The sequence below is a fragment of the Panulirus ornatus genome, chromosome 33 (assembly GCF_036320965.1).
Source record: "Panulirus ornatus isolate Po-2019 chromosome 33, ASM3632096v1, whole genome shotgun sequence".
In the NCBI taxonomy this organism is placed as follows: domain Eukaryota; kingdom Metazoa; phylum Arthropoda; class Malacostraca; order Decapoda; family Palinuridae; genus Panulirus; species Panulirus ornatus.
The window spans coordinates 2,905,170-2,977,258 of record NC_092256.1 but is presented as its reverse complement, the minus strand read 5'-3'; the positions used below and the strand labels follow the sequence as shown (position 1 = coordinate 2,977,258).

Below are 72,089 nucleotides of genomic sequence, written 5' to 3'. Positions count from 1 at the left end.
TGCACCAAGTATCATACCACCCACGATACTACACTATGTATTATGCCTCCAAGGGAATGCGCCAAGTATCATGCAACACAAACTAATGCAACAAGTATCATGGCACCCACAATAATGCACCAAGCACCAAGCCACCCACACTAATGCGCCCAGTACTACGCCACCTAATCTAATGCACCAAGTATCATAAGACCCACACTAATGGACCAAGTATCATGCCACCCACACTAATGCACCAAGTATCATGACGCGTAAACTAATGTACCAAGTATCATGCCAACTACAGTAATGCTCAAAGTATCATGCCAACCACAGTAATGCTCAAAGTATCATGCCCACACTAATGGATCAAGTATCATGGGACCTTTACTAATGCACAAAGCACCATGCCTACCTCACTAATACACCAAGTATCATGCCACAAATAACAATGCACCAAGTATCGTGGCAGCGAAACTAATGCACCAAATACAATTCCTCCCACGCAAATGCACCACTAATCATGGCACCCACACTACTAATGCACCAAGTATCATGCCAATCAGACTAATACACTAAGTATCATGCCAAACACACTAACACACAAGTTTCATGCCGTCATCACTAATGCACCAAGTATCATGCCACCCAAAATAATGCACCAAGTATTAAGCCGCCCACACTAATGTACCAAGTATTATGCTACCCACACTAATGCAACAAGTATCATGCCGCCCACATTAGTGCACCAAGTATCATGCCGGCCACACTAATGCACCAAATGTCATCGCACCCACACTAATGCACCAAGTATTATGCTATCCACACTAATGCACAAAGTATCATCCCACACACACTGATGCACCGAGTATCATGACACCCTCACTAATGCACCAAATACCATGACGCCCACACTAAAGCACTAAGTATCATACCACCCACACTAATGCACCAAGTATCATCGCACCCACATTAATGCTCCAAGTATCTTGCCACCCATACTAATGCATGAAGTATTATGGCATCCACACTAATGCACCAAGTATCATGCCACCCACACTCCTGCACCGAGTATCACGCTGCCCAAGGTAATACACCAAGTATCAAGCCACCCAAACTAATGTACCAACTATGATGGCACCCACACAAATGCACCAAGTATCATACCACCCACACTAATGCATCAGGTATTATGCCACCCATACTTATGCAAAAAGTAGAATATCACCCACACTATTGTACTAAGTATCATGCCACCCACACTAATGCAATAAATATCAAGCCACCCGCGGTAAAGCACCAAGTATCATGCCACCCACACTAATGTACCTATCATCATTCCGCCCACACTAATGCAACAAGTATTATGACACCCATAATAATGCACAAAGTATTATGCCAACCACACTAATGCACCAAGTATCATACCATCCACACTAATGCACCAATTATCATGCCACCCATATCAATGTACTAAGTACCATGCCACCCGCACTAATTCACCAAGTATTATGCCAACCATACTAATGTACGAAGTATCATACCACCCAGAGTAATGTAGCAAGTATCATGCCACCTACACTAATGCACCAAGTGTCATGCCACCCACACTAATGCATAAAGTATCATGCCCACACTAATGCACCAAATATCATTCAACTTTTCTATTGCAAAAGGTATCATGCCAACCACACTAATGCACTAAGTATCATAACACTCACCATAATGCATCAAGTATCATGCCACCCACGCTAATGCAACAAGTATCATGGAACCCACACTAATGCACAAAGTATCATGCCGCGCAAAATAATGCACCACATATCATGCCAACAACAGTAATGCACAAAGTACCATGCACACACTAATGCACCATGTATCATGCCAACCTTACTAATGTACAAAGTATCATGCCAACCACACTAATGCGCCAAGTATCATGCAAACCACACTAATGCACCAAGTATCATGATACCCACACCAATGCACCAAGTATCATCCCATCCACACTAATACACCAAGTATCATGCTATCCACACTAATACACCAAGTGTCATGACAACCAAACTAATGCACCAAATATTATGCCACCCACAATAATGCACCAGGTCTCATACCATCCACACTAAAGCAACAAGTATCACGCCATCCACAGTAATGCATAAGTATAATGCCACCCACACTAATGCACGATGTATCATGCCGCCCAAAATAATGGACCAAGTATCATGCTACCCACACTAATGCACAAAGTATCATGCCGCCCAAAATAATGGACCAAGTATCATGCTACCCACACTAATGCACAAAGTATCATGCCCACACTAGTGTAACAAGTATCATGTCACCCTTACTAATGCACAAAGTATTATGCCAACCACACCAATGCACCAAGTATCATGCCATCCACACTAATGCAGCAAGTATCATGCAACTCTTACTAATGCACCAACTATCATACCACCCACACTAATGCCCCAAGTATCATTGTACCGACACTAATGCAACAAGAATCATGCCACCATCAATAATGCACGAAGTATCATGCCACCCACACTTATGCAACAACTATTAGTCCAAGCAAACTAATGCACCAGGTATCATGCCCTCCAATATAATTCACCAAATGTCAAGCCACCCACACTAATGCACCTAGTATCATGCCACCCACACTAATGCACCAAGTATCATGTCGCCAACACTTATACACCAAGTATGATCTCACCTACACTAATATACAGAGTATCATTCCTACCACACTAATGTACCAAGTATCATGCCATCCACACTACTGCACCAAGTATCATGCCACCAACACTAATGCACCAAGTATCATGCCACCCACAATAATGCACCATGTATCATTGCTCCCACACTAGTGTGCAATGTATCATGCCACCGAAACTAATGCACCAGGTATCATACTACCCACACTAATGCACCAAGTATCATGCCATCCACACTAATACACCAAGTATCATGCCACCCACACCAATGCAGAAAGTATCATAACACCCAAACTAATGCACCAAGTATCATGCCACCCACACTAATACTCAAAGTATCATGCCCATACTAATGCATCAAATATCATGTCACCCTTACTAATGCACAAAGCATCATGCCTACCTCACTAATGCACCAATTATTATGCCACCCATACTAATGCCCCAAGTATCATGCCACCCAAACTAATGCACCAAGCATTATGCCACCCACTCTATGCACCAAGTATCATGCCACCCATACTATGCAAAAAGAATCATGCCCCTCATATTAATACAAAAAGTATCTTGCTATCCAAACTAATGCCCCAAGTATCATGGCACCCACAAAAATGCCTCAAGTACCATGCCACTCACACTAATGCAAAAAGAAATACACCACCCACACTAATGCACCAAGTATCATTCCACCCACACTGATGCACTAAGGATCATGCCAACCACACTAATGTACCATGTATCATGCCACCCACACTAATGCACCAAGTATCATCCACCCAAACTCATGCACCAAGTAGAATGGCACCCAAACTAATGTATCACGTACCGTGCCACCAAGACTAATTCATAAAGTTTTATGCCACCCAAACTAATGCACCAAGTATGATGGCACCCACACTAATACACCAAGTATCATGAAACCCGCTCTAATCCACCATGTATCATGCCACATACCCTAATACACCAAGTATCATGGAGCCACACTAATGCACAAAGTATCATGCCGCCCAAAATAATGCAAGTATCATGCAACCCACAGTAATGCACAAAGTATCATCCCCACCCTAATGCACCATGTATCATGCTACCTTTACTAATGCACAAATTATCATGCCAACTACACTAATGGAAAAAGTATCATGCCAACCACACAAATGCACCAAGTATCATGCTACCAACACTAATGCACCAAGTATCATCCCACCCACATAAATGCACCAAGTACCATGCCACCCACACTGATACACCAAGAATCATGAAACCCACACTAAGGGGCCATGTATCATACCTCCAACACTAATGCACCAAGTATCATGCTACCCACACTATTACACCAAGTATCATGCTACCCACACTATTACACCAAGTATCATGCTACCCACACTATTACACCAAGTATCATAACACCCAAACTAATGCACAAAAATCATGACACCCAAACTAATGCACCAAGTATGATGGTACCCACACTAATGCATCAAGTATCATGCCAACCGCTCTAATGCACCAGGTATCATGGCACTCACACTAATGCTGCAATTATCATCCGCCGAAATTAATTCACCAGATATCAAAGCACCAACACTGATGCACCACGTACCATGCTAATCACATTAATGCACCAAGTATTATGCCACTCACACTAATGCATCAAGTAACATAACAACCACACTAACATATCAAGTACCATGCCACCCACACAAATGCACCAAGTATCATGCCACCCACACTGATGCACCAAGTACCATGATACCCAAACTAATGCACCAAGTATCATGCTACCCACACTAATGCACCAAGTATCATGCCAATCAGACTAATGCACTATGTATCATGCCAAACACACTAATGCACCAAGTATCATACCGTCATCAGTAATGCATCAAGTATCATGTCACCGAAAATAATGCACCAAGTATTATGCCGCCCAATCTAATGTACCAAGTATTATGCTACCCACATTAATGCACCAAGTATTATGCCGACAGCACTAATGCACCAAGTATCATGCCACCCACACGAATTTACCAAGTGTCATCGCACCCACACAAAAGCACCAAGTATTATGGAGCACACACTAATGCGTCAAGTATCATCCCACACACACTGATGCACCAAGTATCATACCACCGACACTAATATACCAAATATCATTGCACCCATACTAATGCACCAAGTATTATGCTACCCACAAGAATGCACAGAGTATTATGGCATCCACACTAATGCACCAAGTATCGTGCCACCCACACTACTGCACCGAGTATCATGCTACCCAAGCTAATGCACCAAGTATCATGCCGGTCACACTAATGCATCACGGATCATGCCACCCACAATAACGCAACAAGTTTCATGCTGCCCATAATAATGTGCCAAGTATCATGCCCCCCAAATTAAGGCACCAAGTATGATGGCACCCACACAAATGCATCAAGTATTATACCATCCACACTAATGCATCAGGTATTATGGCACACACACTAATGCACAAACTAGAATGACACCCACACTAATGCACCAAGTATCCCGCCACCCACACCAATGCACCAAGTATCATGCCACTCACACTAATATACCTATTATCAATACACCTACAATAATGGACCAAATATTATGACACTCACACTAATGCACCAAATATTATGCCACCCACACTAATGTACCAAGTATCATGCCACCCACACTAAAGCATCAATTATTATGCCACCCACACTAATGCACCAAGTACCATGCCACCCAGAATAATTCACCAAGTATTATGCCAACCATACTAATGTCCCAAGTATCATACCACACACACTAATGCAGCAAGTATCATGCCACTAACACTAACGCACCAAGTCTCATGCCACCCACACTAATGCACAAAGTATCATGCCCACACTAATGCACCAAGTATCATGCCACCCTTAATAATTCAAAAAGTATCATGCCATCCACACTAATGCGCTTAGTATCATGCCACCCACATTAATGCACCAAGTATAATGCAACCCACACTAATGCACAAAGTATCATACCGCCCAAAATAATGCACCATCATACCACCCACAGTAATGCGCAAAAGTATCATTCCCACACTAATGCATCATGTATCATGCCACCCTTACTAATGCACAAAGTGTCATGCTAACCACACTAATGCATCAAGTATCATGCTAACCACACTAATGCACCAAGTATCATTCTACGCACACTAATGCACCAAGTATCATCCCACCGACACTAATGCACCAAGTACCACGCCACCCACACTGATAAACGAATCATTATGCCACCCACACTAATGGACCAAGTATCATACCTCCAACGATAATGCAACAATTATCATGTTGCCAACACTAATACACCAAGTATCATGACACCCAAACTAATGCACCAATATCGTGCCACCCAAACTAATGCACCTAGTATCAGGGCATCCAAACACATTAGCACAAAGTACCATGCCACCTACACCAATGCACCAAATATGCCACCCACAATAATGCACCAAGTATCATACCACCCACACTAATGCACCAATTACTCCGCCATCCACAGTAATGCACCAAGTATAATGCTACCCACACTAATGCACAAATTATCATGCCGCCAAAAGTAATGGACCAAGTATCATGCCACCCACACTAATTCACAAAGTATCATGCCAACACTAATGTAACAAGTAGCATGCCACCCTTACTAATGCACAAAGCATCATGCAAACCATACTAATGCACCAAGTAATATGCCACCCACACTAATGCACCAAGTATCATACAACTCTTACTAATGCACCAACTATCATGTCACCCACACTAGTGCACCAAGTATCATTGTACCGACACTAATACAACAAGTATCATGCCACCATCACTAATCAAGGAAGTATCATGCCACCCACACTTATGCAACAACTATAAGTCCAAGGAAACTAACTCACCTAGTATCATGCCACCCAAGATAATTCACCAAATATCAAACCACCCACACTAATGCACCAAGTGTCATGCCACCCTTACTAATACACAAATTATCATGCCAACCCCACTAATGCAACAACTATCATGCCACCCAAACAAATACACCAATTATCATTGCACCCACACTAATGCACCAAGTGTCATTCCACCCGTACCGTACCGTGCACGAAGTATCATGCCCACGCTAATGCACCAAGTATCATGCCACCCATAATAATGCACAAAGTATCATGCCAACCCCACTAATGCAACAACTATCATGCCACCCACACAAATACACCAAGTATCATCGCACCCACACAAATGCACCATGTATCACTCTACCCACGCTAATGCACGAAGGATTATGGCATCCACACTAATGCACCAAGTATCATGCCATCCAAACTACAGCACCAAGCATCATGGTACCCAAGCTAATGCACCATGTATCATGCCGCCCACACTAATGCATCAAGGATCATAGCACTCAAAATAATGCACTAAATATCATACCGCCCTTACTAAAGTGCCAAGTATCATATCACAGACACTAAGGCACCAAGTATCATGCTACCCAAACTAATGCACCATGTACCATGCCACTCACACAAATGTACCAATTATCATACCACCCATACTAATGCACCAAATATCATGCCACCCACACCAGTGCAACAAGAATCATGGTACCGAACAAATGCACCAGGTATCATGCCACCCACACTACTACAAAAAGAATCATGCCACCTAAGGTAATGTAACAAATATCAAGCCAACCACACTAATGCAACAAGTATCTAGCAACCTACATTAATGCACCAAATATCATTTCATCCACACTAATGCACCAAGTATTATGACACCCACACCAATGCACCAAGTATTATGCCACCCACACTAATGCATCAAGTGACATGCTACCCACGCTAATGTACCAAGTATCATCCCACCCACTCTAATGCACTAAGTACCATGCCACTCACACTGATACACCAAGCATTATGCCACCCACATTAATGGACAAACTATTTTACCTCCAACACTAATGCACTAAGTATCATGCAAAACACACTAAAACACCAAGTATCATAGCACCCAAACTAATGCATCAAATATCATACCACCCAAACTAATACATAGTGTATCACGGCACCTACACTAATGCACCAAGTACTATGCCACCCACAATAATGCACCAATTATCATACCATCCACACTAATGCATTAAAGTGGGTGGCATGATACTTGATGCATTAGTGTGGGTAGCATGATACGTGGTGCATCAGTGTGGGTGCCATGATACTTGGTATGATAGTTTGGGTGGATGATACTTGGTGCATTAGTGTGGGTCGCATGATACATGGTGCACTAGTGGGGGTGGCATTATACTTGGTGCATTAGTGTGGGTGCCATCATACTTGGTGCTTTAGTTTGGGTGGCATAAAACTTTGTGAATTAGTCTGGGTGGCATGGGCACGTGGTGCATTAGTGTGGGTACCATTCTTCTTGGTGCATTAGTTAGGTTGGATGATACTTGGTGCCTTAGTGTCGGTAGGATGATACATAGTGCACTAGTTTGGGTGGCATGATACTTGGTCCAAAAGTGTGGGTGAAATGATACTCGGTGCATTAGTGTGTGTGGTGTACAACTTGGTGCATTAGTGTGGGTGGCATGGTACTTAAGCCATTTTTGTGGGTGCCCTGATACTTGGTGCATGAGTTTGGATGGCATGATACTTTGTGCATTAGTGTGACTGGCATGATTCTTGGTGCATTAGTGTGGGTGGTACCATACTTGGTGCATTAGTGTGGGCGGCATAATACTTGGTGCATCAGTTTGGGTGGCACGATACTTGGTACATTAGTATGGGTTGCATAATACTTGGTGCATTAGTGAGATAGGCATGATACTTTGTGCATTATTAAGGGTGGCATGATATTTGGTGCATTGGTATAGGCATGATACTTTGAGCATTCGTGTGGGTGGCATGATGCTTGGTGCATTAGTTTAGGCTTCATGATACTTGCTGTATTAGTGTGGGTGGCATGATACTTGGTGCATTAGTGTGGGGGTATGACACTTGGTGCATTACCGTGGTTGGTATGATACTTGGTGAATTAGCTTGGATGGTATAATACTTGGTGCATTAGTGTGGAAGGTATGGTAGTTGGTTCATTATTGTGGGTGCCATGATACTTGGTGCATTAGTTTGGGTGTCATGATACGTTGTACATTAATGTGGGTGGCATGATACTTGATGCATTATTGTGGGTGGCATGATACTTGGTGCATTAGTGTGGGTGGCATTATACTTCGTCCAGTAGTGTGGATGACATTACGCTTGGTGCATCAGTGTGGGTGGAATGATACTTGGTACATTAGTGAAGGTGCCATGATACTTGGTGCATTTATTAGCGGCATGATACTTGTTGCATTAGTGTGGGTGGCATGATACTTGGTGCATTGGTGTGAGTGGCTTGATATTTGGTGAATTTTCTTGGGTGGCATGATTCTTGGTGCATTAGTTTGCTTGGACTGATAGTTGTTTCATAAGTGTGGGTGGCATGATACTTCGTGCATTAATGTTGGTGCCATGATACTTGTTGCATTAGTATCGGAACAATCTACTTGGTGTATTAATGTGGGTGGCATGATACTTGGTGCATTACTGTGGGTGCCATGATTATTGGTGCATTAATGTGGGTGGCATAACACTTGGTGTCTTAGTGTAGGTGTCATGATACTTGGTGCATTCGTGTGGGTGCCATAATACTTGGTGCATCAGTGTGGGTGAAATGATACTTGGTGCATTAGTATGGGTGGTGTAATACTTGGTGTATTAGTGTGGGTGGCATGATACTTGGTGCATTAGTGTGGGTCTCATTATATTTAGCGCATTAGTGTGGGTGGCATCATACTTGGTGCATTAATGTGGGTGGCATGATACTTGGTGCATTAGTTTGGGTGTCATTCTACTTTGTGCATTAGTGTGGGTGGCATGATACCTGACGCATTAGTGTGGGTGGTATCATACTTGGTGTTTTTATGTGGGTGCCATCATACTTGGTGAATTATTTAGGTGGCTTGATACTTGGTGCCTTAATATGGGTGGCATGATACTTGGCAAATTATTTTGGGTGGCATGATCCTTGATGCATTAGTGTGAGCGGCATACTTTGTGCATTTGCTTGGGTAACATAATACTCAGTGCAGTAGTGTGGGTGGCATGATACTTGTAGCATTAGTGTGGATGGCATAATGCTTTGTGCATTAGTGTGGGTGGCATGATACTTTGTGCATTAGTATGGGTGCGATGATACTTGGTGCATCAGTGTGGGTGGTATGATACTTGGTGCTTTAGTGAGGGTGTCATGGTACTTGGTACATTAGTGTGGATGCCATAATACTTGGTGCATTAGTGTGGGCAGCATAATACTTGATACATTAGTTTGGGTGTCATGATACTTGGTGCATTTCTGATGACGGCATGATATTTGTTGTATTTTGTGTTTGGCATGATAGTGGGTTAGTCTGATGGCATGATACTTGGTGCATTACTGTGGGTTGCATGATACTTAGTGCATTTGTCTTGGTGCACTAGTTTGGGTGGTATGATACTTGGTGCATTAGTTTAGGTACCATGGTACTTGGTGCATTAGTGTGGGTGGCATGATACTTGGTGCATTTGTGTGGGTGGCATGATACTTGGTATATGAGTTTGGGTGGTATAATACTTGATGCATTAGTGTGAGTGGCATGATACTTGGTGCATTAGTGTGGGTAGCATGGTACGTGGTGCATCACGGATGGTGCCATAATATTTGGTGTATTAGTTTGGTTGGATGATACTTGGGGCATTAGTGTGGGTACCATGATGCATGGTGCATTAGTGCGGGTGGCATGATACTTGGTGCATTAGTTTGGGTGGCATGATACTTGGTGAGTTAGTCTAGGAGGCATGGTACGTGGTGCATTAGTGTGGGTACCATTCTACTTGGTGCATTAGTTTGGGTGGATGATACTTGGTGCATTAGTGTGGGTGGCATAATACTTGTTGCATCAGTATGGGTGAAATCATACTTGGTGCATTAGTGTGGGTGGTTTGATACTTGGTGCATTGATGTGGGTGGCATGGTACATGAGGCATTTTTGTGGGTGCCGTAATACTTTGTGCATTAGTTTGGATGGCATGATACTTGGTGCATTAGTGTGGGTGGCATGATAATTGGTCCATTAGTGTGGATGGCATAATAGTTGGTGCAGTAGTATGGGTGGCATAATACTTGGTGCATTAGTGAGGTAGGCATGATACATTGTGCATTAGTAGGGGTAACATGATATTTGGTGCATTAGTGTGGGCATGATACTTTAAGCATTAGTGTTGGTGGCATCATCCTTGGTGCATTACTGTGGGAGTCATGATACTTGCTGCATCAGTGTGGGTGGCATGTTACTTGGTGCATTAGTGTGGTTGGCATAATACTTGGCGCATTAGTGTGTGTGGTATGATCCTTGGTGGCATAATACTTGTGCATTAGTAAGAAAGGCATAATACTTGGTGAATTAGTCTGGTTGGCATTGTACGTGGTGCATTAGTGTGGGTACCATTCTACTTGGTACATTAGTTTGTGTGGATTATACTTGGTGCATTAGTGTGGGTGTTATGATACATGGTGCATTCATGTGTTTGGCACGGTACTTGGTGCATCAGTGTGGGTGAAATGATACTTGGTGCATTAGCGTGGGTGGTGTAATACTTGGTGCATTAGCATGGGTGACATAATAATTGAGCCATTTTTGTCGGTGCCATGATACTTGGTGCATTAGTTTGGATGGCATGATACTTTGTGCATTAGTGTGGGTGGTATGATTCTTGGTGCATTAGTGTGGGTAGCATAATACTTGGTGCATTAGTGTGGGCGGCATAATACTTGGTGCAATACTTTGGGTGGCAGATAAATAGGTGCATTTCTATAGGTGGCATAATACTTGATGCATTAGTGAGGTAGGCATGATACTTTGTGCATTGGTAAGTGTGGCATGATATTTGGTGCATTAGTGTGGGCATGATACTTTGAGTATTAGTGTGGGTGGCATAATACTTGGTGCATTAGTGTCGGGGCAATAACACTTGGTGCATTAGTGTAAGTGGCATGATAGTTGCTGCATTCGTAAGAGTTGCATGATACTTGGTGCTTGAGTGTTTCTGGAATGATACCTGGTGCATTAGTGTGTTTGGCATTATACTTTGTACATTAGTAAGGGTAGCATGATACTTGTTGCATTAGTGTGGGTGGCATGATACTTGTTCCATTATTTTCGGCGGCATGATACTTTGTACATTAATGTAGGTGGCATTATACTTGCTGCATTGCTGTAGATGGTGTGATACTTGGTGTATCATGCCACCCACAGTGATGGAGCAAGAATCATGATACCCAAGCTAATGCACCAAGTATTACTGCACCAAAAAAACTAAAACACCAAGCACCGTGAAACACATACTAATGCACCAATTATCATGGCACCCACACTGATGCACCAAGTGTCATTCTACCCATCTAATGCACCAAGTATCATGCCACCCACACTAATGCACCAAAAACCATGCTACCCACACTAATGCACCAAGTGTCATGCCACCCACTAATGCAACAAGTATCATGACACCCACACTAACGCACCAAGTATCAAGCAGCCCAAACTAATGGACAAAGTATCATTTCACACACACTAATGCACAAAGAATTATGCCCACGCTAACGCATCAAGAATCATGGTACCCTTACTAATGCACCAACTATCACGCTACCCACACTAATGCACAAACTATTATGCCGCCTACACTATGGAATCAAGTATCATGCCACCCAAAGTAATGCATAAAGTATCATGGCAACCACACGAATGCACCATGGACCATGCCACCCACACTAATGCAACAAGTATCATGCCGCCCACACTAATGCACCAAGTAAAATGGCACCCGAGCAAATGCTCCAAGTATCATGCCAATCGCACTAATACACCAAGAATTATGGCATCAGCACCAAAGCACCAAGTATAATGCCATCCACAGTACTGCACCAAGTATCATGCCAACCAAGCTAATGCAGCAGGTATCACACCGCCCACGCTAATGCACTAAGTATCATGCCACCAAAACTAATCCCCGAAGTATCATGGCACCCACAATAAGGCATCAACTATCATGACACCTACACTAATACTCGAAGTAATATGCCACCCACACTAATGCAACAAGAACCATGGCACCCACAGTAATACACCAAGTATCATGCCACCCACACTAATGCACCAAGTATCATGCCACCCTCCTTAATGCACCAGGTATCATAACAGCAAAGCTAATGTACCAAGAATCATTCCACCCAAGCTAATGCAACAAGTATCATGCCGCCAACAGTAATGCACCAAGCATCATGCTACCCACACTAAAGCACAAAGTATTATGCTACCCACACTAAAGCAACAAGTATTACGGCACCCACACTAATGCACCAAGTATCAAGCAACCCACACTAATACACCAAGTATCATGCTGCCTAAGCAAATTCACCAAATAGCATGCCGCCCACACTAATCCATGAAGTATCATGCCACCCACACTGATGCACCAAGGATCATGCAAATCACACTAATACACCAAGTACGGTGCCATTCACACTCATGCAATATGAATCATGCCACCCACACTAATGCAACAAGAATCATGCCACCTACACTAATGCATCAAGTATTATGCCACCCACACTAATGCACCAGGTATCATGCCTTCCAAAATATTGCACCAAGTATTATGCCACTCACACTAATGCAACATGTATCATGCCATCCACACTAATACACCAAGCATCATACCACCTACATTAATGCAACAAGTATCATGCCACCGACACTAATGCAACAAGTATTATCACACCCACACTAATGCACTAGGTACCATGCCACCCACACTAATGCACTAAGTACCCTGACACCCATACAAAGCACCAACTATCATGCCACACAAACTAATGCACCAAGTGTCATGGAACCCACACTATAGCACCAAATACCATGCCACCCACACTAATGTACCAAGTGTCCTGACACCCACACTAAAGCACCAACTATCATGCCACACAAACTAATGCACCAAGTGTCATGAAACCCACACTATAGCACCAAATACCATGCCACCCACACTAATGTACCAAGTACCCTGATACCCACACTAAAGCACCAACTATTATGTTACACAAACTGATGCACCAAGTATCATGGCACCCGCACTATAGCACCAAATACAATGCCACCCACACTAATGCACCAAGTATCATACCACCCACACTAATGCACCAAGTATCATGACACCTACAGTAATTTATCAAGCATCATGCCACCAGCACTAATGCACCAAATATCATGGAGCCCAAAATAATGCACCAAGTATAATGCCACCCACACTAAAGCTCAAAATAACATCCACACACTAAGGCACCAAGGATCATCCTACCCTTACTAATACACCAAGCATCATGCCAACCACACTTATTCACCAAGTATTATGACACCCACACTAATGCATCAGGTATCATGCCACCCAAACTACTGCATCAAGTATTATGATGCAGACACTAATGGATCAAGTATAATGCCACCAACACTTAAGCACCAAGTATCATGACAACCATACTAATGCGCCATGTACCATGCTGCCTAAGCTAATTCAGGAAGTATCATGCCACCCACACTAATGCACCAAGTATCGTGTCACCCACGGTAATGCACCAAGTATCATGACACCCACACTAATGCACCAAGTATTATGGCATCCATACTAATGCACCAAGTATTATGCCACCAACATTACTGCACCAAGTATCATGCCACCTAAGCTAGTGCAACAAGTATCATGCCGCGCAAACTAATGCATCAAGAATCATGCCACCCACACTAATGCACTAAGTGCCAAGCCGCCCACAGTAATGTGACAAGTATAATGAAATCCACAATAAGGCACCAAGTATCATGGCACCCACACTAATGCACAAAAAATCATACCACCCACACTAATGCACCACGTATTATGCCACCCACACTAATGCACCAAGTATCATGCCACCCTCCTTAATGCACCAGGTATCACAACACTCAAGCTAATGTACCAAGAACCATTCCACCCAAACTAATGCAACAAGTATCATGCCGCCAACAGTAATGCACTAAGCATCATGCTACCCAAACTAAAGCACAAAGTACTATGCTACCCACATTAATGCAACAGGTATTACGGCAACCACACTAATGCAACAAGTATCAAGCAACCCACACTAATGCACCAAGTATCATGCTGCCTCGGCAAATTCAACAAGTACCATGCCACTCACACTAATGCATGAAGTATCATGCCACCCACACTGATGCACAAAGGATCATGCAGCTGACACTAATGCACCTAGTATGATGCCACCCACACTAATGCACCAAGAATTATGCGACCCACACTAATGCAACAAGTATCATGCCACCCACACTAATGCACCAAGTACTATGCCACCCACACTAATGCACCAAAAAGCATGCCACCCACATTAATGCATCAAGTGTCATGCCATCCACACTAATGGAACAAGTATCATGCCACCCATACTAATGCACCATGTATCAAGCCGCCGAAACTAATGTAACAAGCATCATTCAATACACACTAATGCACAAAGTATCATGTCCACACTAACGCACCAAGAATCATGGCACCTTTACTAATGCACCAGGTATCATATCAACCACAATAATGCACCAAGTATTATGCCGCTCACACTAAGGCACCAAGACCATGCTACCTACACTAAAGCACAAAGTATCATGCCAACCACATTAATGCACCATGAACCATGCCACCCACACTAATGAAACAAGTATCCTGCCACCCACACTAATGGACCAAGTGACATGTCACTCGAGCTAATGCACCAAGTATCATGCCAACCACAATAATACACCAAGTATTATGGCATCAACACCAAATCACCAAGTATCATACCACCCAAAATACTGCACCAAGTATCATGCCACACAAGCTAATGCAGCAAGTATCATGCCACCAGTACTAATGCACCAAGTATCATGGCGCCAACATCACTGCACCAAGTATCATGCCACCCAAACTAATGCACCAAGGATGCAGGCACCCACACAAATGCGACAAATATAATGAGACCTACACTAATGCCCCAAGTTTTATGCCACCCACACTAATGCATCAAGTATCATGTCACCCACAGTAATGCACCAAGTATCATGCAACCCACACTAATGCACCAAGTATCATGCCACCCTCCCTAATGCACCAATTATCATGCCACCCAAGCTAATACCAAGTATCATTCCACCCAAACTAATGCAACAAGTATCATAACGCACAGAGTAATGAAACCACGCATCATGCCACCCACACTAAAGCAAAAAGTATCATGCCAACCACACTAATGCACCAAGTATCGTGCCACCAAAGCTAGTTCTCCGAGTAGCATGCCGCGCACACTAATAAATCAAGTATCATGCCACCCACACTGATGCACCAAGGATCATGCATCACATAAATGCACCAAGTATGATGCAGCCACACTAATGCACCAAGTATCATGCCACCTATACTAAAACACCTTGTATCATGCTACCCAAACTAATGCAACAAGCATGATGGCACCCAAAAAAATGCACCAAGTGTCATGCCACCGACATTAAAGAACAAAGTATTATGTAACCTACACTAATGCACCAAGTGTCCTGCCATTCACTGTAATGCATCAAATGTCACACTACCCACATAATGCACCAAGCATTATGCCACCCACAATGCACTAAGTATTATTTCACACACACTAATGCACAAAGAATTATGCCCTCACTAACGCACCAAGAATCATGGTACCCTTACTAATGCACCAACTATCACGCTACCCACACTAATGCATCAACTATTATGCCGCCTACACTGGGGAACCAAGTATCATGCCACCCAAATTAATGCACAAAGTATCATGGCAACCACACTAATGCACCATGGACCATGCCACCCACACTAATGCAACAAGTATCATGCCACCCACACTAATGCACCAAGTAAAATGGCACCCGAGCTAATGCACCGAGGAGTATGCCAACCACACTAATGCACCAAGAATTATGGCATCAACACCAAAGCACCAAGTATCATGCCATCCACAGTACTGCACCAAATATCAAGCTAACCAAGCTAATGCAACAGGTATCATGCCGCCCACACTAATGCACCAAATATCATGCCACCCAAACTAATCCACCAAGTATGATGACACCCATAATAAGGCACCAATTATCATAACACCACTAATACTCCAAGTAATGTGTCACCCACACTAATGTAACAAGAACCTTGGCACCCACAGTAATGCACCAAGTATCATGCCAATCACACTAATGCACCAAGTATCATGCCACCCTCCCTAATGCACCAGGTATCATAACACCCAAGCTTATATACCAAGCATCATTCCACCCAAACAAATGCAACAAGTATCATGCTGCCAACAGTAATGCACCAAGCATCAAGCTACCCACACTAAAGCACAAAGTATTATGGTACCCACACTAATACAAAAAGTATTACGGCACCCACACTAATGCACCAAGTATCAAGCAACCCACACTAATGCACTAAGTATCATGCTGCCTAAGCAAATTCACCAAATAGCATGCCGCCAACACTAATCCATGAAGTATCATACCACCCACAGTGATGGAACAAGTATCATGATACCCAAGCTAATGCACCAAGTATCGCGGCACCAAAAAAAGTAAAACACCAAGTACCGTGTTACACATATTAATGCACCAATTATTATGCCATCTACACTAATGCACCAAGTATCATTCTACGCACACTAATGCACCAAGTATCATGCCACCCACACAAATGCGCCAAAAACATGCTACACACGCGAATGTACCAAGTATCATGCCACCCACTAATGCAACAAGTATCATGACACCCACACTAACGCACCACGTATCAAGTAGCCGAAACTAATGCACCAAGTATCATTTCACACACACTAATGCACAAAGAATTATGCCCACACTAACGCACCAAGAATTATGGTACCCTTACTAATGCACCAACTATCATGCTACCCACACTAATTCCAAGTATTATGCCGCCTACACTAGGGAACCAAGTATCATGCTACCCAAAGTAATGCATAAAGTATCATGGCAACCACACTAATGCACCATGGACCATGCCACCCACACAAATGCAACAAGTATCATGCCACCCACACTAATGCACCAACTAAAATGGCACCCGAGCTAATGCACCAAGTATCATGCCAACCACACTAATGCACCAAGTATAATGGCATCAACACCAAAGCACCAAGTATCATGACATCCACAGTGCTGCACCAAGTATCATGCCAACCAAGCTAATGCAGCAGGTAACACACCGCCCACGCTAATGCACCAAGTAACATGCCACCCAAACTAAAGCTCCAAGTATGATGACACTCACAATAAAGCACCAATTATCATGACACCTACACTAATACTCCAAGTAATATGCCACTTACACTAATGCAGCAAGAACTATGGCACCCACAGTAATGCACCAAGTATCATGCCACCCACATTAATGCACCAAGTATCATGCCACCCTCCTTAATGCACCAGGTATCATAACATCCAAGCTAAATTACCAAGAATTATTCCACCCAAACTAATGCAACAAATATCATGCCGCCAACAGTAATACACCTAGCATCATGCTACCCACACTAAAGCACAAAGTATTATGCTACCCATACTAATGCAACAAGTATTACGGCACCCACACTAATAACCCAAGTATAAAGTAACCCACACTAATGCACCAAGTATCATGCTACCAAAGCAATTTCACCAAATAACATTCCGCCCACACTAATCCATGAAGTATCATGGCACCCACACTGATGCACCAAGGATCATGCATTTTACACTAATGCACCAGGTATGATGCCACTCACACTAATGGACCAAGAATCAAGCCAACCACACTAATGCAACAAGAATCATGCCACCCACATTAATGCACCAAGTATTTTGCCACCCACACTAATGCAACATGTATCATGGCACCCACACTAATGCTCCAAGCATCATACCACCTACACTAATGCAACAAGTATCATGCCACCGACACTAATGCAACAAGTAGCAACACACCCACACTAATGTACCAAGTACCATGCGACCCACACTAATGCACCAACTACCCTGACACCCACACTAAAGCACCAACTATTATGCCACACAAACTTATGCACCGAGTATCATGGCCCCCAAAACTATAGCACCAAATACCATGCCACCCACACTAATGCACCAAGTACCCTGACACCCACACTAAAGCACCAACTATTATGCCACACAAACTAATGCACCAAGTATCATGGCACCCACACTATAGCACCAAATACCATGCCAACCACACTAATGCACCAAGTATTATGCCACCCACACTAATACAACAAGTATCATACCACCCACACTAATGCACCAAGTATCATGACACCTACAGTAATTCATCAAGTATCATGCTACCAACACTAATATACCAAATATCATGGAGCCCAAAATAATGCACCAAGTATAATGCTACCCACACTAAAGCACAAAGTAACATTCCCACACTAAGGCACCAAGGATCATCCTACCCTTACTAATACACTAAGCATCATGCCAACCACACTTATGCACAAAGTATCATGACACCCACACTAATGCACCAAGTATCATGCCGTCCAAACTAATGCATCAAGTATTATGATGCAGACACTAATGGACCAAGAATAATGCCACCAACACCAGAGCACCAAGGATAATGACAACCAAACTAATGCACCATGTACCGTGCTACTCAAGCTAATGTGGGAAGTGTCATGCCACCGACACTAATGCACCAAGTACCAAGCCGCCCACACTAATGCGACAAGTATAATGAAACCCACAATAAGGAACCAAGTATCATGCCACCCAAACTAATGCACCAAGTACCATGGCACCCAAACCAATGCACAAAAAATCATACCACCCACACTAATGCACCACGTATTATGCCACCCACACTAATGCACCAAGTATCATGCCACACGCCCTAATGCACCAGGTATCATAATACCCAAGCTAATGTACCAAGAATCATTCCACCCAAACTAATGCAACAAGTATCATGCCGCCAACAGTAATGCACTAAGCATCTTGCTACCCACACTAAAGCACAAAGTATTATGCTTCCCACACCAATGCAACAAGTATTACGGCACCCACACTAATGCACCAAGTATCAAGCAACCCACACTAACGCACCAAGTATCATGCTGTCTCGGCAAATTCACCAAGTATCATGAGGCCTAAGCAAATTCACCAAGAAGCATGCTGCTCACACTGATAGATGAAATATCATGCCACCTTCACGGATGCGCAAAGGATCATGCAGTTCACACTAATACACCTAGTATGATGCCACCCTCACTAATGCACCAAGAATCATGCCGCCCACACTAATGAAACAAGTATCATGCCATCCACACTAATGTACCAAGTGCTATGCCACCCACACTACAGCACCAAAAAACATGCCACCCACACTAATGCATCAAATGTCATGCCACCCACACTAATGCAACAAGTATCATGCCACCCACACTAATGCACCATGTATCAAACCGCCCAAACTAATGCAACAAGTATCATGATACTTTGCGCATTACTGTGTAATGCACAAAGTATCATGCCCACACTAACGCACCAAGAATCATATCATGGCACCTTTACTAATGCACCAAGTATCATATCAACAACAATAATGCACCAAGTATCATGCCACCCACACTAAAGCACAAAGTATCATGCCAACCACATTAATGTACCATGAACCATGCCACCCTTACTAATCAAACAACTATCATGCCACCCACACTAATGCACCAAGTAACATGGCACTGGAGCTAATGCACCAAGTGTCATGCCAACCACAATAATACACCAAGTATTATGGCATCAACACTAAAGCACCAAGTATTATGCCAATCACAATACTGCACCAAGTATCATGCCACCCAAGCTAATGCAGCAAGTATCATGCCACCAATACTAATGCACCAAGTATCATGCCGCCCACACCACTGCACCAAGTATCATGCCAACCAAACTAATGCACCAAGCATGATGGCACCCACACAAATACGCCAAGTATAATGTGACCTACACTAATGCACCACGTTTTATGCCACCCACACTAGTGCACCAAGTATCTTGTCACCCACAGTAATGCATCAAGTTTCATGCCACCCACACTAATACACCAAGTATCATGCCACCCTCCCTTATGCACCAATTATCATGCCACCCAAGCTAATGTACCAAGTATCATTCCACCCAAACTAATTCAACAAGTATCATAACGCACACAGTAATGCACCACGCATCATGCCACCCACGCTAAAGCACAAAGTATCATGCCACCCACACTAATGCACGAAGTATCATGCCACCTAGGCTAGTTCTCCAAGTAGCATGCCGCCCACACTAATGCATCAAGTATCATGCCACCCACACTGATGCACCAAGAATCATGCATCACACTAATGCACCAAGTATGATACAACCCACACTAATGCACCAAGTATCATGCCACCTACACTAAGACGGCAAGTATCATGCTACCCAAACTAATGCAACAAGCATGATGGCACCCACAAAAATGCACCAAGTGTCATGCCACCGACATTACAGAGCAAAGTATTATGTAAACTACAATAATGCATGCACCAAGTGTCATGCCATTCACACTAATGCATCAAATATCACACTACCCACATAATGCACCAAGCATCATTCCACCCATGATAATCGCCTAGTATCATGCCACCAATACTAAGACACTAAGTATCATGCTGCCCACACCAATGCACCACGTACCATTCCACCCAAATGCACCAAGTATCATTTCATCCACAATAATGCACCAAGTATAATGACACCGGCACTTATGCACAAAGTACTAAACCAACCACACTAATGTACTATGTATCATGCCACCCATACTAATGCACCAAGTATCATGCCACCAACACTAATACACGAAATACCATCCCACATACACTTATGCAACAGCTATCATGCCAAACAAACTAAATCAACAAGGATCATACTACACAACCTAATGCACCACGTATCATGACTTCGACACTAATGCATCAATTATCGTGAAACCCACACTAATGAACCAAGTATCATCCCACCTACACTAATGAATCAAGTATCTTTCCACCCACACTAATGCACCAAGTATCATGTAACACATACTACTGCAACAAGTATCATGCCACCCACACTAATGCACGAAGTATCATGCCACCCTTACTAATTCATCAAGTATCATACCATCCACACTAATGCACCATTTACCATGTGCCTAAACTAATGCACCAAGTATCATTGCACCCACAGTAATGCACCACGTACCATGTCAGACAAATTAATGCATCAAGTATAATATCTTCCACATTAATACACCAAATATCATGCCACCACACTAATACACCAAGTATCATGCCACCCACACTAATGCACCGAGTATCATACCACCTAAACTAATGCACCAAGTCTCATACCACTCACACTAATGCACCAAGTATCATGCCACCCAAACTAATGCACCAAGTACTATGCCGCCCAAACTAATGCACCAAGGATCAGGCCACCCACACTCATGTATTAGATATCAACCCACCACACTAATGCAACAAGTACTATGCCACTCTCACTAAAGAACCAACTATTATGCCACACACTAATGCACCAAGTACCATGGCACCCACACTAATACACCAAACAACATGCTAACCACACTAATGCACCAAGTATTATGCCACCTACGCTAATACAACAAGTATCAAACCACCCACACTAATGCACCAAGTATCATGACACCCACACTAATGCACCAAGAATCATGCCATCTACACTAATGCACCAACTATCATGCCGCCTAAACTAATGCACCAAGTATCATGTTTCCTACACTAATGCAAAAAGTAACATGCCCACACTAAGGCAAAAAGTATCATCCTACCCTTACTAATGCACCAAGCATAATGCCAGCGACACTAATGCACCAAGTATCATTCCACCAATGCATCAAGTATTATGCCGCCCACAATAATGCACCAATTATCATGCCACCCACACTAATGCACCAAGTATCATGCCACCTACAATAATGCACCAGGCATCATGCTACCCTCACTAATGCACCAAGTATCATGCCACCTACACTAATGCACTAGGCATCATGCCAACCAACCTAATGCACCAAGTATCACAGCACCAAATACCCTAAAATACCAAGTACCATGCCACCCACACTAATGCACCTATTATTATCCCACCCACACTAATGCACCAAGTATCATACATCCCACACTAATGCAGCAACAATCATGACACCCACACTAATGCACCAAAAACCATACCACCTAAACTAATGCACCAAGTATCATGCCACCCACACTAATGCCACAAGTATCATACCATCCACACTAATGCACCAAGTATCATACCGCCCAAACTAATGCACCAAGTGTTATGCCATCCACACTAATGCACCAAGAACCACGCTACCCTTACTAATGCACCAAGTGTCATTGCAACCATACTAATACACCAAGTATTATGCTGCCCACACTAAGGCACCAAGTATCATGCCTCCCAGACTAAAGCACAAAGTAGAATGCCAATCATAATAATGCACCATGAACAATGCCGCCCACACTAATGCAGCAAGTATCATGCCAACCACACTAATGCCGCAAATATGATGGCACCCACACAAATGCACCAAGAGTTATACCACCCACACTAATGTACCACGTATTATGCCACTCACACTAATGCAACAAGTTTCATGGCACACACACTAATTCACCAATTATCATGCCACCCATATTATTGCACCAAGTATCATGCCACCCACACAAAAGCAAATAGTATCTTGCCGGCTAGCCTAATGCACTAAGTGTCATGCCACCCAAGCTAATCCACCAAATATCAAGCCACCCACGCTAATGTAACATGTATCATGCCACCCACACTACTGTACTGTATCATTCCACCAAGACTAGTGCTCCAAGAATCATGGCAAACACATTACTGAACCAATAATTTTGCCACGCATACTAATGCATCAAGTATCATGCCACCAACACTAATGCACCAAGTATCATACCACCTACACTAAAGCACCAAGCATCACGGCACCCAACCTAATGCCGCAAGTGTCATGGTACCAAAAACACTAAAACACCAAGTACCATGCCACCCACGCTAATGCACCAATTATCATTCCACCCACACTAATGCACCAAGTATCATACATGCCACACTAATGCACCAAATATCATGTTACACACACTAATGCACCAAAAACCATACTACGCACACTAATGCACCAAGTATCGTGCCATCCACACTAATGCAACAAGTATCATGCCACCAACACTAATGAACCAAGTATCAGGCCGCCCAAACTAATGAAACAAGTATCATGCCACCCATACTAATGCACCAAGGATCATGCTACCCTTACTAATGCACCAAGTGTCATGCTAACCACACTAATGCACCAAGCATTATGCTGCCCACGCTAAGGCACCAAGTATCATACCACCCACACTAAAATATTGAGTAAAATGCCAGCCCCACTAATTCACCATGGACCATGCCACCCACACTAATGCATCAAGTAACATTGCACCCGAGGAAATGCATCAAGTATCATGCTAACCACAATAATGCACCAAGTATTATGGTATTAAGACTAAAGCACCAAGTATCATGCCACCCACACTACTGCACCAAATATCATACCACCCAAGCTGATGCTGAAAGTATCATGCCACCCTCACTAACGCAGCAAGTATCATGCCGTCCACACTAATGCAGCAAATATCATGCCACCCAAAATAATGCACCAAGTACGATGGCACCCCCACAAATGCGCAAAGTATCATGACATCTACAGTAATGCACCAAGTATTATACCACCCATACTAATGCAGCAAGTATCATGCCACCCAAAATAATGCACCAAGTATGATGGCACCTACACAAATGCGCAGTCATGCACTACAGTAATGCACCAAGTACTATGCCACCCATACTAATGTACCAAGTATCATGGCACCCACAGTAATGCACCAAGTATCATGCCACCCACATTAATGCACCAAATATCATGCCACCCACCCTAATGCACCAAGCATCATGCCACCCAAGCTAATGTACCAAGTATGACTCCACACAAACTAATGCACCAAGTATCATGCCGCCAACACTAATCAACAGTAATGAACCAAATATCATGCCACCAACACTAATGTACCAAGTATCATTATACAAACACTAATGCACTAAGTATTATACCACCCACACTAATGCACCAATCACCATATCACTCACACTAATGCACCAAGTATCATGACGCCCAAACTAATACACCAAGTATTAGACTGCCCACACTAATGCACCAACATCATACCACCCACACTAATGCACCAAGTATCATGCCACCCGAACTAATGCACCAAGTATCATGCCACCCACACTAATGCACCAAGTATCATGACGCCCAAACTAATACACCAAGTATTAGGCCACCCACACTAATGCACAAAGTATCATGCCCACACTAATGAACCAAGTATCATGCCCTCCTAACAAATACACAAATTATCAAGCCAAGCACCATAATGCACTAAGTATCATGCCACCCACACTAACGCACCAAGTATCATGCCACCAAAACCAATGCACCAAGTATCATGTCGTACGCTCTAATGCACCAAGTATCATGCCACCCACACTAAAGCACAAAAGATCATGCCACCCATTCTAATGCAGCACGTACCATGCCACCTACACTAATCAATAAAGTATCATGCCAACCACACTATTGCACCGAGTATCATGCCACCCACACTAATGCATCAAGTACAGTGCCACCCAAACTAATGCACCATATATTACGCCACCCACACTAATGCACCAAGTATCATGCCACCAACACTAAGGCACCAAGTTTCTTGCCACCCAAATTAATGTAACAAGTATGATGGCAGCCACAAAAATGCATCAAGTATCATGCCACCCACACTAATGTCCCAAGTATTATGCCACTCACACTAATGCACTAAGTATCATGCCACTCACATTAATGCACCAAGTATCACACCACCCATACTAATGCACCAATCATCATACCACCCAAACTAATAAACCATGTATGATGGCAACCCTCACAAATGCATCAAGTATCATGCAACCCACTCTAGGGCACCAAGTATCATGCCACCCAAACTAATAAACCATGTATGATGGCAACCACACAAATGCATCAAGTATCATGCCATCCACACTAATCCTCCAAGTATTATGCCACCCACACTAATGCACCAAGGATTATGCCACTCACATTAATGCGCCAAGTATCACACACCCACACTAATGCACCAAGCATCATGCCACCCATAATAATACACCAAGTTTTATTCCACCCTCACTAATGCACCGAGTATTGTGCCGCCCACACTAATGCATCAAGTACCATGCCACCAACACTAATGCACCAAGTATCATGCCACCCACAATAATGCACCAAGTATAATGGCACCCACACTAATGCACCAAGTATATGCCAAGAACATTAATGCACCAAGTATCATGCCACCTACACTAGTGCACCAATTATCATGCCACCCACACTAATGCGCCAACTAAAATGCCACCCACACTAATGCACCAAATATCATGGCAACCACACTAATACACCAAGTATCATGAAACCCCCCACACTAATGCAGCAAATATCATGCCACCCACACTTATGCAACAACTATAATGCCAACCAGGATAATGTACCAAGTATCATGCCACCGAAACTAATGCACCAAGTATCATGCCGCCCACACTAATGCATTAAGTATCATGCCAACCACAATAATGCACCAAGTATCATGGCACCTACACTAATATACGAACTATCATTCCACCCACACAAATGCATCAAGCATCATGCCACCCACCCTACTGCAACAAGTATCATGCCACCCACACTACTGCACCAAGTATCATCCACCCAAACTAATGCACCAAATATCATGGCATCCACACTAATGCTCCAAAAATGATGCCACCTAAATTAGGGCACGAAGTATCAAGCGACCCATACTGATGCACCAAGTATCAGGGCACCTACACTAATATACGAAGTGTAATTCCACCCACACAAATACACCAAGTATCATACCGCCCGCAGGAATGCACCAAGTATCATGCCACCCACACTAATGCACAAAGTTTCATGCCACCCACACTAATGCACCAAATACCATGCCATCCAAACTAAGGCACCAAATATCATGCCATCCACAATAATGCACCAAGTATCATGCTAGTCACACAAATACACTAAGTATCGTACCAACAACTATAATGCTTCAAGTATCATGCCACCCACACTAATGCATCAAGTTTTAAGTCACCCATACTAATGCACCAAGCATCATGGCACCCACACTAATGCAATTATTATCATGCAAACCACACTAATGCACCAAGTATTATGCCACCTACACTAATGCAAGAAGTATCATGGCACCCACACTAATGCAAATATTGTCATGCCACCCACACTAATATACAAAGTGTTATGCCACCCACACTATTGATGCACCAAGTATCATACCACCTACACTAATGCACCAGGTATCATTGCACCCAAACTAATGCACCAATTATCATGCCATCCACACTAATGCACCAAGTATCATACCACCCTTGCTAATGCACCAAGCAACATACCACTCCACTTATGCACCAAGTATCATGCCACCCTCACTAATATACCGAGTATCATACCACCCACCACACTAATGCTCCAAGTATCATGGAATTCCCACACTTATGCACCAGATATGATCCCACCCACACTAACGCACCAAGTATAACTAAACCCACTATAACGAATCTAGCTCCCACAGTAATGAAGGTGATGGTCGATATAGAGCACTGTTGTCTAGGTTATACTGCGAGGAGAAGACCCGTCATAAATGATTGTGAAAAATTACAGGTGTAGAATGAGCCCAGGTTGATAATGATCAGTATCATTAATCAAACATAGAAGTAACAGCAAGTATAATAACTAATTAACCACAAATCAAATGAAAAAGCAATTTCCCAGCACACAACATAAAACTATGTTAATACAACCATAAGTGCATTTAACCACAAAGGCAGCTTAACTTATATAAAAAAAATCGTTACGCTCCCCTACCACACCACCACACCTCGAGGAAGAGCCACTACACCTCAGGATGCCGTCTGGGTTGAGACTGCCGTGGAAGGCATCGGCACTGATATATAAGGAGTGGGTATGAAGCCCGGCTTGTATCAGTCAAGGTGAGACGAAGCAACAAGGACTTGAATGAACGCAGAACGATCTGGTTCCAACGTGGCAGAGAGGCAGTGGTGCGGAGTATGGAGGACAAAAGTTATATAAGATTTTAAATCTAAACAAGATGTTAGGAGAGTACATGGTAATATATATATATATATATATATATATATATATATATATATATATATATATATATATATATATATATATATATATATATATATATATATATATACATATATGCAAAGAATCGAACCCCGTACCATTTGCGTGGTAGCTGGGAACGCTAACTGCGAGGCTATGATCATCCCCAACAGGGAAACGACTATTCGATTGCTAGTAATCCAATACCCTTAAACAAGATCCTAGGAGAGTACATGACACCTCCCCCGAAAGAGAACTTTCCTGAAGGGAAAGTTGAAAAATATATATACAGAGACGTACTGACTGAGACTTAAACTCGTGATAAAGCGTCCGCTATCCTGTTTTCAGATCCTTTGATGTGTTTAATCTGGAGGTTGTAAGGTTACAAGAAGAGCGACCATCTCAGCAGGCGTTGATTGGAGAATTTGTTGCGGTTGAGGAACGTGATGGGGTTATGGTCCGTGTAAACCACGGCCGTAGAGGTAGCACTCGAACTTCTTGATTGCAGAGACGATGGCCAGGAGTTCCTTCTCGATGGTACTATAAGACTTCTGATGCTTGTTAAATTTTGGGGAGTGATATGCTATTGGATGCATTACTCCGTCCGTCTCTTGTAGTAAGACTGCTCCAACGGCTACATCGCTTGCGTCTGTTTGAAGAACGAAGGGTTGAGCGAAGTTAGGGGCCATCAGGACGGGTTCATGAGACAAATAGGTTTTCAAGTGGTTGAAGGCTTCCTGGCATTCCTCCGTCCACTTAAATGTCACCTTCCCACTCGTTAGACGTGTGAGAGGGGCAACCACAGAAGAGAAGTTTGGGCAGTAGCGGCGGTAGAAACCCGCCATACCGAGGAAGCGCATCAAACTCTTCTTAGTATCTGGCGTTGGGTAGGAGAGGATAGCGCTTACGTTGGCAGACTTAGGTAGAACATTTCCTTTTCCTACCTCATGTCCCAGGTAGGTGACCTGGGCGCTGCAGAAAGTTGATTTGGCCAGCTTGATGGTGAGGTGAGCGTCCTGCAGTCTCCGGAGAACAGCTGACAGTCTGTGCATATGATTGTACCAAGTGTCTGAGTAAATAACTATGTCATCTAAGTATACTTCAACTTTGCCCAGATCTTGGAACAGAAAATTCATTGTACGCTGGAATGTCCCTGGGCTGTTACGCATACCAAACGGCATTACTCTGTACTCATATAACCCAAATGGTATTATAAATGCAGAGATAGTTTGAGCATTTTCAGTTAACGGAATCTGATAAAACCCTTTATTCAGATCTATCTTTGAAATATACTTGGACTGTCCCACCGAATCAATCAGATCATCGATGCGGGGCAATGGATAGGCGTCTGGCTGGGTGACACTATTGAGTCGACGGTAGTCTGTGCACAGGTGAAGCTGTCTGTCCTCCTTAGGAACGAGCAAGCAGGGAGATGCCCAAGGTGAACAGCTAGGTACAGCCAGGTTGTTGTCTAGTAGGTAGTCCACCTCTTTCTTCATCTGCCCTCTCTTTTGATGTGGTATTCTGTATGGTGGCTGGCTGATAGGGTTTGCTCCAGGAATTAGTACAACATCATGAGACATAATTGTGCAATGGCCTGGCGTGTCTGATATCACACTAGAATGACTTAAGAGCACACTTGAGACTTCTTTGGCTTGTTCAGGTTGCAAATGTGCAAGAAATTTAGGCAAGTCTTGTAGTATGTCAGAGTTTGAATGTCCTTTCCAATTGTTAGTTGTGCCAGAAGTATCAAGAGTGTTATCTACCTGTGAGCCCATTACATTGCATGGCAATCCTATCTGGTCACGTGCAGGATCCTGTGATAGGAAAGGTTTTAGAAGGATAACATGGACAAATTGTGTTGATTCACGACGACCAGGAGTACTTATTATGTAACTGTAATCATTGACTTTAGATTTTATTGTGTAAGGACCGTGATACTTGGCTGACAGAGGAGAACCAGTAATTGGGAAGTAAGCTAGAACTTTATCTCCTTCCTGAAAGTTTCTGACTTTAGCTTTAACATCAAATACTGATTTCATAGTATGTTGTGAAATCTTCAAATTATTCCTAGCAATTTTACGTATCTTATCAAGGTTATCTTTCAGTTGTTGCAAGTAGGTTGTGACAGATTTCAGTGGAATTTTATGACTAATGAGCTTATCCTTAACCACTTTAAGAGGTCCTTTGACTTTTCTACCAAAGACGAGCTCAAAAGGTGAACAACCAAGTGAGTCGTGTGGAGATTCTCGAACAGCAAATAAGAGAGAGGGTAACCCTTCATCCCAATCCTGATTCCTCTCATGACAGTACTTGCGTATCATTGATTTGAGGGTTTGATGGTGCCTCTCAAGGGCAGCTTGACTCTGCGGGTGATATGCTGTGGACAGGGTTTGTCTGATACCTAGCTCCTGAAGCACATCTTTGAAGAGATCGCTGGTGAAGTTGGTGCCACGATCAGTTTGTACCTCCTGAGGGATACCGAAAGTAGTGAACATGTGGATTAATTTATTAGCTACATTTTTGGCAGAGATGGTCTTTAGAGGAAAAGCCTTAGGGTATCTAGATGTAGGGCAAAGTACTGTAAGTATATACTGATTTCCCTTCTTAGACTTTGGCAAGGGACCAACTATGTCAATAATAATCTTTTGAAAGGGTTCTGAAGGAACTGGAATGGGTTGCAATGGATATGGTGGAATTGATTTATTAGGTTTCCCTACAATCTGACAAGTTAAGCAAGCATTGATAAATGAAACTATATCCTTCATACCAGGCCAATAGAAATCATTAAGTAGTTTGAGGTAGGTTTTCTTAATTCCTAAGTGACCACTAAAACCTTCATGTGCGATTTCCATAAGAGGCTGCCTTATACACTGTGGAACTACCACTTGATGCGTTTCGGCCCATGTATCTTCATCAGAAAGTTTAGGGGGTCTATAGAACCTCATAAGGATGTTGTCTTGGTAGTAGAAGGCAGGTGTGTCGAAGATATCTTCTTTCGGCAGGACCTACTGGTGTAACTTCGTCAGGGTTGGGTCCTGTCGCTGGGCCTCCTCTAGTTTGTGCTCGGATATCAGCTTGTTTAAAGGAGATACTTCCAGACCACAAGTAGTAAAACCTTCATTGCAGGGCTTAGGAAAGAGAGGTGGTGTAGGATCCTCCTCGTCCACGGTCTGTCGATGTTGAGAGCGTGTGACGGCACAGATGGGGAACAGGGTTGGCTGCTCCTTCTCAATGTCTTCAGTAGAGCTATAGGGCAGTGGAGTGCTCGGATATCAGCTTGTTTAAAGGAGATACATCCAGACCACAAGTAGTAAAACCTTCATTGCAGGGCTTAGGAAAGAGAGGTGGTGTAGGATCCTCCTCGTCCACGGTCTGTCGATGTTGAGAGCGTGTGACGGCACAGATGGGGAACAGGGTTGGCTGCTCCTTCTCAATGTCTTCAGTAGGGCTATAGGGCAGTGGAGTGTCTCGAATAGTTAGTGCAGGGACGACCAGACTGCCGGCTAGGTCGTTACCAAGAAGGAAGGTGGCGTCAGGTATAGGTAGAGGAGTATCAACTACTCCTACAGTTACTGTACCTTTCACCGCCTCACAGTCAAGCTCTATTTTGGCAAGGTGTACTGGAGTGCTGGCGTTGACCAATTTGAGATAGACCTTCTCACCCGATAGGTTAGAGTCAATATCAGGGAGAGATGCCTTGTGGATCAGAGACTGGGCCGATGCAGTGTCTCTGATGATCTGTACAGGGTGTTGTTGCTTGCCAGGGCCTAGAGACACAGTGCCAGGGGAGCGGAATGGTTGAAAGAGGTCGATTGATGTTGGAGAATCCTGTAGGTTGGTGGTTGCCACAGGTTTTGTGAAGGTTGTCGCAGTGGCGGTTGTGCCCTTAGATACCTTACACCTAGGATCAGGACAATCCTTTATAAGGTGTCCTTCTTTCTTACAGAACCTAAAGACCTGAGCATATTTCTCACCTAGTTGACCCTGTCCAGAAACATGTTTAGCGTGTGTGGAATCTGCATGTGACCTTACAGTAGAAGGGGTAGTTTTCCCTTCTCCCTGTTGTGGACGATGGATAAGGGAGTAGACGTCAGCGAGCTTAGCTGCCTTTAAGTAATCTGTTTCCTCCCTGTTGGTTATATGCACCATTATGTAGTATGGAACCTTTCTCTTAAACTCTTCAAGCATAAGCAAGTTGACCAGGCCTTCAAATGTATCTACACTAGCCGATTTAATATAATTATTAAATGATCTAAGTTTCTCAGCAGCAAATTCTGAACATGTTTGAGTTTTAGTTAGGTTCCTAAAAGCCTGTCTGTAACCTTCAGTTGTAATAGAATACGTGGCTAAAATTGCCTCTTTTATCTCCTCATAGTTAGTAATGTCATGAATCCCATCACACACATCAACTGCCTTACCCACAAGCTTGAGCTTTAGGAGCCAGATCCAGTGCTCCTTGGGCCATTTGAAGTGTTCTGCTTCTGCTGATGTTTCAAATTGTCTAAAGAAGGCTTCTGGATTCTTCTCTGTGAAAATAGGAAGAAGCTTGACATGCTTGGCAACATCAAACTTGACAGGAGCTTCTGTCTCTGGGATGCTTTGTTTCAGCTGTAAGACCTTTAACTCGTGTTCGCGCTTCAGTCTCGTGGTTACACGTTCAGCGAGTTCAGTCTGTAGTTTAACTTGCAAAGCTTGGAGTTTAACAGTCTCAATCTCAAGAGCAGTCTGTAGGTCAGGAGTTGATGTGCAATGGTGGGTAGTAAAACCTGTAGCTCTTAAGTAGGCTTCAATGTTAGACTTAACTTCATCCTTAGTTGTACTATGAGTGAATGGCACTCGAAATGTAGTGGCAATAAACTTAAGATTATCCTTAGTTATATTATCTGAATCAAGTTCCTCAACTGAAGGGTTACTTACAAACCTTACAGGGTCAAAGTCAATCATGGTGAACAAAGGCAAAAATAGGTTAAAGGACAATAGGAATGGATATATAAAATTAAGCGAGAAATGTTGGTGATCACACCAAATACCTCCCGAGCTAGTAAATAGTATGAAAACCGCAGGTAGACACTTTCAACTTGTAACGAGCCAGTGTGTAGTTAAGGTAGTAACGTATTTCACATACATACGCACTGGAATTACCAAAACTATACAGAGTACTTATTAAAAGTTTGAGACTGGTCAAGTTACAAACGAGTGTAAATAAAAGTGAGAGAAATGATGAGCTTCGCTGGCTCATATTATAAATGAGTGAGAGTCTCTGTACGACGATTTATGGGAGTCAGTGTAGATTTCTCAGGTATGAACACTTGTGAGACGTAGCAGGAACAGGCTATACCATTAATTATGTAGGAAAGCTAACTAGCTATGCACTGGCCAGGTACAAGGCAGTTATACACTCGAGAAATAACCAAAAGTTATAACTAGATTAAGAGTTACCTTCCCACGGAACTAAATCACTTTAATATAAGGACGGTTAACAAGTCTATGTGGTGTGCACAAGGAAACTTATTAGATAACAAACATCCCGGACAGGCCCCCATATAACGAATCTAGCTCTCACAGTAATGAAGGTGATGGTCAAATAGAGCACTGTTGTCTAGGTTATACTGCGAGGAGAAGACCCGTCATAAATGATTGTGAACAATTACAGGTGTAGAATGAGCCCAGGTTGATGATGATCTGTATTATTAATCAAACATAGAAGTAACAGCAAGTATAATAACTAATTAACCACAAATCAAATGAAAAAGCAATTTCCCAGCACACAACATAAAACTATGTTAGTACAACCATAAGTGCATTTAACCACAAAGGCAGCTTAACTTATATAAAAAAATCGTTACGCTCCCCTACCACACCACCACACCTCGGGGAAGAGCCACTATACCTCAGGATGCCGTCTGGGTTGAGACTGCCGTGGAAGGCATCGGCACTGATATATAAGGAGTGGGTATGAAGCCCGGCTTGTCTCAGTCAAAGTGAGACGAAAAAACAAGGACTTGAATGAACGCAGAATGATCTGGTTCCAACGTGGCAGAGAGGCAGTGGTGCGGAGTATGGAGGACAAAATAATATAAGATTCTAAATCTAAACAAGATGTTAGGAGAGTACATGATAATATATATATATATATATATATATATATATATATATATATATATATATATATATATATATATATATATATATATATATATATATATATATATACATATATGCAAAGAATCGAACCCCGTACCATTTGCGTGGTAGCTGGGAATGCTAACTGCGAGGCTATGATCGCCCCCAACAGGGAACGGCTATTCGATTGCTAGTAATCCAATACCCTTAAACAAGATCTTAGGAGAGTACATGACACCACATTAATGCACCAAGTATTAAGCCACCCACACTGGTGCACCAAGTACCATGGTGCCTATACTGATATATCAAGTATCATGCCACTCACACTACTGTACCAAATATCATGAGAAACACACTAATACACCAATATCATGCCACCTACACTAATGAAATAATTGTCATGGCACCCACACTAATGCACCAAGTATTTTGCCGGCCAAACTAATGCACCAAGTATGATGCCACGCAAACTAAAACACCAGGTATCATGAAGCCCACACTATTGCACTAACTCTGATATACCAAGTATCATGCCACACACACGAATGCACCAAGTATCATGCCGCCCAGACTAATGCACAGAGTACGATGCCATCCACATTAATACACCAAGTATCATCCCACCCACAATAATGCACCGAGTATAATGACACCCACACTAATGCACCAAGTGTCATTCATGCCAACCACACTAATGCACCAAGTATCATGCCAACAACACTAATGCACAAAGTATCATGCCATCCACGAATGCACCTTACAATCATGCCACCCACACTAACGCGCCAAACATCATGCCACCCATACTAATGCATTAAGTATCATGCCAACCACACTAATGCACCATGTATCATGCCATCCACACTAATGCAACAACTATCATGCCAACCAAAGTAATGCACCAAGCATCATGCCACCCAAGCCAATGCACCAAGTATCATGCCGATCACACTAATGCATCAAGTATCAATCCACCTACACTAATGCACCAAGAGTCATGCCACCCACACTAAAGTACCAAGTATCATTCTACCCACAATAATACATCAAGTATCATGCCACCCACACTACTGCACCAAGTATTATGCCACCCACACTAATGCACAAAGTATCATTCCACCCACACTAATGCACCAAGTATCATGGCACCCACACTAATGCACCAAGTATCATGCTACTCAAACTAATGCGCCAAGTATCATGCCATCCACACTAATTGCACCAAGATTCATGCTACCCACACTAATGCAGCAAGTATCATGCCACCCACTCTTATGCACCAAGTATCTTGCCACCCTCACTAAGACACCAAGTATCATGCCACCGACTCTAAATCACCAAGTAACATGCCACCAACACTAATGCACTAAGTATCATGCCACCCACAATAATGCACCAAGTATAATGGCACCCACACTCATGCACCAAGTACCATGCCAACGACACTAATGCACCAAGTATCATGCCACCAAAACTATTGCACCAAGCATCATGCCACCCAAGCTAATACTCTAAATATCATGTCGCCCAAAGTAATGCTTCAAGTATCAATCCACCCACACTAATGCACCAAGAGTCAGGTCACCCTCACTAAAGTGCCAAGCATCATTCAACCCACAATAATGCACCAAGTATCATGGCACCCACACTACTGCACCAAGTATTCTACCACCCAAACTAATGTACCAAGTCTCATGCCACCCAAAATAATGCACCAAGTATAATGGCGCCAACACTAAAGCACCAATTATCATGTCAACCACACTAATGCACCAAGTATCATGCAAACCATAATACAGCACGAAGTATCATGCCATCCACACTAATGCATCAAGTGTCATGCCACCCACACTAATGCACCAAGTATCATGCCAACAACACTAATGCACAAAGTATCATGCCATCCACGAAAGCACCTTACTATCATGCCACCCACACTGATGCGCCAAAAATCATGCCACCCATACTAATGCATTAAGTATCATGCCAACCACACTAATGCACCATGTATCATGCCATCCACACTAATGCAACAACTATCATGCCAACCAAAGTAATGCACCAAGTATCATGCCACCCAAGCCAATGCACCAAGTATCATGCCGATCACACTAATGCATCAAGTATCAATCCACCTACACTAATGCACCAAGAGTCATGCCACCCACACTAAAGTACCAAGAATCATTCCACCCACAATAATGCATCAAGTATCATGCCACAAACACTACTGCATCAAGTATTATGCCACCCAAACTAATGCACAAAGTATCATTCCACCCACACTAATGCACCAAGTATCATGGCACCCACACTAATGCACCAAGTATCATGCTACTCAAACTAATGCGCCAAGTATCATGCCATCCACACTAATTGCACAAAGATTCATGCTACCCACACTAATGCAGCAAGTATCATGCCACCCACTCTTATGCACCAAGTTTCATGCCACCCTCACTAAGACACCAAGTATAATGCCACCGACTCTAAATCACCAAGTAACATGCCACCAACACTAATGCACTAAGTATCATGCCACCCACAATAATGCACCAAGTATAATGGCACCCACACTCATGCACCAAGTACCATGCCAACGACACTAATGCACAAGTATCATGCCACCCAAAACTATTGCACCAAGCATCATGCCATCCAAGCTAATGAAAGTAATGGTCGATATAGAGCACTGTTGTCTAGGTTATACTGCGAGGAGAAGACCCGTCATAAATGATTGTGAAAAATTACAGGTGTAGAATGAGCCCAGGTTGATAATGATCAGTATCATTAATCAAACATAGAAGTAACAGCAAGTATAATAACTAATTAACCACAAATCAAACGAAAAGCAATTTCCCAGCACACAACATAAAACTATGTTAATACAATCATAAGTGCATTTAACCCCAAAGGCAGCTTAACTTATATAAAAAAAAAATCGTTACGCTCCCCTACCACACCACCACACCTCGGGGAAGAGCCACTACACCTCAGGATGCCGTCTGGGTTGAGACTGCCGCGGAAGGCATCGGCACTGATATATAAGGAGTGGGTATGAAGCCCGGCTTGTCTCAGTCAAAGTGAGACGAAGCAACAAGGACTTGAATGAACGCAGAACGATCTGGTTCCAACGTGGCAGAGAGGCAGTGGTGCGTAGTATGGACAAAATAATATAAGATTTAAAATTTAAACAAGATGTTAGGAGAGTACATGATAATATATATATATACATATATGCAAAGATTCGAACCCCGTACCATTTGCGTGGTAGCTGGGAACGCTAACTGCGAGGCTATGATCGCCCCCAACAGGGAAACGACTATTCGATTGCTAGTAATCCAATACCCTTAAACAAGATCTTAGGAGAGTACATGACACCTCCCCCGAAAGAGAACTTTCCTGAAGGGAAAGTTAAAAAATATATATACAGAGATGTACTGACTGAGACTTAAACTCGTGATAAAGCGTCCGCTATCCTGTTTTCAGGTCCTTTGATGTGTTTAATCTGGAGGTTGTACGGTTGCAAGAAGAGCGACCATCTCAGCAGGCGTTGATTGGAGAATATGTTGCGGTTGAGGAACGTGATGGGGTTATGGTCCGTGTAAACCACAAGTCTTTGATGGCCGTAGAGGTAGCACTCGAACTTCTTGATTGCAGAGACGATGGCCAGGAGTTCCTTCTCGAAGGTACTATAAGACTTCTGATGCTTGTTAAATTTTGCGGAGTGATATGCTATTGGATGCATTACTCCGTCCGTCTCTTGTAGTAAGACTGCTCCAACGGCTACATCGTTTGCGTCTGTTTGAAGAACGAAGGGTTGAGCGACGTTAGGGGCCATCAGGACGGGCTCATGAGACAAATAGGTTCTCAAGTGGTTGAAGGCTTCCTGGCATTCCTCCGTCCACTTAAATGTCACCTTCCCACTCGTTAGACGAGTGGGAAGGTGAACAGCTAGGTACAGCCAGGTTGTTGTGTAGTAGGTAGTCCACCTCTTTCTTCATCTGCTCTCTCTTTTGATGTGGTATTCTGTGTGGTGGCTGGCTAATAGGGTTTGTGGGAAGTGTGGGCAACCACAGAAGAGAAGTTTGGGCAGTAGCGGCGGTAGAAACCCGCCATACCGGGGAAGCGCATCAAACTCTTCTTAGTATCTGGCGTTGGGTAGCAGAGGATAGCGCTTACGTTGGCAGACTTAGGTCGAACATTTCCTTTTCCTACCTCATGTCCCAGGCGCTGCAGAAAGTTGATTTGGCCAGCTTGATGGTGAGGTAAGCGTCCTGGAGTTTCCGGAGAACAGCTGACAGTCTGTGCATATGATTATACCAAGTGTCTGAGTAAACAATTATGTCATCTAAGTATACTTCAACTTTGTCCAGATCTTGGAACAGAAAATTCATTGTACGCTGGAATGTCCCTGGGCTGTTACGCATACCAAACGGCATTACTCTGTACTCATATAACCCAAATGGTGTTATAAATGCCGAGATAGTTTGAGCATTTTTAGTTAATGGAATCTGATAAATCCCTTTATTCAGATCTATCTTTGAAATATACTTGGACTGTCCCACCGTGTCAATCAGATCATCGATGCGGGGCAATGGATAGGCGTCTGACTGGGTGACACTGTTGAGTCGACGGTAGTCTGTGCACAGGCGAAGCTGTCTGTCCTCCTTAGGAACGAGCAAGCAGGGAGATGCCCCCGGTGAACAGCTAGGTACAGCCAGGTTGTTGTGTAGTAGGTAGTCCACCTCTTTCTTCATCTGCTCTCTCTTTTGATGTAGTATTCTGTGTGGTGGCTGGCTAATAGGGTTTGTTCCAGGAATTAGTACAACATCATGAGACATAATTGTGCAATGGCCTGGCGTGTCCGATATCACACTAGAATGACTTAAGAGCACACTTGAGACTTCTTTGGCTTGTTCACGTTGCAAATGTGCAAGAAATTTAGGCAAGTCTTGTAGTATGTCAGAGTTTGAATGTCCTTTCCAATTGTTAGTTGTGCTAGAAGTATCAAGAGTGTTATCTACCTGTGAGCCTATTACATTGCATGGCAATCCTATCTGGTCACGTGCAGGATCCTGTGATAGAAAAGGTTTTAGAAGGTTAACATGGACAAATTGTGTTGCTTCACGACGACCAGGAGTACTTATTATGTAATTGTAATCATTGACTTTAGATTTTATTGTGTAAGGACCGTGATACTTGGCTGACAGAGGAGAACCAGTAATTGGGAAGTAAGCTAGAACTTTATCTCCTTCCTGAAAGTTTCTGACTTTAGCTTTAACATCAAATACTGATTTCATAGTATGTTGTGAAATCTTCAAATTATTCCTAGCACATTTACGTATCTTATCAAGGTTATCTTTCAGTTGTTGCAAGTAGGTTGTGACAGATTTCAGTGGAACTTTATGACTAATGAGCTTATCTTTAACCACTTTATGAGGTCCTCTGACTTTTCTACCAAAGACGAGCTCAAAAGGTGAGCAACCAAGTGACTCGTGTGGAGATTCTCGAACAGCAAATAAGAGAAAGGGTAATCTTTCATCCCAATTCCTCTCATGACAGTACTTGCGTATCATTGATTTGAGGGTTTGATGGTGCCTCTCAAGGGCACCTTGACTCTGCGGGTGATATGCTGTGGACAGGGTCTGTTTGATACCTAGCTCCTGAAGCACATCTTTGAAGAGATCGCTGGTGAAGTTGGTGCCACTATCACTTTCTAGATGTAGGGCAAAGTACTGTAAGTATATACTGATTTCCCTTCATAGACTTTGGCAAGGGACCAACTATGTCAGTAATCTTTTGAAAGGGTTCTGAAGGAACTGGAATGGGTTGCAATGGATATGGTGGAATTGATTGATTAGGTTTCCCTACAATCTGACAAGTTAAGCAAGAATTGATAAATGAAACTATATCCTTCATACCAGGCCAATAGAAATCATTAAGTAGTTTGAGGTAGGTTTTCTTAATTCCTAAGTGACCACTAAAACCTTCATGTGCGATTTCCATAAGAGGCTGCCTTATTCACTGTGGAACTACCACTTGATGCGTCTCGGCCCATGTATCTTTATCAGAGAGTTTAGGGGGTCTATAGAACCTCATAAGGATGTTATCTTGGTAGTAGAAGGCAGGTGTGTCGAGGATATCTTCTTTCGGCAGGACCTCCTGGTGTAACTTCGTGAGGGTTGGGTCCTGTCGCTGGGCCTCCTCTAGTTTGTGCTCGGATATCAGCTTGTTTAAAGGAGATACATCCAGACCACAAGTAGTAAAACCTTCATTGCAGGGCTTAGGAAAGAGAAGTGGTGTAGGATCCTCCTCGTCCACGGTCCGTCTATGTTGAGAGCGTGTGACGGCACAGATGGGGAACAGGGTTGGCTGCTCCTTCTCAACGTCTTCAGTAGGGCTATAGGGCAGTGGAGTGTCTCGAATAGTTAGTGCAGGGACGACCTGACTGCCGGCTAGGTCTTTACCAAGAAGGAAGGTGGCGTCAGGTATAGGTAGAGGTGTATCAACTACTGCAGTTACTGTACCTTTCACCGCCTCACAGTCAAGCTCTATTTTGGCAAGGTGTACTGGAGTGCTGGCGTTGACCAATTTGAGATAGACCTTCTCACCCATTAGGTTAGAGTCAATATCAGGGAGAGATGCCTTGTGGATCAGAGATTGGGCCGATGCAGTGTCTCTGATGATCTGTACAGGGTGTTGTTGCTTGCCAGGGCCTAGAGACACAGTGCCAGGGGAGCGGAATGGTTGAAAGAGGTCGATTGATGTTGGAGAATCCTGTAGGTTGGTGGTTGCCACAGGTTTTGTGAAGGTTGTCGCAGTGGCGGTTGTGCCCTTAGATACCTTACACCTAGGATCAGGACAATCCTTTATAAGGTGTCCTTCTTTCTTACAGAACCTAAAGACCTGAGCATATTTCTCACCTAGTTGACCCTGTCCAGAAACATGTTTAGCGTGTGTGGAACCTGCATGTGACCTTACAGTAGAAGGGGTAGTTTTCCCTTCTCCCTGTTGTGGACGATGGATAAGGGAGTAGACGTCAGCGAGCTTAGCTGCCTTTAAGTAATCTGTTTCCTCCCTGTTGGTTATATGCACCATTATGTAGTATGGAACCTTTCTCTTAAACTCTTCAAGCATAAGCAAGTTGACCAGGCCTTCAAATGTATCTACACTAGCCGATTTAATACAATTATTAAATGATCTAAGTTTCTCAGCAGCAAATTCTGAACATGTTTGAGTTTTAGTTAGGTTCCTAAAAGCCTGTCTGTAACCTTCAGTTGTAATAGAATACGTGGCCAAAATAGCCTCTTTTATCTCCTCATAGTTAGTAATATCATGAATCCCATCACACACATCAACTGCCTTACCCACAAGCTTGGGCTTTAGGAGCCAGACCCAGTGCTCCTTGGGCCATTTGAAGTGTTCTGCTGTTGTTTCAAATTGTCTAAAGAAGGCTTCTGGATTCTTCTCTGTGAAAATAGGAAGAAGCTTGACATGCTTGACAACATCAAACTTGATAGGAGCTTCTGTATCTGGGATGCTTTGTTTCAGTTGTAAGACCTTTGACTCGTGTTCGTGCTTCAGTCTCATGGTTTCACGTTCAGCGAGTTCAGTCTGTAGTTTAACTTGCAAAGCTTGGAGTTTAACAGTCTCAATCTCAAGAGTAGTCTGTAGGTCAGGAGTTGATGTGCAATGATGGGTAGCAAAATCTGTAGCCTTTAAGTAGGCTTCAATGTTAGACTTAAGTTCATCCTTAGTTGTACTATGAGTGAATGGCACTCGAAATGTAGTGGCAATACACTTAAGATCATACATAGTTATATTATCTGAATCAAGTTCCTCAACTGAAGGGTTACTTACAAACCTTACGGGGTCAAAGTCAGTCATGGTGAACAAGGCAAAAATAGGTTAAAGGACAATAGGAATGGATATATAAAATTAAGCGAGAAATGTTGGTAATCACACCAAATACCTCCCGAGCTAGTAAATAGTATGAAAACCGCAGGTAGACACTTTCAACTTGTAACGAGCCAGTGTGTAGTTAAGGTAGTAACGTATTTCCCATACATACGCACTGGAATTACCAAAACTATACAGAGTACTTATTAAAAGTTTGAGACTGGTCAAGTTACAAACGAGTGTAAATTAAAGTGAGAGAAATGATGAGCTTCGCTGGCTCAGATTATAAATGAGTGAGAGTCTCTGTACGACGATTTATGGGAGTCAGTGTAGATTTCTTAGGTATGAACACATGTGGGACGTAGCAGGAACAGGCTATACCATTAATTATGTAGGAAAGCTAACTAGCTATGCACTGGCCAGGTACAAGGCAGTTATACACTCGAGAAATAACCAAAAGTTATAACTAGATTAAGAGTTACCTTCCCACGGAACTAAATCAATTTAATGTAAGGACGGTTAACAAGTCTATGTAGTGTGCACAAGGAAACTTATCAAATAACAAACCTTCCGGACAGGCCCCCACATAACGAATCTAGCTCTCACAGTAATGAAAGTAATGGTCGATATAGAGCACTGTAGTCTAGGTTATACTGCGAGGAGAAGACCCGTCATAAATGATTGTGAAAAATTACAGGTGTAGAATGAGCCCAGGTTGATAATGATCAGTATCATTAATCAAACATAGAAGTAACAGCAAGTATAATAACTAATTAACCACAAATCAAACGAAAAGCAATTTCCCAGCACACAACATAAAACTATGTTAATACAATCATAAGTGCATTTAACCACAAAGGCAGCTTAACTTATATAAAGAAAATCGTTACGCTCCCCTACCACACCACCACACCTCGGGGAAGAGCCACTATACCTCAGGATGCCGTCTGGGTTGAGACTGCCGTGGAAGGCATCGGCACTGATATATAAGGAGTGGGTATGAAGCCCGGCTTGTCTCAGTCAAAGTGAGACGAAGCAACAAGGACTTGAATGAACGCAGAATGATCTGGTTCCAACGTGGCAGAGAGGCAGTGGTGCGTAGTATGGAGGACAAAATAATATAAGATTCTAAATCTAAACAAGATGTTAGGAGAGTACATGATAATATATATATATATATATATATATATATATATATATATATATATATATATATATATATATATATATATATATATATATATATATATATATACATATATGCAAAGAATCGAACCCCGTACCATTTGCGTGGTAGCTGGGAATGCTAACTGCGAGGCTATGATCGCCCCCAACAGGGAACGACTATTCGATTGCTAGTAATCCAATACCCTTAAACAAGATCTTAGGAGAGTACATGACACCACATTAATGCACCAAGTATTAAGCCACCCACACTGGTGCACCAAGTACCATGGTGCCTATATTGATATATCAAGTATCATGCCACTCACACTACTGTACCAAATATCATGAGAACCACACTAATACACCAATATCATGCCACCTACACTAATGAAATAATTGTCATGGCACCCACACTAATGCACCAAGTATTTTGCCGGCCAAACTAATGCACCAAGTATGATGCCACGCAAACTAAAACACCAGGTATCATGAAGCCCACACTATTGCACTAACTCTGATATACCAAGTATCATGCCACACACACGAATGCACCAAGTATCATGCCGCCCAGACTAATGCACAGAGTACGATGCCATCCACATTAATACACCAAGTATCATCCCACCCACAATAATGCACCGAGTATAATGACACCCACACTAATGCACCAAGTGTCATTCATGCCAACCACACTAATGCACCAAGTATCATGCCAACAACACTAATGCACAAAGTATCATGCCATCCACGAATGCACCTTACAATCATGCCACCCACACTAACGCGCCAAACATCATGCCACCCATACTAATGCATTAAGTATCATGCCAACCACACTAATGCACCATGTATCATGCCATCCACACTAATGCAACAACTATCATGCCAACCAAAGTAATGCACCAAGCATCATGCCACCCAAGCCAATGCACCAAGTATCATGCCGATCACACTAATGCATCAAGTATCAATCCACCTACACTAATGCACCAAGAGTCATGCCACCCACACTAAAGTACCAAGTATCATTCCACCCACAATAATACATCAAGTATCATGCCACCCACACTACTGCACCAAGTATTATGCCACCCACACTAATGCACAAAGTATCATTCCACCCACACTAATGCACCAAGTATCATGGCACCCACACTAATGCACCAAGTATCATGCTACTCAAACTAATGCGCCAAGTATCATGCCATCCACACTAATTGCACCAAGATTCATGCTACCCACACTAATGCAGCAAGTATCATGCCACCCACTCTTATGCACCAAGTATCTTGCCACCCTCACTAAGACACCAAGTATCATGCCACCGACTCTAAATCACCAAGTAACATGCCACCAACACTAATGCACTAAGTATCATGCCACCCACAATAATGCACCAAGTATAATGGCACCCACACTCATGCACCAAGTACCATGCCAACGACACTAATGCACCAAGTATCATGCCACCAAAACTATTGCACCAAGCATCATGCCACCCAAGCTCATACTCTAAATATCATGTCGCCCAAAGTAATGCTTCAAGTATCAATCCACCCACACTAATGCACCAAGAGTCAGGTCACCCTCACTAAAGTGCCAAGCATCATTCAACCCACAATAATGCACCAAGTATCATGGCACCCACACTACTGCACCAAGTATTCTACCACCCAAACTAATGTACCAAGTCTCATGCCACCCAAAATAATGCACCAAGTATAATGGCGCCAACACTAAAGCACCAATTATCATGTCAACCACACTAATGCACCAAGTATCATGCAAACCATAATACAGCACGAAGTATCATGCCACCCACACTAATGCATCAAGTGTCATGCCACCCACACTAATGCACCAAGTATCATGCCAACAACACTAATGCACAAAGTATCATGCCATCCACGAAAGCACCTTACTATCATGCCACCCACACTGATGCGCCAAACATCATGCCACCCATACTAATGCATTAAGTATCATGCCAACCACACTAATGCACCATGTATCATGCCATCCACACTAATGCAACAACTATCATGCCAACCAAAGTAATGCACCAAGTATCATGCCACCCAAGCCAATGCACCAAGTATCATGCCGATCACACTAATGCATCAAGTATCAATCCACCTACACTAATGCACCAAGAGTCATGCCACCCACACTAAAGTACCAAGAATCATTCCACCCACAATAATGCATCAAGTATCATGCCACCCACACTACTGCATCAAGTATTATGCCACCCAAACTAATGCTCGAAGTATCATTCCACCCACACTAATGCACCAAGTATCATGGCACCCACACTAATGCACCAAATATCATGTTACTCAAACTAATGCGCCAAGTATCATGCCATCCACACTAATTGCACAAAGATTCATGCTACCCACACTAATGCAGCAAGTATCATGCCACCCACTCTTATGCACCAAGTATCATGCCACCCTCACTAAGACACCAAGTATCATGCCACCGACTCTTAATCACCAAGTAACATGCCACCAACACTAATGCACTAAGTATCATGCCACCCACAATAATGCACCAAGTATAATGGCACCCACACTCATGCACCAAGTACCATGCCAACGACACTAATGCACCAAGTATCATGCCACCAAAACTATTGCACCAAGCATCATGCCATCCAAGCTAATACACTAAACATCATGTCGCCCAAAGTAATGCTTCAAGTATCAATCCACCCACACTAATGCACCAAGAGTCAGGTCACCCACACTAAAGTACCAAGCATCATTCAACCCACAATAATGCACCAAGTATCATGGCACCCACACTACCTGCACCAAGTATTCTGCCACCCAAACTAATGTACCAAGTCTCATGCCATCCAAAATAATGCACCAAGTATAATGGCGCCAACACTAAAGCACCAATTATCATGTCAACCACACTAATGCACCAAGTATCATGCAAACCATACTACAGCACGAAGTATCATGCCACCCACACTAATGCATCAAGTGTCATGCCACCCACACTAATGCACCAAGTACGATGCCACCAAACCAAGGCACCAAATATCATGCCAACCAAACTAATGCACCAAGTATCATGGCACCCACAGAATTACACCAAGTATCATGCCATCCACACTAATGTACCTAGTATTATGCCACCCACACTAATGCACCATGTATTATGCCACCCACACTAATAAAACCAAGTATCATGACACACTATTGCAACAAGTATCATAACACCCACTCTAATGCACCAAGCATCATGCCGCCCACACTAATGCACCAAGTACCATGCCTCCCAAACTAATACACCAAATATTATGCCACCCACAATAATGCACCAAGTTTCTTGCTACTCACACGAATACACTAAGTCTCATACCAACCACTCTAATATTTCAAGTATCATTCCACCCAAAGTAATGCACCAAGTATCATGCCATCGACACTAATGCAAGAAGTATCATGGCACCCACAGTAATACAAATATTATCATGCCACCCACACTAATGCAGAAAGTATTATGAAATCCACACCAATGCACCAAGTATCATGCTACTCACACAAATACACCAAGTACCGTACCACACATCTAATGCATCAAGTATCAACCACCCACACTAATGCACCAAGTATAATGCCTCCCACACTAATGCAACATGTATCGTGGAACCCACACTAATGCATCAAGTATCATGCCGCAGACATTAATGCACCAAGTGTCATACCAACCACACTAATGCACCAGGTATTATGCCACCCACACTAATGTACCAAGTATCATGCCAACCACCCTAATGCACCAAGTATCATGCCACCCACACTAATGCACCAATCATCATTCCGCTCTGACTAATGCACAAAGTATCATACCATCCACACTAATGCACCAAACAACATGCAGCCAAAACTAATAAACCACGTATCATGCCACCCACACTAATATATCAAGTATCATACCACCCACCACACTAATGCAACAAGTATCATGGAATTCCCACACTAATGCAACAATTATGATGTCGCCCACACTAATGCACCAAGTATCATGAAGCCCAAACGAATTCACCAAGTATTAAGCCACACACACTAATGCACCAAGTGCTATGATGCCCCTACAGTAGTGCAACAGTTATCTTGCCAACCACACTAATGCACCAAGTATCATGCCACCCAAGCTAATGCACCAAGTATCATGCCACCCACACTAATGCATCAATTATTAAACCACCCACACTAATGCACCAAGAATCATGCTTCCCACACTAAAGTACCAGGTATCATTCCACCAACAATCATGCACCAAGTATCATGCCACTAACACTACTGCACCAAGTATTATGTCAATCAATCTAATGCACAAAATATCATGGCACCCACATAAATGCACCAGGTACCATGCCACCCATACCAATGCACCAAGTATTATGCTACCCACACTAATACATCAAGTATCATACCACCGACACTAATGCATCAAGTATCATGCCACCCACACTAACTGCACTAAGTATCATGCCACCCACACTGATGCACCAAGTATCATGCCACCGACACTAATGCACCAATTATAATGCCAGCCACACTACTGCAGTAAGTATAATGCCAACCACCTTAATGCACCAAGTATCATGCCACCCACATTAATACAAGTATCATGCCGCCAACACTAAAGCACCAAATAACATGCCACCCAAAGTAATGCACCAAGTATTATCCCGTCTAAACTAATGCACCACGTATCATGCCACACACACTAAAGCATCAAGTATCATGCCACCCACACTAATGTACCATATATCTTGGCACCCATGCTAATGCACTAAGTATTATGCCACCCACACTAACGCACCAAGTATCATGCCACCCACACTAATACATCACGTATCATAAAACCCACACTAGTGCACCAAGTGTCATGCCACAGACACCAATGTACCAAGTGTTCTGCACCAAGTATAATGCCACTAACACTACTGCACCATATATCATGCCACACAAGCTAATGCACCAAGCATTATGCCTCCCACACTAATGCATCAAGTGTCATGCCACCCACGATAATGCACTAATTTTCATGCGGCCCACACTAATGCACCACGTTCTATGTCACCCACACTAAGGCACTATTTATCATGGAACCCACACTAATGCACTAAGTATTATGCCACTCACACTAATGCACCAAATATCATTCCACTCACACTAATGCATCAAGTTTCATACCACCCACACTAATGTACCAAGTATCATGCCGACCACACTAGTACACCAAGTTCAATGACACCCACACTAATACACCAAGTATCATACCGCCCACACTAATGCACCAAGTAAAATACAACCAAAATAATGCACCAAATATCATGCCACTAAAATAATGCACTAAGTACAATGGCACTACACTATTACACCAAATATCATAACACCCACATTAATGCACCAAGTATTATGCCACTCACACTAATGCACTAAGATTCATAGCCCCTACACTAATGCAACAACTGTCAAGACACCCACATTAATGCACCAAGAATCATGGCATCCATACTAATGCACCAAGTATCACGCCTGTCGCAATAATGCACCAAGTATCATAGCACCCACACTAAAGTACCAAGTATCATCCACTCAAACTAATGCACCAGGTATCATGCCACCCACACTAATCCAACAAGCATCATCCCGCCCACAGTAATGCACCAAGTATTATGCAACACACACAATTGCACCAAGTATCATGCCAACCGCACTAATGCACGAAGAATTCTGTCACCCTCACTAATACACCAAGAATCAAGCGGTCACCAATAATGCATCAAATATTATGCCGCCCACACTAATGCACCAAGTATCATGCCACTCACACTAATGCACTAAGTATCATGCCACCCACACTGATGCACCAAGTACCATGCCACCCACACTAATGCAACAGGCATCATACCACCCACACTAATGCACCAAATATCATGCCATCCACACTAATGCACCAACAATCATACCACCAACATGCCACCAACAATCATAAACCAAGTATCATGCCACCCACACTAATGCACCAAGTATCATGGCACCCAGCTGACGCACAATGTATCACGCCACCCACACTAATGCACCAACTATCAGGCAACCAACACTAATGCACCAAGTATCATGAAACCCACACTAGTGCACCGCGTATTATGCCACCCACACTAATGCACCAAGTATCATGCCACTCACACCTACCCACCTAATGTAATGCCACTAACACTACTGCACAAAATATCATGCCATTCAAGCTAACACACCAAGCATCATGCCTCAAACACTAATGCATCAAGTATCAAGTTACCCACACTAATGCAACAATTGTCATGCGGCCCACACTAATGCCCCAAGTACCATGCCACCCACACTAAGACACTACAATGATGCACCAAGTATCATGCCACCCAAACTAATACACCAAGTATGATAGCACCCACACTAATACATCAAGTATCATGCCACGCACACTAATGCATGATGTAACATACCACCACAATAATGCACCACGTATCATGCCAACAAAATAATGCACCAAGTATAATATCACCCACACTAATTCACCAAATATCATGCCAACCACACTAATGCACCAAGTATCATCCCACCCACACTAATGCATCATGTATTATGGCAACCATAATGATCCATCAAGTATCATTCCATCTGCACTAATGCACCAAGTACCATGGCACCCACACTAATGCACCACGTACCATGCCATCCACACTAATTTACCAGATAATATGCCACCATGCACTAATCCAACAAGTATCATACAGCCCACACTAATTCACCAAATACCATGCAACCCACACAAATGCACCAAGTATCTTGCCAACCACACTAATGCACGAAGAATCATGAAACCCACACTAATACACCAAGTATCATGCCGCCAACGCTAATGCACCAAGTATCATGGCACCCAAACTAATGCACTAAGTATTATGCCGCCCACACTAATGCGCCAAATATCATGCCGCCCATAAAGATGCAACAAGTACCATGCCACCCACACTAATGTAACAAGAATCACAGCACCCATGCTAATGCACCAATTAACATGCCACACATACTAATGAATCAGTTACTATACCACTCATACTAATGCACCAAGTGTCATTCCACAAACACTGATGCGCTAGGGACCATAGCACCAACAGTAAGGCTCCAAGTAAAATGCCACCCAAAGTAATGCACCAATTATGATGGCACCAACACTAATGCACCAAGTATCATGCCAACCACACTAATGCAACAAGTATTATACCACACACTAGTGCACCAAGTATAATGCCACTCACACTAATGCACCAAGTATCATACCACCCACACTAATGCACAATGTATCCTGCCATCCTCACTAATGCACCAAGTATCATGCCTTCCGTACTAATGCACCAATTACCATACCACCAAACTAATACAACAAGCATCAAACCACCCAAACGAATGCACCAAGAATCATGCCAACCAAACTAATGCAAAAAGCATCATGAAGCCCACACTGATGCACTAACTATCATCCCAACCGCACTAATGTACGAAGTATCATGTCTACCACACTAAAGCACCAAGTATCATGCCACCCACAATAATGCGCCAAGTATAATGACACCCACCCTAATGCACCAAGTATCACGCCACCCACACTAATGCACCAAGTGTCTTGCCACCTACACTAATGCGCCAAGTATCATGGCACTCATGCTGTTGCACCAAGTATCATGCCAACCACACTAATGCACCAACTATCATGCCACCCACACAAAGGCACCAAGGATCATGTCACCCACACTAATGCACCAAGTATCATGCCACCCACACTAATGCACCAAGTATCATGTCACACACACTGATGCACCAGATATCATGCCACTAACAATACTGTACCAAGCATGAAGCCAAACAAGCTTATGCACCAAGTATTATGCCGCGCTCACTAATGCATAAATTATCATGCCACTTACACTAATGCACCATGTGTCATGTCGGAAACACTGATGCACCAAGGACCATGCCACCCACACTAAGACACCAAGTAAAATGCCATCCAAAGTAATGCACCAAATATGATGGCACCCAAATTAATGCGCAAAGTATTATGCCACCCACATTAATACACCAAGTATCATGCCTCTCACACTAATGCACTAAGTATCATACCTCCCACACTAATACACCATGGATCCCGCCACCCTCACTAATGCATCAAGTATCAAGCCGCCTACACAGATACTCCAAGCATCATGCCGCCAAAACTAATGCAGCAATTAACATGCCACCCAAACTAATGTACCAAGTATTATGCCGCCCACATTAATCCACCAAGTATCATGCCGCACACACTAAAGCACCAAGTATCATGCCACCTGTCTCTAATGCACCAAGTACCATGGCACCCACACTAATGCACCAAGTATCAGGCCATCCACACTAATGCACCAAGTATCATGGCACCAATGCTAATGCACCAAGTATCATGCCACCCAAAATAATGCACCAACTATCATGCAACCCACATTAATGCACCATGTATTATGACACCCACACTAATGAACCAAGTATGATGCCACCGACACTAATGCACCAAGTATCATGCCACTAACACTACTGCACCAATATTATGCCACCCAAGCTAATGCACCAAGTATCATGCCTCCCACACTAATGCATCAACTATCATGCCAACCACACTAATGCATCAAGTGTGATGCCGCCCACACTAATGCACCAAGTACCATGCCACCCACACTAAGGAACTAATTAGCATGCCACACACGATAATACACCATGTATTATGCCACCCAGACTAATGGAAAAAGTATCATGCTAGTCACACTAATGGATCAAGTATCATACAACAATAATGTACCAAGTATCATACCACCCACACTAATGACTAAGTATCATGCAACCCACGCTAATACTCCAAGTATAATGGCACCCACACTAATATGCCAAGTATCATGTCGCCAACTCTAATGCATCATGTATCACGCCACCCAAATTAATGCACCAACTACTATGCCGCCCACACTAATGCATCAAGTATGCTGCCCAGATTAACCTACCGAGCACCATCCCATCCACACTAATACACCAAGTAATTTGCCACCCAAACTATTGCACCAATAATGATGGTAACAACAATAATGCAGCAAGTTTCATGCCAGCCACACTAATGCACTAAGTATCCTGCCACCCTCAATAAAGCACCAAGTATCAGGCCACCCACAACAATGCACTATCCTGCCACCCTCAATAAAACAATAAGTATCATGCCACCCACAAAAATGCACCAAGTGTAATCGCACCCAAACTAATGCGCAACGTATCATGCCACTAACACTAATGCACAAAGTATCATACCACCCAAAATCATGCACTAAGTATCCTGCCACCCTCAATAAAGCACCAAGTATCATGCCACCCACAAGAATGCTCCAAATGTAATGCCACCCACACTAACACAACAATTATCATGCTACCCACACTAAAACACCAAGTATCATGCCACCCACACTAATGCACAGAGTATCATGCCACTCACACTAATGCACCAAGCATCATACCACCCACATTGATGCACCAAGTATCATGCCACACACACTGATGCACCAACTATCATGCTCCTCACACTAATGCACCAAGTAGTATGCCGTCCACACTAATGCACCAAGTAACATGCCACCCAAACTAATGCACAACGTATCATGCCACTCACACTAATGCACCAATTATCTTACCACCAAACTAATGAACCATGTATCCTGCCATACTCACTAATGCACCAAGAATCATGCCACCAACACTAATGCACCAAATATCATGCCGTCCATACTAATGCACAAAGTACCATACCACCAAACTTATGAACTTAATAATATGACACCCACAATAATGCAATAAGTGTTATGGCAACCACACTAATACAAGTATCATGCCGCAAACACAAATGCACTAAGTAATATACCACCACAATAATGCACCAAGTATCATGCCAACCACATTAATGCCAGAAGAAGCACGCCAACCACACAATTACACCTAGTATCATGCCGCCAACACTAATGCACCAAATACCATGGCACCTAAACTAATGCACCAACTATTATGCCGCCCACACTAATGCACCAAGTAACATGCCGCCTACATTAATGCATCAAGTATCTTGCCGCCCTTACTAATGCACCAAGCACCATGCCACCCACACTAATGCAACATGCGTCATGTCGGAATCTCTAATGCACTAAGGACTATGCCACTCACACTAAGACACCAAGTAATATACCACCACAATAATGCACCAAGTATCATGCCAACCACATTAATGCACGAAGAATCACGCCAGCCACACATATACACCTAGTATCATGCCGCAAACACTAATGCACCAAATATCATGCCATCCAAACTAATGCACCAACTATTATGCCGCCCACACTAATGCACCAAGTAACATGCCGCCCACACTAATGCATCAAGTATCATGCCGCCAATACTAATGCACCAAGCACCATGCCACCCACACTAATACACCAGGTATCAAGCCATCCACTCTAATGCGTCAAGTATCATAACACCCATGCTAATGCACCAAGCGTTATGCCACGCACACTAATGCATCAACTATCATGCCACCAACACTGATTCATCAAATATCATGCCACTAACAATACTGCACCAAGTATAAAGCCACCCATGATAATGCACCAAGTACCATGCCGCCCCCACTAATGCATCAATTACCAAGCCACCCACACTAATGCAATAAGTGTCAATGCGGCAAACACTAATACACCAAGGATCATGCCAACCACACTAATGCACCAGGTATCATGCTATCCACTCTATTGCGACAAGTATCATAGCACCCATGCTAATGAACCAAGCGTTATGCCACACATTCTAGTGCATCAACTATCAAGGCACACACACAAATGTACCATGTATCATGTCACCCACACTAATGCACCAAGTATCATGTCACCCACACAAATGAATCAAGTATCATGCCACCCACACTAATTCACCATATATCACACCACTAACAATACTGCATCAAGTTTCAAGCTACCCATAATAATGCACCAAGTACCATGCCGCCCCCACTAATGCATCAATTACCATGCCACCCACACTAATGCAATAAGTGTCAATGCGGCAAACACTAATACACCAAGGATCATGCCAACCACACTAATGCACCAAGTATCATGCTATCCACTCTATTGCGACAAGTATCATAGCACCCATGCTAATGAACCAAGCGTTATGCCACACATCCTAGTGCATCAACTATCATGGCACACACACAAATGTACCATGTATCATGTCACCCACACTAATGCACCAAGTATCATGTCACCCACATAAATGAACCAAGTATCATACCACCCACACTAATTCACCATATATCACACCACTAACAATACTGCATCAAGTTTCAAGCTACCCATAATAATGCACCAAGTATCATGCCTACTCACTAATGCATTAATTACCATGCTACACAAACTAATGCAACAAGTGTCATGTCGAAAACACTAATCCACCAAGGATCATGCCACTCACACTAAGGCACCAAGTAAAATGCCACCCAACTATTGCACCAAGTATCATGCCAGCCACACTAATTCACCAAGTATCCTGCCACACTCATTAAAGCACCAAGTGTCATGACAGCCAAACTCATGCAAAAAGTATCATGCCGCCATATTAATGCACCAAGTACTATAACACCAAACTAATGCACCAGGTATAATGCCACCCACAATAATGCACCAGGTGTAATCGAAACCACACTAATACAACAAGTATCTTGCCACCGACACTAACGCACCAAGTATCATGCCACCCAAAGCAATGCATAGAATACCATGAAGCCCACAATAATGAACAAACTATTATGACACCCATACTAATTTACGAGGTATCATGTGACCCACACAAATGCACCAAGTATCATGCCACCCACACTAATTCACCAAATATCATGCCACTAACAATACTGCACCAAATATCAAACCACCCATGATAATGCACCAAGTACCATGCCGCCCTCACTAATGCATCAATTACCATGCCACCCACTCTAATTCAATAAGTATCAGTGACGCAAACACTAATACACCAAGGATCATGCCACCATCACGAATGCACCAGGTATCATGCCATCCACTCTATTGCGCCACGTATCATAGCACCCATGCAAACGCACCAAGCGTTATGCCACACGCGCTACTGAATCAATTATCATGGCACCCACACAAATGTACCATGTATCATGTCACGCACACTAATGCACCAAGTATCATACTACCCACACAAATACACCAAGTATCATGCCACCCACACTAATTCACCAAATATCATGCCAATAACAATAATGAACCAAATATCAAGCCACTCAAAATAATACATCAAGTACCATTCCGCACTCACTAATGCATCAATTACCATACCATCCACCCTATTGCAATAAGTGTCAATGCCGCAAACACTAATACACCAAGGATCATGCCACCAACAATAATGCACCAGATATCATGCCATCCACTCTACTGCGCAAAGTATCATAGCACCCATGCTAATCCAACATGCGTTATGCCACACACACACTACTGAATCAACTATCATGACACCCACACAAATGTACCATGTATCATGTCATTCACACTAGTGCACCAAGTATCATGTCACCCACACAAATTCACCAAGTATCATGCCACCCACACTAATTCACCAAATATCATGCCACTAAGAATACTGCACTAAGTATCAAGCCACCCATAATGATGCACCAAGTGTCATGTCGGAAACACTAATCCACCAAGGATCATACCACTCACGCTAAGGAATCAAGTAAAATGCCACCCAAACTATTGCACCAAGTATCATGCCAGCCACACTAATTCATCAAGTATCCTGCCACTCTCATTAAAGCACTAACTGTCATGACAGCCACACTAATGCTCAACGTATCATGCCGCCCACATTAATACACCAGGTACTATAACACCAAACTAATGCACCAGGTATCATGCCACCCACAATAATGCACCAAGTGTAATGGTAACCACACTAATACAACAAGTGTCATGCCACCTACACTAATGCACCAAGTATCATGCCACCCAAAGCAATGCATAAAATTTCATGAAATCCACAATAATGAATTAACTATTATAACAACCATACTAATTCACGAGGAATCATGTCAACCACACTAATGTACCAAGTATCATACCGCCCTCCTTAATTCACCGAGTACCGTAACAAAAAACTAATGCACCAAGTATAATGCTCCAACAATAATGCATCAAGTGTAGTGGCATCTGCACTAACACAACAAGTATCATGCCACCCACACTAAAGCACCAAGTATCATGCCACCCAAACTAATGCACCAAGTATCATGAGGTCCACACTAATGCACTAACAATCATGCCACCCACACAAATGCACCAAGTATCATGCCACCAACACTAACTCACCAAATATCATGCCCCTAACAATACTGCACCAAGTATCACGCCACCCATAAAAATGCACCAAGTATCAAGCCCCCTCACTAATGCATTAATTCCCATGCCACACAAACTAATGCAACAACTGTCATTCCGGAAACACTAGTGCATCAAGGATCATGCTACTAACACTAAGGCAACAAGTAAAATGCCACCCAAAATATTGCACCAAGTACCATTCCAGCCACACTAATTCACCAAGTATTATGCCACCCACACTAATGCACCAAGAATAATGTCACTCACACTAGTGCACAAAATATCATACCACCCACACTAATGCACCAAGTATCCTGCCACCCTCATCAAAGCACCAAGTATCATGCCAGCCACACTAATGCACAAAGTATCATGCCGTCCACATTAATGGACCAAGTACAACAACACCAAACTAATGCACCAAGTATCATGCCAAACACAATAATGCACCAAGTGTAATGACAACCACACAAATACAACAAGTATTATGTCACCCACACTAATGAACCAAGTATCATGCCACCCAAAGCAATTCATAAAGTATCATGAAGCTCAAACTAATGAACTAACTATTATGACAATCATACTAATTCACGAAGTATCATGCCACCCACACTAATGCACCAAGTATCATGCCTCCCGAACTAATGCAGCAAGTATCATACCACACAAAATAATGCACTAGGTATCCTGCCATCCTCAATAAAGCACCAAATATCATGCCACCCACAATAATGCACCAAGTGTAATGCCACCCACTAATACAACAAGTATCATGCTACCCACACTAAAACACCAAGTATCATGCCATCCAAACTAATACACCAAGTATCATTAAGCCCACACTAATGAACTAACTATTAGGTAACTCACACTAATGCACGAAGTATCATGCCACCCACACTAAGGCACAGAGTATCATGCCACTCACACTAATGCACCAAGTATCATTCCATCCACATCCATGCACCAAGTATCATGCCACCCACACTAATGCACCAACTATCATGCTCCCCACACTAATCCACCAAGTATTATGCCGTCTACACTAATGCACGAAGTAACATGCCACCCAAACTAATGCACAACGTATAATACCACTTACACTAATGGACCAATTATCTTACCACCAAACTAATGGACCAAATATCCTGCCATCCTCGCTAATGCACCAAACATCATGCCACCAACACTAATGCACCAAATATCATGCCGTCCATACTAATGCACCAAGTAACATATCACCAAACTTCTGAACTTAATGATATGACATCCACAATAATGGACTAAGTGTTATGGCAACCACACTAATACAAGTATCATGCCGCAAACACCAATGCACCAAGTAATATACCACCACAATAATGCACCCAGTATCATGCTAACCAAATTAATGCACGAAGAATCACGCCACCCACACAAATACACCTAGTACCATGTCGCCAACACTACTGCACCAAATATCATGCCATCCAAACTAATGCACAAACTATTATGCCGCCCACACTAATGCACCAAGTATCATGCCGACCACACTAATGCATCAAAATTCATGCCGCCAATACTAATGCACCAAGCACCATGCCACCCACACTAATGCACCAGGTATCATGCCATCAACTTTAATGCGCCAAGTATCATAACACCAATGCTAACGCACCAAGCGTTATACCACGCACACTAATGCATAAACTATCATGCCACCAAAACAAATGTACCAAGCATCATGTCACGCACACTAATGCACCAAGTATCATGCCACCCACGAAAATACTCCAAGTATCATGCCACCAACACAAAGTCACCAAATATCATGCCACTAACAATACTGCACCAAGTATCAAGCCGCCCATGATAATTCACCAAGTATTATGCCCACTCACTAATGCATTAATTACCATGCCACACAAACTAATCCAACAAGTGTCATGTCGAAAAATAATCCACCAAGGATCATGCCACTCACGCTAAGGAATCAAGTAAAGTCCCACCGAAACTATTGCACCAAGTATCATGCCAGCCAAACTAATTCACCAAGTATCCTGCTACTCTCATTAAAGCACCAACTGTCATGACAGCCACAATAATGCACAAAATATCATGCCGCCCACATTAATGCACTAGTTACTATAACACCATACTAATGCACCAGGTATCATGCAACCCACAATAATGCACCAAGTGTAATGGTAACCACACTAATAGAACAAGTATCGTGCCACCCACACTAATGCACAAAGCATTATGCCACCCAAAGCAATGCATAAGATATCATGAAGCCCACAATAATGAACTATTATGACACCCATACTAATTCACGAAGTATCATGTCACCCACACCAATGCACCAAGAATCATACCACTCACATTAATTCAACAAGTATAATACCACCCACACTAATGCACCAAGTTTCCTGCCATCCTCATTAAAGCACCAAATATCATGCAACCCACAATAATGCACCAAGTATCATGCCTCTCGAACTAATGCAGAAGGTATCATACCACACAAAATGATACACTAGGTATCTTGCCATCCTCAATAAAGCATCAAGTATTATGCCACCTACAATAATGGACCAAGTGTAATGCCACCCACTAATACAACAAGTTTCATGCTACCCACACTAAAACATCAAGTATCATGCAATCCAAACTAATACACCAAGTATCATTAAGCCCACACTAATAAACTGACTATTAGGCAACTCACACTAATGCACGAAGTATCATGCCACCCACACTAAGGCACAGAGTATCATGCCACTCACACTAATGCGCCAAGTATCACTCCATCCACATCAATGCACCAAGTATCATGCCACACATACTAATACACCAACTATCATGCTCCCCACACTAATGCACCAAGTATCATGCAGTCTACACTAATGCACGAATTAACATGCCACCCAAACTAATGCACTACGTATAATACCACTTACACTAATGGACCAATTATCTTACCACCAAACTAATGGACCATATATCTTGCCATCCTCGCTAATGCACCAAGCATCATGCCACCAACACTAATGCACCAAATATCATGCCGTCCATACTAATGCACCAAGTAACATACCACCAAACTTCTGAACTTAATGATATGACACCCACAATAATGGACTAAGTGTTATGGCAACCACACTAATACAAGTATTATGCCGCAAACACTAATGCACCAAGTAATATACCACCACAATGATGCACCAAGTATCATGCTAACCAAATTAATGCACGAAGAATCACGCCAACCACATAAATACACCTAGTATCATGCCGCCAACACTAATTCACCAAATATCATGTCATCCAAACTAATGCAAAAAGTATTATGGCCGCCCACACTAATGCACCAAGTATCATGCCGCCCACACTAATGCATCAAATATCATGCCGCCCATGCTAATGCACCAAGCACCATGCCACCCACACTAATGCACCAGGTATCATGCCATCCACTCTAATGCGCCAAGTATCATAACGCCAATGCTAACGCACCAAGCGTTATACCATGCACACTAATGCATAAACTATCATGCCAACAACACAAATGTACCAAGCATCATGTCACGCACACTAATGCACCAAGTATCATGCCACCCACAAAAATACACTAAGTATCATGCCACCCACACTAATTAACCAAATATCATGCCACTAACAATACTGCACCAAGTATCAAGAGACCCATAATAATGCACCAAGTATCATGCCCACTCACTAATGCATTAATTACCATGCCACACAAACTAATGCAATAAGTGTCATGTCGCAAACACTAATTCACCAAGGATCATGCCACTTACGCTAAGGAATCAAGTAAAATGCCACCCAAACTATTGCACCAAGTATCATGCTAGCCACTAATTCACCAAGTATCCTGCTACTCTCATTAAAGCACCAACAGTCATGACAGCCACACTAATGCACAAAATATCATGCCGCCCACATTAATGCACCAGGTACTATAACACCAAACTAATGCATCAGGTATTATGCCACCTACAATAATGCACCAAGTGTAATGGTAACCACACTAATAGAACAAGTATCATGCCACCTACACTAATTCACAAAGTATCATGCCATCCAAAGCAATGCATAAAATATCATGAAGCCCACAATAATGAACTAACTATTTTGACACCCATACTAATTCACGAAGTATCATGTCACCCACACTAATGCACCAAGTATTATGCCACCTACATTAATGCAACAAGTATAATACCACCCACACTAATGAACCAAGTTTCCTGCCACCCTAATTAAAGCACCAAATATCATGCAACCCACAATAATGCACCAAGTATCATACCGCCCTCCATAATGCACCAAGTACCGTAACAAAAGACTAATGCACATAGTATCATGCTCCAACAATAATGCATCAAGTGTAGTGGCATCTGCACTAACATAACAAGTATCATGCCACCCGCGCTAAAGCACCAAGTATCATGCCACCCTAACTAATGCACCAAGTATTATGAGGCCCACACTAATGCACTAACAATCATGCTACCCACACAAATGCACCACGTATCGTGCCATCAACACCAATTCACCAAATATCATTCCCCTAACAATACTGCACCAAGTATCACGCCACCCATAATAATGCACCAAGTACCATGGCCCCTCACTAATGCACTAATTCCCATGCCACACAAACTAATGCAACAAGTGTCATTCCGGAAACACTAGTGCATCAAGGATCATGCTACTAACACTAAGCCAACAAGTAAAATGCCACCCAAAATATTGCACCAAGTACCATGCCAGCTAGATTAATTCAGCAAGTATTATGCCACCCACACTATGCACCAAGAATGATGTTACTCACACTAGTGCACCAAATATCATACCACCCACACTAATGCACCAGGTATCCTGCCAACCTCATCAAAGCACCAAGTATCATGCCAGCCACAGTAATGTATCATGCAGTCCACATTAATGCACCAAGTACAATAACACCAAACTAATGCACCAAGTATCATGCCAAACACAATAATTCACCAAGTGTAGTGGCAAACACGCAAATACAACAAGCATTAGGCCAAACACACTAACGCACCAAGTATCATGCCACCAAAAGCAATTCATAAAGTATCATAAAGCCCAAACTAATGAACTAACTATTATGACACTCATGCTAATTCACGAAGTATCATGCCATCCACACTAATGCAAAAAGTATCATGCCTCTCGAAATAATGCAGCAAGTAGCATACCACACAAAATAATGCACTAGGTATCCTGCCACCCTCAATAAAGCACCATGTATCATGCCACCCACAATAATGCACCAAGTGTAATGCCACCCAGTAATACAACAAGTATCATGCTATCCACACTAAAACAAAGTGTCATGCAATCCAAACTAATACACAAAAGTATCATTAAGCCCACACTAATGAACTAACTATTAGGCCACCCACACTAATGCACAAAGTATCTGGCCACCCACACTAATTCACAGAGTATCATGCCACTCACACTAATGCACCAAGTATCATACCACCCACATTAATGCACCAAGTATCATGCCACACACACTAATGCACCAAGTATCATGCTCCCCACACTAATGCACCAAGTATTATGCCGTCTACACTAATGCACGAAGAAACATGCCACCCAAACTAATGCACAACGTATAATACCACTCACACTAACGAATCAATTATCTTACCACCAAACTAATGAACCATATATCCTGCCACCCTCACTAATGCACCAAGCATCATGCCACCAACACTAATGCACCAAATATCATGCCGTCCATACTAATGCACCAAGTAACATACCATCAAACTTATGAACTTAATATGACACACACACAATAATGCACTAATTGTTATGGCAACCACACTAATACAAGTATAATGCCGCAAACACTAATGCACCAAATAATAAACCACCACAATAATGCACCAAGTATCATGCTAACCACATTAATGCACGAAGAATCACGCCAACCACACAAATACACCTAGTATCATGCCGCCAACACTAATTCACCAAATATCATGCCATCCACACTAATGCACAAACTATTATGCCGCCCACACTAATGCACCAAGTATCATGAGCCCACACTAATGCATCAAATATCATGCCGCCCATACTAATGCACCAAGCACCATGCCACCCACACTAATGCACCAGGTATCATGCCATTCACTCTAATGCGCCAAGTATCATAACGCCAATGCTAACGCACCAAGCGTTATACCACGCACACTAATGCATAAACTATCATGCCACCAACACAAATGTACCAAGCATCATGTCACGCACGCTAATGCACCAAATATCATGCCACTAACAATACTGCACCAAGTATCAAGCCACCCATAATAATGCACCAAGTATTATGCACACTCACTAATGCATTAATTACCATGCCACACAAACAAATGCAACAATTGTCATGTCGCAAACACTATTCCACCAAGGATCATGCCACTCACGCTAAGGAGTCAAGTAAAATGCCACCCAAGCTATTGCCAAGTATAATGTCAGCCACATTAATTCACCAAGTATCCTGCCTCTCTCATTAAAGCACCAACTGTCATGACAGCCACACTAATGCACAAAATATCATGCCGCGCACAATAATGCACCAAGTGTAATGGTAACCACACTAATACAGCAAGTATCATGCCACCCACTCTAATGCACCAAGTATCATGCCATCCAAACCAATGCATAAAATATCATGAAGCTCACAATAATGAACTAACTATTATAACACCCATACTAATTCACGAGGTATCATGTCACCCACACTAATGCACCAAGTATCATGCCTCTCACACTAATGCAACAAATATAATACCACCCACACTAATGCACCAAGTTTCCTGCCACCTTCATTAAAGCACCAAATATCATGCAACCCACAATAATGCACCAAGTATCATACCGCACTCCTTAATGCACCAAGAACCGTAACAAAAAACTAATGCACCAAGTATCATGCTCCAACAATAATGCATCAAGTGTAGTGGCATCCGCACTAACACAACAAGTATCATGCCACCCACACTAAAGCACCAAGTATCATGCCACCCAAACTAATGCACCAAGTATTATGAGGCCCACACGAATGCACTAACAATCATGCCATCCACACAAATGCACCAAGTATCATACCATCAACAATAATTCACCAAATATCATGCCACTAACAATACTGCACCAAGTATCAAGCCACCCATAATAATGTACCAAGTATCATGCCCCCTCACTAATGAATTAATTCCCATGCCACACAAACTAATGCAACAAGTGTCATTCCGGAAACACTAGTGCATCAAGAATCATGCTACTAACACTAAGGCAACAAGTAAAATGCCACCCAAAATATTGCACCAAGTACCATGCCACCCACACTAATTCACCAAGTATTATGCCACTCACACTAATGCACCAACAATGATGTCACTCACACTAGTGCACCAAATATCATACCACCCACACTAATGCACCAAGTGTCCTACCACCCTCATCCAAGTACCAAGTATCATGCCAGCCACACTAATGCACAAAGTATCATGCCGTCAACATTAATGCACCAAGTACAATAACACAAACTAATGCACCAAATATCATGCCACCCACAATAATGCACCAAGTGTAATGGCAACCACACAAATACAACAAGCATTATGCCATTCACACTAATGCACCAAGTATCAAGCCACCTAAAGCAATTCATAAAGTATCATGAAGTAAAAAATAATGAACTAACTATTATGACACTCATACTAATTCACGAAGTATCATGCCACCCACACTAATGCACCACGTATCATGCCACCTAAAGCAATTCATAAAGTATTATGAAGCCCAAACTAATGAACTAACTATTATGACACTCATAATAATTCACGAAGTATCATGCCACCCACACTAAAGCACCAAGTATCATGCCTCTCTCACTAATGCAGCAAGTATCATGCCTCTCTAACTAATGCAGCAAGTATCATACCACACAAATCAATGCACTAAGTATCCTGCCACCCTCAATAAAGCACCAAGTATCATGCCACCCACAATAATGCACCAAGTTTAATGCCACCCACACTAATGCACAAGTATCATGCTACCCACACTAAAACACCAAGTGTCATGCCATCCAAACTAATACACCAAGCATAATTAAGCCCACCCTAATGAATAATTATTAGGCCACCCACACTAATACATGAAGTATCAGGCCACCCTCACTAATGCACAGAGTATCATGCCACTCACACTAATGCACCAAGTATCATACAACCCACATTAATGTGCCAAGTATCATGCCACTCACATCAATGCACCAAGTATCATGCTCCCCACACTAATGCAACAAGTATCATGCCGTCCACACTAATGCACCAAGTAACATGTCACCCAATCTAATGCACAACGTATCATACCACTCACACTAATGGACAAATTATCTCACCACCAAGCTAATGAACCATGTATCCTGCCATCCTCACTAATGCAACAAGTATCATGCCACCAACACGAATGCACCAAATATCATGCCGTCCATACTAATGCACCAAGTAACATACCACCAATCTTATAAACTTAATAATATGACACCCTCAGTAATGCACTACGCGTTATGGCAACCACACTAATACAAGTATCATGCCGCAAACACTAATGCACCAAGTAATATACCACCACAATAATGCACCAAGTATCATGCCATCCACATTAATGCACAAAGAATCACGCCAACCAAACAAATACACATAATATCATGCCGCCAACACTAATGCACCAAATATCATGTCATCCAAACTAATGCACAAACTGTTATGCCGCCCAAACTAATGCACCAAGTATCATGCCGCCGACACGAAAGCCTCAACTATCATGCCACACATACTAATGCACCAAGCACCATGCCACCCACACTAATGCACCAGGTATCATGCCATCCACTCTAATGCGCCAAGTATCATAACGCCAATGCTAACGCACCAAGCGTTATACCACGCACAATAATGCATAAACTATCATGCCACCAACACAAATGTACCAAGCATCATGTCACGCACACTGATGCACCAAGTATCATACCACCCACAAAAATACACCAAGTATCATGACACCCACACTAATTAACCAAATATCATGCCACTTACAATACTGCACCAAGTATCAAGCCACCCATAATAATGCACCAAATATTATGCCCACTCACTAATGCATTAATTACCATGCCACACAAACTAATCCAACAAGTGTCATGTCGCAAACACTAATTCACCAAGGATCATGCCACTCACGCTAAGGAATCAAGTAAAATGCCACCCAAACTATTGCACCAAGTATCATGCCAGCCACACTAATTCACCAAGTATACTGCTACTCTCATTAAAGCACCAACTGTCATGACAGCCACACTAATGCACAAAATATCATGCCGCCCACATTAATGCACCAGGTACTATAACACCAAACTAATGCATCAGGTATTATGCCACCCACAATAATGCACCAAGTGTAATGGTAACCACACTAATACAGCAAGTATCATGCCACCCACACTAATGCACCAAGTATCATGCCATCCAAACCAATGCATAGAATATCATGAAGCCCACAATAATGAACTAACTATTATGACACCTATACTAATTCACGAGGTATCACGTCACCACACTAATGCACCAAGTATCATGCCTCTCACACTAATGCAACAAATATAATACCACCCACACTAATGCACCAAGTTTCCTGCCACCCTCATTAAAGCACCAAATATCATGCAACCCACAATAATGCACTAAGTATCATACCGCACTCCTTAATGCACCAAGTACCGTAACAAAAGACTAATGCACATAGTATCATGCTCCAACAATAATTCATCAAGTGTGGTGGCATTCGCACAAACACAACAAGTATCATCCCAACCACACTAAAGCAACAAGTATCATGCCACCCTAACTAATGCACCAAGTATTATGGTGCCCACACTAATGCACTAACAATCATGCCACCCATACAAATGCACCAAGTATAATGATATCAACACTAATTCACCAAATATCATGCCACTAACAATACTTCACCAAGTATCAAGCCACCCATGATAATACACCAAGAATCATGCCCCCTCACTAATGCATTAATTCCCATACCACACAAACTAATGCAACAAGTGTCATTCCGGAAACACTAGTGCATCAAGGATCATGCTACTAACACTAAGGCAACAAGTAAAATGCCACCCAAAATATTGCACCAAGTACCATGCCACCCACACTAATTCACCAAGTATTATGCCACCCACACTAATGCACCAAGAATGATGTCACTCACACTAGTGCACCAAATATCATACCACCCACACTAATGCACCAAGTTTCCTGCCACCCTCATCAAAGCACCAAGTATCATGCCAGCCACACTAATGCACAAAGTATCATGCCGTCCACATTAATGCACCAAGTACAATAACACCAAACTAATGCACCAAGTATCATGTCACCCACAATAATGCACCAAGTGTAATGACAACCACGCAAATACAACAAGCATTATGCCACCCACACTGATGAACCAAGTATCATGCCTCTCGAACTAATGCAGCAAGTATCATACCACAGAAAATAATGCACTAAGTATCCTGCCACCCTCTATAAAGCACCCAGTATCATGCCTCCCAAAATAATGCACAAACTGTAATGCCACCTACACTAATACAACAAATATCATGCTACCAACACTAAAACACCAAGTATCATGCCATCCAAACTAATACACCAAGTATCATTAAGCCAACACTAATGAACTAACTACTAGGCCACCCACACTAATACACGAAGTATCATGCCACCCACACTAATGCACAGAGTATCATGCCACTCACACTAATGCACCAAGTATCATACCACCCACATTAATGCACCAAGTATCATGCCACCCATATTAATGCACCAAGTATCATGCTCCCCACACTAATGTACCAACTATCATGCCGTCCACACTAATGCACCAAGTAACATGTCACCCAAACTAATGCACAACGTATCATACCACTCACATTAATGGACCAATTATCTTACCACCAAGCTAATGAACCATGTATCCTGCCATCCTCACTAATGCACCAAGCATCATGCCACCAACACTAATGCACCAAATATCATGCCATTAACTAATGCACCAAGTAACATACCACCAATATTATGAACTTGATAATATGACACCCACAATAATGCACTAAGTGTTATGGCAACCACACTAATACAAGTATCATGCCGCAAACAATTAATGCACCAAGTTTCATGACAACCACATTAATGCACGAAGAATCACGCCAACCAAACAAATACACCTAATATCATGCCGCCAACACTAATGCACCAAATATCATGCCATCCAAACTAATGCACAAACTATTATGCCGCCCACACTAATGCACCAAGTATCATGCCGCCCACACTAATGCATCAAGTATCATGCCGCCTATACTAATGCACCAAGCACCATGCCACCCACACTAATGCACCAGGTATCATGCCATCCACTCTAATGCGCCAAGTATCATAGCACATGCTAACGCACCAAGCGTTATGCCACGCACGCTAATCCATATACTATCATGCCACCAACACAAATGTACCAAGCATCATGTCACGCACACTAATGCACCAAGTATCATGCCACCCACACAAATACACCAAGTATCATGCCATCCACACGAATTCACCAAATATCATGCCACTAACAATACTGCACCAAGTATCAAGCCACCCATGATAATGCACCAAGTACCATGCCGCCCTCACTAATGCATCAATTACCACAATTACCGTGCCACCCACACTAATGCAATAAGTGTCAATGCCGGAAACACTAATACACCAAGGATCATGCCACCAACACTAATGCACTAGGTATCATGCCATCCACTCTATTGCTCCAAGTATCATAGCTCCCATGCTAATCCACCAAGCGTTATGACACACACACTACAGAATCAACTATCATGGCACCCACACAAATGTACCATGTAACATGTCATCCACACTAATGCATTAAGTATCATATCACCCACACAAATACACCAAGTATCATGCCAGCCACACTAATTCACCAAATATCATGCCACTAAGAATACTGCACCAAGTATCAAGATATCCATAATAATGCACCAAGTATTATGCCCACTCACTAATGCATGAATTACCATGCCACACAAACTAACGCAACAAGTGTCATGTCGCAAACACTAATCCACCAAGGATCATGCCCCTCACGCTAAGGAATCAAGTAAAATGCCACCCAAACTATTACACCAAGTATCATGCCAGCCACAATAATTCACCAAGTATCTTGCCACTCTCATCAAAGCACCAAGTGTCATGACAGCCACACTAATTCACAAAATATCATGCCGCCCACATCAATGCACCAGGTACTATAACACCAAACTAATTCACCAGGTATCATGCCACCCATAACAATGCACCAAGTGTAATGACAACCACACTAATACAACAAGTATCCTGCCACCCACACTATTGCACCAAGTATCATGCCATCCAAAGCAATGCATAAAATATCATAAAGCCCACAATGATGAACTAATTATTATGACACCCATACTAATTCACGAAGTATCATGTCACTCACACTAATGCACAAGTATCATGCCACTCACACTAATGCAACAAGTATCATACCACCCACACTAATGCACCAAGTTTCCTGCCACCCTCATTAAAGCACCAAATATCATGCAACCCACAATAATGCACTAAGTATCATACCGCACTCCTTAATGCACCAAGTACCGTAACAAAAGACTAATGCACATAGTATCATGCTCCAACAATAATTCATCAAGTGTGGTGGCATTCGCACAAACACAACAAGTATCATCCCAACCACACTAAAGCAACAAGTATCATGCCACCCTAACTAATGCACCAAGTATTATGGTGCCCACACTAATGCACTAACAATCATGCCACCCATACAAATGCACCAAGTATAATGATATCAACACTAATTCACCAAATATCATGCCACTAACAATACTTCACCAAGTATCAAGCCACCCATGATAATACACCAAGAATCATGCCCCCTCACTAATGCATTAATTCCCATACCACACAAACTAATGCAACAAGTGTCATTCCGGAAACACTAGTGCATCAACGATCATGCTACTAACACTAAGGCAACAAGTAAAATGCCACCCAAAATATTGCACCAAGTACCATGGCAGCCACACTAATTCACCAAGTATTATGCCACCCACACTAATGCACCAAGAATGATGTCACTCACACTAGTGCACCAAATATCATACCACCCACACTAATGCACCAAGTTTCCTGCCACCCTCATCAAAGCACCAAGTATCATGCCAGCCACACTAATGCACAAAGTATCATGCCGTCCACATTAATGCACCAAGTACAATAACACCAAACTAATGCACCAAGTATCATGTTACCCACAATAATGCACCAAGTGTAATGACAACCACGCAAATACAACAAGCATTATGCCACCCACACTGATGAACCAAGTATCATGCCTCTCGAACTAATGCAGCAAGTATCATACCACAGAAAATAATGCACTAAGTATCCTGCCACCCTCTATAAAGCACACAGTATCATGCCTCCCAAAATAATGCACAAACTGTAATGCCACCTACACTAATACAACAAATATCATGCTACCAACACTAAAACACCAAGTATCATGCCATCCAAACTAATACACCAAGTATCATTAAGCCAACACTAATGAACTAACTACTAGGCCACCCACACTAATACACGAAGTATCATGCCACCCACACTAATGCACAGAGTATCATGCCACTCACACTAATGCACCAAGTATCATACCACCCACATTAATGCACCAAGTATCATGCCACCCATATTAATGCACCAAGTATCATGCTCCCCACACTAATGTACCAACTATCATGCCGTCCACACTAATGCACCAAGTAACATGTCACCCAAACTAATGCACAACGTATCATACCACTCACATTAATGGACCAATTATCTTACCACCAAGCTAATGAACCATGTATCCTGCCATCCTCACTAATGCACCAAGCATCATGCCACCAACACTAATGCACCAAATATCATGCCATTAACTAATGCACCAAGTAACATACCACCAATATTATGAACTTGATAATATGACACCCACAATAATGCACTAAGTGTTATGGCAACCACACTAATACAAGTATCATGCCGCAAACAATTAATGCACCAAGTTTCATGACAACCACATTAATGCACGAAGAATCACGCCAACCAAACAAATACACCTAATATCATGCCGCCAACACTAATGCACCAAATATCATGCCATCCAAACTAATGCACAAACTATTATGCCGCCCACACTAATGCACCAAGTATCATGCCGCCCACACTAATGCATCAAGTATCATGCCGCCTATACTAATGCACCAAGCACCATGCCACCCACACTAATGCACCAGGTATCATGCCATCCACTCTAATGCGCCAAGTATCATAGCACATGCTAACGCACCAAGCGTTATGCCACGCACGCTAATCCATATACTATCATGCCACCAACACAAATGTACCAAGCATCATGTCACGCACACTAATGCACCAAGTATCATGCCACCCACACAAATACACCAAGTATCATGCCATCCACACGAATTCACCAAATATCATGCCACTAACAATACTGCACCAAGTATCAAGCCACCCATGATAATGCACCAAGTACCATGCCGCCCTCACTAATGCATCAATTACCACAATTACCGTGCCACCCACACTAATGCAATAAGTGTCAATGCCGGAAACACTAATACACCAAGGATCATGCCACCAACACTAATGCACTAGGTATCATGCCATCCACTCTATTGCTCCAAGTATCATAGCTCCCATGCTAATCCACCAAGCGTTATGACACACACACTACAGAATCAACTATCATGGCACCC

General features: G+C 42.8%; 2 protein-coding genes across 2 annotated transcripts; both read right to left on the bottom strand.

Moving 5' to 3' along the window:
• Positions 1-28,796: 28,796 nt before the first annotated feature.
• On the bottom strand, positions 28,797-31,292 carry LOC139759399 (uncharacterized). Its single transcript, XM_071681484.1, has one exon. It carries the CDS (start codon positions 31,290-31,292, stop codon positions 28,797-28,799), a length of 2,496 nt encoding a protein of 831 aa, XP_071537585.1.
• A 7,395-nt stretch (positions 31,293-38,687) lies between these two features.
• On the bottom strand, positions 38,688-40,482 carry LOC139759398 (uncharacterized). The gene is made up of 2 exons (XM_071681483.1): positions 40,398-40,482; positions 38,688-40,192 (listed from the first exon to the last, which is right to left on the bottom strand). Exons 1-2 carry the CDS (start codon positions 40,480-40,482, stop codon positions 38,688-38,690), a joined length of 1,590 nt encoding a protein of 529 aa, XP_071537584.1.
• Between the last annotated feature and the right edge of the window lie 31,607 nt (positions 40,483-72,089).

What these genes read in the sequence shown, in the direction of transcription:
- LOC139759398 (XM_071681483.1), bottom strand. Translation starts at nt 40,482, where the DNA reads ATGGAAATCGCACATGAAGGTTTTAGTGGTCACTTAGGAATTAAGAAA. An exon ending in TAATGATTTCTATTGGCCTG is followed by an intron (nt 40,193 to 40,397) that starts GTATGAAGGATA and finishes CCCTACATCTAG; the next exon opens with AAAGTGATAGTGGCACCAAC.
- LOC139759399 (XM_071681484.1), bottom strand. Translation starts at nt 31,292, where the DNA reads ATGAGGTTCTATAGACCCCCTAAACTTTCTGATGAAGATACATGGGCC.